The following is a 72,089-nucleotide window of genomic DNA, read 5'->3' as shown; positions in this document are numbered from 1 at the left end:
GTGGAAAATTAGAGTTTGGTTTAATAATAATGGTAAGCACCAATCAACCAATATTTGTATCAACAATATTCTTTTAGTTATGCTGAATCGCTAAATATTTTTTTTATAGTTATTCGTAACTACATGTATTGAAATATAATATGTAAAATGTATTTATTTATATTTATGTCCTATATAATTAAATATTTTTTAGTAGGTAATCATAAACTAATATAAATTGTATTATTATTTACAACAAATGTTCTACGACAGTCCACCAATATGCAGTTTGAATTAATTATATTATTTACCTATATGCAGTTATACCAATTGGTTATTAATTACATAGCATTTTAGCAATTACATACCAAAATTGATTTACTGTTCGTCAGTACGACCCATTTGTGAATACGGTTCAATTATATGATTACTAATTACGCCCTACCAGTTAGGCAATAATTCAAAATTGGAAAAAGTACAACAAAAATTCTTACGCTTCGTCTCATTTAAATGCTCCATTCCTAGAGAACCAACCTCATACTACTTACAATCCATTGTTATCTATATTGAACCTTCAGGCGTTGGAACATAGACGTACCTATAACCTATAAATCTTGATTTATATTTCCTATTGAAGATTTTGGCTGGTAATGTTGACACCCAGATTTTTAATCCGTTTATCCTTCTATACACCAACTATGCACGATCAGAAAACACATTTCATTGAAGTTTAAAAATTACCAGCTATGCAAATAAATAAATAATATTATTTTCAATAGAGTAATGCAAACCGTTAATAAATTAAAAATTGATATTATGTTGAACTCACCAAGTTTATACTCATTCACATTTTATTGTAATTCTTTAATTCTCAATTCATAATACGCTATGTTTATATTATATAATATAATTACTATCATTTTTTTTACTATTACTATTATTAGTAGGTATTATTGTTATTGTCATCATTATTAAAATTATTATCTCTACTGTGTTCTATCTTGCTTATCATAATAATTGTAATGTTGTTGTTTATTATAACAGGGCCTTGCCCATTTAATGCCAAATAAATAAATAAATAAATTCTCACCACATATACACGTGTTCCAACCAATCATGCTGCATATTCTCGGATTTTCGGAACAGTCGGAACCCCTACAGTAATAAAACCTACTTAACCAACCCAGACTAATGACCTCAGATGTTGAAGATTAACTCAATAAAAAATAAATATTATATAAGTCTACAGTGGTGTATTTAGGCCGAGGTCTCCCAGGACCCCCAAGGTATATCCAATTATTACAGTTGGGGGTTTAAGTACTTATATCATGACATGAAGAAAAGAGGGATATGTGGGTAGTGGGGTACCTAGTTTAGTTATCAGTAGTTATCGAATATGGCATTGCAGCAATGGATGTGTTATATTTTAATTCAATGATAAATCTTTGCATAGTTACATGAACAAAGATTCTGAGTGGAGACGTTATGTCATCCCAGCATACCTAGTTGTACGAAATTTAAAAAAATTAATAAATTTAATAATAAATAGGGTAACATTCAAGAAAACTTTTTTTTTATTAAAGGAAGAAAAACTTTTGTGGAATCTTCTATTAAAATTACTTATGTTAGCTACGAAAAGAAAAACTCATAAATTTCTAACTAAAAAATAATTTTGCAGATTTTCGGGATTTTGATGAATTTGAACTTAAACAGTGCTGTAGCTAAAACAATTATTCTTTCCTTAGATTTCGCAATGCTAGAATATCTACTTATTATTTTCATATATTACTTTATGATCCCTTTGTTCATAAAGTGTTAACTACAATACAAGTCATGTACTTTTTTTCTTATGACTGTATTTATGTAGCAACTACTACCTAGTACCTACATATTGTAACATAACAATGTATTAACATTATTGTAAACAATGTAAGCCATGGGCTAATATATTAATATGTGTTATAAACATAACTCACAACATTCATTTAACACATAATATAATTCAAAACAAGCCATAGTTGACCTTTTACAAATGGGATACCTAAAAAGTAAAAACAGTGAAGATTATGATAATAATGGAGCAAATTAATTGTATAACTTATAAATTATAAGGAATTTCCATACACTACACTACACTACAAAAATTAGGCATACAAAAAAAAATGTTGAGGTGGCACGTTACCACCCCTCCCATAGCTACGGTACTGGAGTGTAATATTGCTGTCCAGTTAATAGGTAAAATAATTATAGCATCCTAGTGAAATGTTTTGTTGCAAAATACTAGTATTCTATTAATACCTATATTTTCTAATCTTAATATAAATAATAATATAGTCAGGGCGGTATTTGAGGAATTTGCTGCTCTAGGGCAACAAATAAAAATGCCTTATTATACCATATTAAAAATGTACAACAATTTATAATTCGAGATTTGCGGCCCTCACAACACCTCATTCCCCTAACTTTAAATACATCCCTGGATTTGCAGAGCCATAACTAGGGGGTTGGGGTACTGACTCTTCCATCCCCAGAAATTTTTTAAAAGTAGTACAATTTTAGATGAATTGCGAATATTGTATTAAGAATTATTTTATGTTTTTGTAAAAGCAACAATAACAAGAATAAAGAGTCATTATATTTTTAGCATAAAAATTATGAGTTTCCAGTATTTATATTTAAAAAATGTTTGATCACCCTCAGCAAATTTTTTTTTCAGTTATTGCCTTATAAAGTCGTATGCACCTTGTGTTTTAATTTGTGTTGATAACTTATGTGTTAAAACAAAACCAGCATATATGGATAAAAATAAACTGTATATTATAATAAATAAAGATTCTGTTACGTATAGAGCCATTAAGTTTAACACAAAAAATCCCAAACAAATAAAATTATAGTATAAACATTATATAACATTATACAACAAAAATATAGAACATATCATAATGTAATGAGTGGTTCTTGAGTTTTTAATTCTTGTTTCATCAATCCAAACCTCCATTCGTTCCTATCTCTAAGTATAGGTCTGCCAAGTTGGTTGTGCAATTCTTTGAATGTCTTACGAAACGAAACTATATCTTTACGCTGAGGAGATTGATGACTATTCACTGGCTTATTGAAAGGATTATTGCGACCTCTGGGAGGTGGCTTAGGAGATGATTGTACACTAGATTCTTTGTTTTGAGTTGCTTGGTTATTTGGTACTTGAAGAGTTACTCGAACAGGTGATTCTATACAAAAATATAAATTAAACATTTTACTTAAATAGTGATAAATATTTTCTGTTTCTATAATAATGTAATAGTAATGATTAAGGGTTGAACTTTGTAACATATGCATTTACTTTTGCCTCATTAGATTTATTACTATAAGCTATAAATTAAATTCATAATGTTAAAAATGTTGAATACATATTTTTGTTTTTAAATGCATATCTAACTATATGCATATTTAGTTCATTTTTATGCTCTGTTCACCTAGATAATGACCAACTTCATACATGAAACTGGAGCCAAGAAGTGAGGAAGTCAGTCATCTTTGGTCGAGGTTAGATACTACACATTTTGGTTTTGGCTCAATCATATTTCTCCATGAACAGAGTATAGAGTAGTAGCACTATCACAAGCATAAGTCCTAATAATGGTAAAAACTAATGTTAATATACCTTCTAGTTCTTTGAGTTGCCTTTGTAAATCAGCTACCATAAATTTCATGTAATCATAACTGGCACAAGCCAACGACTTCATCCACTGCTCCATTGACTCCTGGCTATCGGCTCCCAATATATAACTCCTATTATTGGGACCATGAAAAATAATTTTAAAACTGAACTGATCATCATTTTCAGCCAACTCTAAAGAACAAAATAAAGAATATATACATATAATACCAACACAGTCAATTTATAGTGATGCATCTACACAACATACCAATGCTACACCCTTCCAATATGACAACGCCGAGCGGTTCCTTATCACTTTTCCTGTCAAAATAAAAAAGCAAATTGCCTTTAAGAACAAACCATCTTTTTTGGTAGCCTTTGTTAAGTTCTCCTCGTTTGCAAAGCCATCCTTCTTTATCCACTGGCGATGTCGATGTTGAATATGCAGATAAATTTTTCTCGTTTATCTTCATTGGGATTGTTTAGTTCTCATTAATATGTAATTTTTGTTGACATTTTATAATATTGATTGAACAAAATGTGAATATTATGTATTCGTTTAAGTTTTTAACAGGAGCAAGCGATCTAGTGATATCTTAAATCTTAGTACTTGAAGAAAATTCGAATTTTCTAAAATATTTTCAATCTTATTCTTTATCAGTTATCACGTAATATACTATCGGGATTTGGATACTTTTCCCGAAAGTTCATGGAAGAAAAAAAAAGATAAGCCAACTTGGCCAACCCCATATGACTAATGAGTTCAAATTTTTTGTGCTATATTTTTATAACTTTTGTCAGTTAAAACCACAGACTAAAGTATCTTTCTATAATATCTTAGTCCGTGGTTGAAACCATTCGGCATTCAACTACTGTAAAATCGTGTCATCGACTATCATTTTATCGTAATGAAGTAGCTTAAGGGGTGGCTCAAGGGAGGGGGGCTGGGGTCCACAACCCCCTTCTAGCCAATATTTCTAAAAAAATTGTTTGTTAATTTGTTAAAAAGAACGTATTACAATATCGAAAGTTTTCTGAATATTTCCCCCCACACTCCACCATGTCATTGGAGCCGCTCCTGGTGAACTCATGGATTTTACACAGAGTATTACCCAATTACTGTAGTTACTTTAGTTACTTAGTATACTAAATAGTACTAAGTATGCTATATTACCTTTTTTTTATAGCTGTGCATGGACGTGGAATGGGAGGGCTAAATGAGCTATAGCAGATGTTCCCAAACTTTTTATTGTACGACCCATTTTGAAAATTTTTTAAAATATGGCGACCTACAATATCAATGAATGACTTTTTTTTTTTTACCATACAACAGAAAATTAAACTATTTTATTAAATTTTATGTAATTACGAAAAAAAAGCATAATAAGTATAATATATAGTATTTGACACGGCCGCTGGTAAACTGGTAAACTCGTAATTGTCACACTCACAGATAAGGATTGACGATAAAACTGAATTTGAACTTTGAACATCAACGAAAAGTAATAGATGATTATATTTTTGTATTATTTAAAAAAATAGCGCGACCCACCAAAAGTATAATCGCGACCCACAGTCTGGGAACCTCTGAGCTATAGTACTCCCATCCAAATTAATCACTCATGTATCAGTGACTTGTCAGTTGTCGCATTAGATTCCCTGGTAAGAAATAAACATTTAAAGTGGGTAAGTATAATAATATACACTTTACATACAATATAAATATAAAATCAAGCCCTGACGAAAAATCCATCCAAAATATAATTTTATTTTTGAAAGATACTGAACAGTACAATCTAATTTAAGTTATCATTATATGCAAAAACAAGCCAATGGTCACGTTATCGAGGCTTCTTTCTTAATAAAAAAAATTTATATACAAAAAATCAATTAAAAATAGTTTAATAAAAACCTATTTAATTTTAGATTCTATTCTATAATGCAAAATATTAATAAATATTTGAATATTATAATAAAATTTAAGGAAGATGAATTAAAAAAAAAAATTTGATATGTAGTCTTTCTTCAAGGGGGGGGGGGAGACACATTGATATCATGATGACATTTTCAAATTGTTTTATTCCAATTTGTGTTACAATTTAAAACTCTTAAGTCTATTAATGTATTTATTGACACTATACTCGTCTTGTTGGAATCAATCCAATGCTATTTTAGTTATCAAACATTTTTTATAATATATTACAAAAAAATAAATATTATGTTATGTACGTATTATCACATTCAATATGTTTATTTTATTTTTCAATAACAAATTCGTTAAGGATTTACATATTATATAAATGTATTATTATTATGAAAATATACATACTTAATTATTATACTATTAATTTCAAAATACATCACAGTGAGGTTAAAAAATACACACTTAAAGTTTTTAAATGTACAGCTTGTATAAAAATACCTTACAATGTCATTTAGGGAGTTAACAAGAGAAAAGGAGACTAAACATAATTTAAGATCTAGTATATCAGTCTTATCACAAATTTAAATATTATTGTCTAGTAAATGTTAAGCTCGTAGTTCATCTTTTTAATATACAGTTTTACTTGTTTTACAAATTTCTTATCCAGGTTCCATTTATCTAATCGTCCCAAATGTTGTAGTTTTGAACATTTTTCAATGAATTTTATAACTGTTTGGTGATTAGTCTACAAATAAATTATTAAAATCATACATTATAATGTATTAAAGAATATGTTAAAGTTAAAACTTACAATCGGGTGTTCATCATTGAACGAAATCTCTAATCTTTTGAGATTATTGCACATTATTAAAGGGGGTCTCTCAAAAACTTGTGTATTCCAATAAAGATGTCTTGAATCACTATAAAGCTGAAATTGAAATTTATTGTAACTAAACATTTATAATGAATATTAGTTATTCTAGTGACAAAAACATACTTTGGCTTCTTCTAAACAAGGACAGTTTTCAAAAAACCAATTAATTGTTTCAACAGTTGGCATGTGTAATTCGATTGATTTCAGTTTTGTAAATTTTCCGACTGGCATTTCAAAAATATGTAAAAATCCTTTAAGCACTAATAAATTTGGACAACTAGCCAGGAGTTTGGCCACATCTATATCAGCTTCCTATAAATAATTTATTTTTATTAATTTATAAAATATATAACAACTAAAATTCTATGTAACGCTACAATATGACATTCATATAAATATAAATTATTTGATGAAACTTACCTGGTCAAGAATAGTGAGTTCAGACAAGTTGCGACCATAGTTAAACACAAAGTTGATAAAATGAAAATTCATCATGTAATCAAGATCAATAGTTAGTGTTTGTACACGGCCCCAAAACATGGATCCTTGTTCTGGATCTGCAAAATCTTCAGGCGTACAGACACATGATAGTCGGGTGTACAACTTTTTTAGGTATGGTAAACATTCTTTGAGTGAAGCTATTTTTTTGCCTGTTAGCTGCATATCATACAATTCAGTCAACTGGAATATACGTGGCTTGGGGGAGTTTTCCCATACGGTTACCAAAGCATCACCAATGTTCCTAATAACCAAGTGTATTTTACTCTATTTTTGTTCAAAAACATTCATGATTGTCATTATCTTACCTGAAGTATAGAAAACCACCTAAGGCTTTTAGGCTCTTGACACATGCAAGTATCATCAGTAAACTAGCATCTTCTGTATTTGTATCCTGAATCCTCAATTCTTCTAAAGTAAAACAGCAGTTATTCAACATTGACTTATTGTCATACATATGGCTGAGATGCTGACAGAGTAATTCGTTTGATACGTTTATTGTTTCCACATACACATCATTCTAAAAGCACATTATCCACATTAGACTTCGTAATGTATGGCATATTATAAAAAATAATTTTTACTTTAAACAATAGATGTTTGATGCCCGCTTCGTCAACATTCCATGAACCGGATACATCTAAATGTTTTAAACATAAAGCATGTTCACCAATAGTTTTCAATATTGCATTATCACAAATAGCACCGAGCTTTAAATGAACAAGTTTTGAAGCTAGACCTTCATGAAACGTTTTCTGAAGATTATACATTGAAGCGTACACGGCTGGAGTGTAGTTATTTTTACTTGACATCTACAAAAAAATATTAGGCAATTAATTATAAATGTTCAAAATGCATAAGGTACCAATGAGTGCTCACTTGAAAGGTCACAGACAGTTCTTTGAGATGAGTATTATTACGGTTCAATATAGAAACAAATTCTTCGAATTCAGTTTCCATACCTGCGTGAAGATATAAAGGTGGTAATCGAGCAACCCCAATGTCCAACATGGCGTTTAATATTATTAACCATATGCTAAGTTTAACACTCAATATTTTTATGTATGGATTTGTGTCAATCATTACACAGTTTAGTTCACTCCAAATTTCATTATCTTTTTCACCATTATCCCTAAATGAACATAATAATATGTTATTAATAAATCACACAATTTAGTATTGTATATTATATTTATTTTAAATATAAAAGGATGAGAGTTAATCAATTTGAGTCTTGGATTTGTAAGTTAAAATCCCTTGTTCTGGATTTACCATAACATAATACTAATCATTAATTAATATACAAATCTGATAATTCATTTAAATTTTGACTTACAATAGAACTTTGGTGTAGTTCAAAATGTTGGTTCTGGCCCAAGCATGTACATTATTAATAAAATATTCACGCGATCCATTTACATCTTTTTTCATATTGTTAGATATGTTTAGTATGTGTTTGCATGCCTGTTCTAGTGCTAAAGATTGTAGACTTTTTACAGAATTGTATGGAGGCATCTTGATTAAAGTTGTTGCAATATCTAAAATAAAACAAATAAGAAAAAAACACAACAGTTTTATATTAATTAATATTTAATTTGTACTTTAGACACTAATATAGGCGTTCCATTTGCTTAAAAAGTTCTAGATAAAATTTTTCTAAAATAAAATCTGACACATTAAATAGCTTTAGTTAACTTATTTAAATGAGTGATGTCAATGCAAATATTTGAAAGAATTACTGCCAAATGGTGCTGAAATAACAAAACTATAAAAATCCTAATTAATAAACAAATCTGGTTAAAATCTTAGTGAACTCTGAAAAGAGTAACATACTGTTTCAAATGCTTTAATATTTTTACAACACAAGAGTTACATATGTATATAAGGATAGGAGCAGACTGAATTTGTCACAAATGATTAGAAGTAAATAGGAAAAAAACAATAACCATTACAAAACCGATAGAAATGATAAAACAAAGTTGAATATTATAATTCGATCACCCCAAGACTTGTTCAATTATCCAGAAAAAATGAGTCAACTTTAAAAAAAATCATAATCAGACAGTATCCACATCATTGGATAAACACATATTGGTGAAAAATCAATCTCCTAAACAATGACCTACCTAGGATGCTGATGTTCTGATCATCACTGGATAATATTGATATCAAATACTAGTTAATACCGCCAGAACGATAAAAACTATTCGAAAACAAACGAAAATGCTAACCCGTCTACCAATGTCAGTTGAATATTCTTTTTTGTTTTTTACTAACCTATCTCCTAATACAACAATGAACATCGGTTAAACCCAATTAACACAATATTAACTCATAATATTTAAAAGATACTCACATGGAGAAGAATGAGACAACAATGACGAATTTCGTCAACTCCTTCAACTTGACACTGAAAGTGGCATTTGATTTTTAAATCGCATGCGCTGCTCTTGTCGCTAATTCGGCTGAACTGTTTGTTTTTTTTATTATAAGCTCGGACGTCAGCGTATCGGCGGCGGCAGGTCAGTGCGGTGCGTGCCGGATCAAGTGTTCGGTAACACTAAGGTAGTTAGTTAGGTACGTTGGTACCGTTGACTGTTGTTACGTGAGTACCTGGCTACTTGCGTCCAGTCTTCCAGAGACGAAATTCATCCGTTTTGTTTTCGTTTCCGTCTCCCTCACTCAACCTGTTCACCTCTTTCTCACAGCGGGTTACTTTTTACTCCGCTTTTTTGCACGTCCTGTCTGCTTAGATTCTGTTGTTCCCTCTAATTGCCACGACCAGTTGGGAGGCGAAGGAGTAAGAAGAAAATATTCGAGTGGGGGCCGTCGTGGTAAGGGAGAAGGGAGACGAGATCACGATAATCACCGAATTTTAAAACTTATGACGGCGGAAGATTTATATCATAAGTTCGTTATCTACGATTCTCGTACGCGGTCGGCCGGCCGGATGAGCTTCTTTTGCGTGAGTGTTGGACGCAGAAAATACTATGTCTTCCGGGTGTACCTACCAACCTATTTAGATTTTCGATTATAGACAATATTAGACTGTGCCACTGTGACCGTGACGACTGGCGACTGGCGAGTGGCGATGATGATAATGATTGTGATGATGAAAAATGATATATAGTAATAATAAGAGTAAAATCACGGTCTAGTTCCGCTTTTGATAACGCGTATCACTGTAGTTTACGATGAGGTCACACCACAGTGCACAGACTAATATTAAAAATTTAATTTAAATTATTAATATTTTATTCTGTGCCCATATTATAGTTATAAACAGCAACTAAATAGACAATGGCCTCATTGATTGAAATTTGAAGTTAGCCTTCATGTACTCGTATACAAAGCTGCAATCAGACAATGTTTACATTTTATGTAAATCTATATTTGTACGTTATAGCTATCTATAGGTATGTTTAGATATTACGTATTATATCAATGGACTATGCGTCTGTACCTATAATTTACTTATGAGTAAACACTGACTGCTTGGCAAATGTCGTTATGGTAGCACAAATTTATATACCTATTATATTATATTCTGGGTTAATATTTATATAAGCTATAAGTTTATTTTAATAGTAACAACAAGAAGGCTAGTTTTTTTTTAAAATCTTTAAATTCGTTGGTCCAAGCCGGTGTGAAAAAAAGCACCGGGATATTGAACCATAATTATTTCGTAGAGCAAACATCCCGGTACCTACCGTTTTTTTCCACGCCTATTTGATCGACCGAATTTCTTGTATATTTATGGTTGTACCGCAAAGGCATAGAACATATCACTGATCGTAGAATACGTTCTATATTTTATTAGAATATTTATCCTCAGTTACTTGTCTATGGTTGTCGTTCTTCATATTATCCAATACTCAATTGATAAAAATATGATTATTATTACCGTGATTGTCCGTCTCAGTCTCTGTAGGACGTAGGACCGCGGTCGGTCGTTCACTCCATTAAAACACGCATCTTGGGGTCTAAGACCTGAGCCTCGCTGTGTTGTTTATTGTATTGGGTCAATGGCAGTTGTTCGACCGACATTTGAACTCGTACCCGCGCCGTATACTCTTCCACAATATTAACCCCTCCTGGCCCCCCGACCATACCACGGCATTGACCTGACACCGCCGTACCGCGGTCGCCTTGACGATAATATGTAAATGAGTTTAAATTTACATTTTACACGCTAATTCACGAATTTCTCCCCTCTGTACCCGACGCTCCCGTAATCCCGTACCAAACACCTAGGTAATTAGCGAAATTATAAATTTTAAAAATATTGTGTACACTGGGCGCCTATCTATCAACAGGTGACATTTGTCTCTAAAATCAAATATTAATGTAGTCGAACTGTTCGTCTCAAAAACAGCTACTCAATATGTCACCCTATAAAAGCAGGTAATCCCACAAGGAAGCGACATCGCCCCTTTCCTATACTCTGTTTTCACCCATGATATCCCAAAGTCATTCTACATACGCTGACGATACTCTAATATTTGCGTCACACCATCGCGATGCAGAAATTGCTAGCTTAAGGATCCAAAATCAACTTATGGGCAAATCGTTGGAAAAAAAATAAACGAAACCAAATCAATTCACGTAACATTCACTTTACGAAACTCTGACTGCCCTCCAGTTTCGCATAACAACAAAGTCCTACCAACAGCAAATGAAGTCAAGTACTTAGGGCTCACATTTGACAAACGTCTTACGTGGGGCCCACACCTAAAACTAAAGTGTAAACAAGTTAACTCCAGGTTGCACCTCTTTAGACCCCTTTTAAAATCTAAACTATCCCTAAAAAACAAGTTGACAATATATAAAGCGATAATCCGTTCGGTATGGCTCTATGGCATTCAGCTATGGGGGCCTTCAAAGCCTTCCAACACCAGAACTCTACAAGCTTTTCAATCAATATGCTTACGTCTAATAACCTCCTCTCCCTGGTACGTAACAAATAAAAATCTCCACAAAGATTTAAAACTACCTACTCTTAACGATTTGGCCAAATCCCATTATACCACATTCTTTTCCAAACTACGTACACACCCATTATAATCCTTTAATCCAAAAATTATCCCCTGCGACACACGCTCCCAGGAGACTAAAAAGGCTGTGGCCCCGAGACATGCTCAACGCATAAAAAAAAAAAAAAACAATTAAATAATACCAAATAGTTAACTTAATGTAATTTCTTGTCAGGTGGCACTACTGAGAGTCTTCCAATACTAATATTTTTATGTTATAAAAAAAAAATTTGTCATTATACTTACTGATTATTGTAAATATATTCTTCTTAATAAAAACAAAAAAAATATGTGGTCTCTACATCTAGTATTTTTTTTGGTTACGTGTAAAATCTCGAACTTCGTAATAGGTACATTTTAACCACGTTGTACCACCTGTAAAAAATATCTGGTGCCTTGCCTGTTAATAACAGCCAATAGGTACAGCGCCATGATAGCGGCTTAATATTTTATATACTACAAAAACTATATTGCTTTTATGAGATTCAGAATTAACATTTCTAAATATTGCTCTTTTCAATTATTGTTAATAATTGATAACTGAACTATTTTAATTTTTCTTTTCCGAAAGACTTGACATTTTTGTACAAGAATTCTCTTATTCCACAGTTCCAAATCATATAGCAACTACGTATTAACTATTTAACTCTCAAATTATAAAAAAATAAATTGCTAAAAGTAATATAAATAAATCATTAAATATCCTTAGAAAAAGAGGTTGAAATACCGTTTTACAGGATTTAATGACAAGGTACACTGAAAACTCATATTATACAACAGATTTCGCTGTTTTTTTCGAATGAAAACGAAATAATTTCCTGTTTGGTCATTAATCGAAGGTGTTTATAAAAATGACGTTAACCTAGGTTTGAAAAAAATAAATACTATTTTCTTAATCCTGCAAACGCAGCTCTAAGATTAACTCAATAAGACAAAAAATAAGGCACTAAAGAAACATGAAATATTGGAAAAATTAACAAACAGAGGTGTAGCTAAATTGCCAACACAAACCGCCGTGGTGTCGTCAAGCTGTGTGATCATAATTTATTGTTTTATTAAAATGTTTATTGGAAAAATAGAGTCATAGAAATAATTGTATTTTAGATTATAAGTCGAAGCTTATTTTATTATTGTAGTGTGTCATTAATTTGCAGGTTACTTATAAAATGTGATGTAGTATTAATCATTATTTATTAGTTTTATTATAGATTCAACAACAAACGTTTGCATTAAAAATTATTCGCAGTATAAACGAGAAATGTATAGAAATACAAGTTTTACTTTATATTTTTGTCAGGGGACGGATTCCACCTTCGACTGTGGGTGAGTTGCGGCGCGGCCGGCCCGAGTAATTATCATTATTCATTGAAATTGTGATGAACTTGATGAACTTGGCAGATGCGGTGTTGGATATACAAACGAATTACTCCATAAACGAAATGTTCGAAACGTATGGGGATCATTGAACGATTGAACTCGATATGATATCTAACTTAATTAAACTTATCATATTGAGTTTAATGATGAGAAGTTATATCTTTATATAGTATGATAGAGATAATATTATAGAATATAGATCGTTTTAATCTATTATATCTGCCGTATGACCTGGATCTATGTCGATTTCATTGAAGGCAAAGTTGGTGGAGGAAAATCAAAAGTTTTAGACTTACTAAACTATATAATATAATGATACAGATTACAGACGGTAGTCATTATTCAAAATATTTTTTGGATTGCCATTTTTGGATTCTGAAAACAACATAGACTGCTTTATAAACTTTTTTTTACCACTTTTTGGCAATACAGCCTGCTGAAATGACCAGATTGTGAAATTTACTGACTACATTTTTGAAAACTATATTTCACAGGACGCTATGTCTCTCCCCCCCGAATATTTGGGAACAGTTTACTGCTAGCTGCAACCGTACTACTAACAGCTGTGAACAGTGGCGTCGGAGAAGGGGGGCAGAGGGGGCAATTGACCCCTCGGATATAATCCAAGGGGGCCAAAGTATACTTTTGCCCCTCCCCTACTACATTAAAATTAAAGAGTATACAATCGTAAATTACGTAATACGTTTAATTTATACGTTTACTTATACAAAATTGGTCTCATTTTCATGAATATCGAATATGTGCTATAATATTATTATTATTATTATCGATTTATTATTTATTATTATAACATAATACTTTATAAACAATATATATTGTATATATGGTTTTTGTAACAAAAATTTTGTATACCTATTGTTTATTTTATTTTGTTTAGTTGTAAGATACTTTAATTGTTGAGCCAAATTTTTATTAAGGCTAAATAAAATAAAAAAAAAATTTAAAAAATACATAACAAACATTCTGAGTAAATCTTATAGACATTTTTTGTCGGATTGCTTTATCAACTTATATTGGGAAATTCCTCGACTAGCCACTACAGTGTTCTCAAAACATACCATATTGTTTATTATTGGAATATCATTAGACTATTTATAGGTTTTTACAGCTTATATACGTCGTTTACGATTAGGTTCCGATTGGCAATTAGTGATTACTGATTACTGATTACTGATTACCACTATTAAATGAGTACGCTGTCGACTGTCGTAGTGTCACCAGTATAATTGTTTGTTGTAACTAAGTTTAATTGTTTAAAATCCTTAAATACGTTCCACATACCTGCATTCTGCAATGGCGGTTCCCAATCCCCCAAAAAATATCAAAGACTTCTTCAAACCGAAAACAGTCACAAATAAATATATAATAATTGTTAGGTTTTTTTATGTCTTGCCCCCCCCCCCCTCATGAAAAATAGTTCCTGCGCCACAGGCTGTGAATGTGTTCATTGAAAACTAAACATGTGTCGTTCTACACTAGCCATCCTAACATAGGTGATACGTATTTAACTTCGTTGATGTGTTACTAGGAGTTAAATCTGAAACATACATAAAATGCAGAAGTAAAAGTATAAGAACAAAAGATGACAAAGCATGGGCTAAAAGAAATAGAGAATTTTTGAGAATCGTTGAGTTTTAAGTTTTTGCCAAAACAATAGTTAGGTTAGGTTAGGTATGATTATAATATAATCATATAAGAAAACTTTTTATTTTTTTTAACATTATTATCATGTGACATATTACATAATATATTCTAGAAATGCAAAACAATATTAATGCACGACAATATTAGAAAATACGTAATATTAATAATTAATTAGTGAATTTGTATTGTGGTGTTTATATATAAAGCATCTACTATATATTATATAGTATATATATTTGGCTATTCAGACAATTATTATTATTATTTTTTATACATAAGACATAACTAAGTTATAAAAATAAAAATTTAATTTTAAATCTATGAAATTGATATTAGGAAAAATAAATAAATTAACGTGACTTTAAAATAAATTAACTCGTTAAGTTAGGAATTATTTAAAAAAAAGAAACTCATTAAGTTAGAAGTTACTTTTGAAAATAAAAATAACTCGTTAAGTAACTTAGTTAAAACTGTTAAAAGTAACTTAACTTTTACTTTTTAACTCGTTATTGAGCCTTGTTAAACACGATAAATGTCTACATTATTGTATTCATTTCAATTTTTCGTTTTGTGTCATTTTGTACCTATTTATTTTTATTTTTCTACTTAAAACTATATTGCTGTATAGTAGGCTTGTTGACAAGTTCAAATAGTTTTTAATTTTTAAAATCGGACTAGTGAAACTGTGGAAGTACTCAAATTGCTATGAGGCGTTTGTATTTTCTAGTACGTTCGCAAGTGTGGCGGTATTTTTTTTGCCCTACTGAGGTGTGGATAACGTTCAAGACATGCTCGTTTTCGTATCACACACTATATTGGTAAGAGCGCGCTCCAGTACTGTTTATCATGAACTAAGATATCTTAGTTCATGCTGTTTATCAATCTCGATGTTGTAGTCTGTAATCAGTTAAGATAATACGACGTGGGATATAATGAGATAAACATTAAATAAATACCTAACAAAACTGTATTTTCAAAAAATTTCGTTAACATTAATATAATTTTATACTTAGGTGTCTATTTTTCAAAATGATAGTTTAAAGTACTTTAAACACTGTTACGACTTTTTAGATTGCAATTATGTCGTCGTCTTCGGCCCGTACATATGAGTGGAATTGGTGAGTGAGACAAATGTGTCTGTTACCATAATCTGTCAAATCCAAATAAATCAATACATATTTTATTATTTTCCGTATTGTGTTAACTCAACAGGTACAGTAAACCAATTATTGATTACAAGCGTAAACAAAAATGTGTACTAGAAAAATGTGATGTAAATCATCCACTGAAAAGTTTAACTGAAGTATGTAATTCTATGTTGTTACTTATTAAATATGTGTACTCAATTACGATTTCAAAACAATGTAATTGTGTTATTAATTTTTGGCTAAAATCAGAATTATATGTTTATGGCAATTGAATGTATGTAAAAATAACAGTATTAGCTGTGTAATAGAAGGTATAATTTTTATTTATACATCAATAAGTGCAAGAAAACAATAGATCCTATATTATCTTATTTTAAAGTTTTGATTTTTTACTACCTAATTTAAGAATTATTAAATTAAATAAAAATGTATAAAACAAATTTGTATTTCTCATTTATATTATTTGAGTAATATGTTTAGTTTCAAATAAATAACTTTCATAAATCATAATTATTATTTTTTCTCATTACTCAATATATAACAACCAATTATTTTTATTTTTTTACTCGTGTTTACGATACAAATATTACTATTATTAACATTTAAATATTTTTTTTAGGTTACCAGTAAAAATGTTCATGTTAATGATCCCTTATCTTCCACTATTACTTATGGAGATGATCCACTCAGTCGACCTGCCCAGTTAATTCCTACTGATTTTGATGAGACAGATAATGGTTGTATTGATGACATTCAACCTTGGTCTCATTTTAAACAGAGTATATTAAACAGTTATACAACTTCTGAAAAGCTGTCATTTCATGCATGTGAGTAAATTAATTAAATTTGGTGATATGTTGAAATAATACTATTTTGTCACAATCATAAATATTATCATTATTTCAGTTTCAAAAAGTCTGCAGAGTGCTACAATACGATCGCGTCTAGAAGAACTGGAAGAATTTGATGATCAGATGGAGTATTCAGAAAAAGAACTATACGACCTAACGCAACAAGAATTTGTGACACACATGGACAACTTAGGTAAAGAAATTATAGAGGCATGGAATAATGAACAAAGAGTGAAAGCGTTGAAAATAGTTATACAGGTATTTATCAGTTTTAGTTGTAATCAATAAGTTTTTTTTAACTTGTATACACATCAGTAAACAATTTTTCAGTGTACCAAAATTTTAAGCTACACATCACCATTGCAATTTTATCCAAGTAAATTTGTCTTAGTAACAGATCTATTAGACTTATTTGGAAATCTAGTATTCAAGAGGCTTCAATCTAAATCAGAAATTATTGAGTATGATATATTCAAATATATTAGATATACAGAGCGATTAATCATGTATACTCACTACCATATTTTCCTTTAATTTAAATTTATTCAAATTTTTATTTTTGAAATTGTTTTATATATTTAAGGACCATATTTTCAAATACTAAAACTTTATTTATAATTTAAAAAGTTTCTTGTGGTGATACCAACTTCTTTTTTTTAGGTGAAATATACAATTTTTTTCCTATAAATTGTTAATCCAAAGATTTTTTCGAAAATGTTGATATAATTAAGTCAAAATGTTACTATAGTTTTGAATTAATTAACTTTGTGTGCTAAAGACAACAATAATAATGGGTTTTAATTATATGAAGCCTTGATTTAAGCATTTTAAGAATTATTTATTTATTATAAGATAGATTATGAGATATTGGTATTTTTACATGATTCTCTGAGCATAATAAATGATTTAATATTATATCCAATATTTCATCTATTTCATAATTGTTAAAAACAATTTTTAAGGATCATTATTTAAAATGTAAAGTATCCTATATAAATTTGAATAACTTAAGAAACTATTATTTACAATTTCAAAATACTGTTTGCTTAACAATTTACAATAAAAAAGGTTGGTTATTATTTGAAAAAAAGAAGGTTGTAAAATGGTCGTTAAGTATACTTAAAAATTCCAAAAGTTGGAAGTTGAATAAATTCATTATTAAAAGAAAAAAATGGTGTGATAAGTGTGATGAGTAAATTGTCCTGTATATTTCAATACAGCATAAAAAACAAATTATTTACTATAACTATTTTTTACATTAGTGGTTGTGTAACGAAGCTTCCGGAAAAATTTACCCCCGACATGGTGCCAGATGCTGCCAAAGAAACTTGTCAAAATTGGTTTTTTAAAATTGCATCCATTCGTGAGCTTATACCTAGACTGTATATCGAAGCAGCTATTTTACGCAGTTATCGTTTTATTAAACCAGCGTTAGTTAGTGCTTAGTTATTTATCACAAACTTGTGATAATAATTTTATTTTTAACAGTGAACAAAATGCTGCTCTATTAAGACTTATAAAAATGGTTAGAGGTATTGGTAATCCATTAGTTGCATGGTATGCACGATGTTATTTGTGCAGAATTGGTGTTTTGACAAATCTAAGTGCAAATTATTTTGAAGAAAGCTTCAAAGATATCTTACTGACATATAAGCAGGTAAACTATAGTTCATTTTATGAGGTAAATTTGTCAAATTTTACTTTAACTGATTGAATGTATTTTTTTCTTCTAAGTTAAACAACAGATTTGTGTGCAAAGAGATTCAAACTCAAAATATGAACATGGAAAAATTTCTTCAACTTTTGTGCCCGGCATTAGAGTGGATAGTAAAGGGATTGAGTGCTGGTAAAGATCCACATAGTCTTGATGAGATTGTTAGGTGGTGTACTTTACAAAACCTCCAGTATGTTGTTTTAACATATAATATAATATATCGGTGGTGGTCAAATAATTTTGTTGCTGATTTTTTTAACATGCACCATTTGATCATTAAAAATATAATTTTTAGTTTAAATTATTAAAAATATTAAAAAATGGTCATGTAGGGATGTATATCCAATCGTGGATGTTTCTTTCTCACCCACCCTTGTTTGACCTCTTCTGTAATATTATTTATGCTTTACTAATTGTCTTATATATAGTACATATTATTTTTAATAGTGTACCTTTATTTTCAGTGGCCTTCTAATCAACACTATAGTGATCACATTTCCCGGGAATTACCTTTCAATGAAAGCAGAATATCTTATCAATTTAATAGCCAAATGGGAATATGATGGTTTGTTTCAATATTATAATTGTGTATTACCTACTTTAGGATGACTTTTATTTACCAATTATAGCATATTTTATTTTTATTAATTTTGTGTTTAGTGTTTCCGCAAACTTTAGTCATACAAAATCTTGGCATGAGTTTAAGGGGTCATTTGGTACCAAATGCACCAAATGTTTTTAGAGAAGCATGGAAGATGATGAATAAAGTTAAAGACTCTGAAAGGTTTATGGCATGCGCCGAAGCATGGATATACTTCATTGTAAAACATTTTAAGGTAAACTATTCATTACAGTTCACCAAAATTAATCATAGTTCTAATAAACTTAAAATGCATAATAGTAATCCAAGAATTTTATTGAAATAATGTTTTCATTTCATTTTCGTGTTTTATTTGTTTTTGTGATTCAAAAATCATTAACTTCTGAGAATTTAACTTTTCATTAGCTATTAATATTAGTATTTTGTATGTATGATATACATTTCAAAATATTTTGGCTCTTTTTATGCTATTTAAGAAAAGTTTTCTCTTTTTTTTATATAGTTTCTATTTATACCATTTTATTGTATGTTGGTATAGACTTATAAAGTTATAAGTTAATAACAGGTGACAGCTAGTTGTATTATAATAATCAGTAATTACTATTTACTATAATATTAGTGATACAATATATGCAATTTGTTTTTGCCAAAAATTAGTTCAACTTACTGTATTACTGATAGCAATATGAAATATATATAATAAAATATCCTAATAAATATAGATTGACTGTTTCTGCTCAGAATCATTTTTATTGTATACAATGATTTATCACTAAATTCAAACTTAACACATCCATTGCTGTGACTTACTCAATGATGAGGTACACTTGAGTACCCGACAACTGCTATGAAGCAGTGTGATTTCATACATTTTTAATACAGTTTTGAATTTTTATAATATTTAAATTATAGTTTATTTTAAAAATTCAATAAATACTCTCAACTATGACTACTTTGATATTTGATTATGTATTGTAATAACGACTGACCACTTACATTTTTTATTTCCTAAACCACTCATTGTTATTATTGTCTTGAATATGGAATTATCAACAATGACTGATTTTCAACATCAATAATAACATATATACCTATATAGTGCAGTTCTGATATATTCACAATCCATACATTGTTAGGTGTTAGAGATCTTTAATATTGTTAAAACTCATAAAATGCAAGATAAATTATTTTTGAAAAATTAAAACTCAAGTTTTTAACTATAATTTTAATTTAATTTTGTTATTAGTTATTACTATTGTTTGAGGCCACTTGCTATTATTGATACATAGTTCCAATTTTTAAAAATTATCAAAAGAGAATTAGTTGAAAAGTTATACATTATTTGAGTATAAATTTAAGCAATACAGTTATCAGTTATAATTTATTTTAAAAATATCAAATAAGTAGGTAATTATTGTTTTTATTTTAATTGTATGATAGTTTAGTGAATTTGAGTTCATATTATTAAAAGTCAGTGATTTTATTTTTAAGCCTTTACATTTTATTACATCTATATTATAATTTATATTTAATGATTAATAATGTTTATTACTTTAAGAATAAAGAAATAAGTGTTTTCATGGATGATATAACAAAACACCTGAGCAATCGTGTCGGAATAGAACGATTCCACACTCAGCTTCACAACATCTTGCAACATCTGCTGAATTACATAGAAGATTTTGAGGATACATTCCATATGGTGGGTTTCTTATCATCCAGATTTAAGTAAAGATGGATCAAAAACATTTAATATGTGTTTCTAGAACTATTTATTGCCATACTTGGACATGTTTGGATCGGACACAAACAAATCGGCAAGATGCAAGATCGTATTGGAAGCGTATCGGATGCGAGGTGAGAATGTCGCATCCAGTGACCCCGTGATCAACGACTGTCTGATGTACATGTGCAAGATCTTACATGATTCTGTCGAGTACGTAGTTTATGATCAACAACAAATACATCTAATTTTAAAATCGCCTTTGTTGTAATTATTATTTTTAGCTCGTTGACCGTCGAAGACGAAGTTCGTCAAATTAGCCGCCTAATAGCCTGTTTTATATTCCGCGTCGATTACGGCAATGATTTGGAGAAATATTTGAATTTTTATATGGAAGCCAGGGGAGCATTCATTAGGTTAGACTATGTGCAATCCGCGCTCGTACAGGTGAGACATTACTTCTCCCCCTCCATATTTAATTATGTACAATAGGTTACTAGGCCTTATTCTAGAAGACTTTTTTTCTTTTCCTATTGCATAAAGTAGGGCATTAATGAGGGAGTATAGAAGTGATTATTTTTTTAAATTGACAAATATACCTTTATATATTTTGTCATAATTATACTATACATTTATATACCTACTCTTAAGGATGGAAACATTAAAATGTTTGGATTTCAAATAATGAAATAACATTATAATGTTATTTTATTGTAACTACATTATTGGTAATTCCCACATCCCCACTGTTCATTAGAATAAGGCCTTCTTAAGATTAAAAACAGTTAAAACCTAAATATTTGTATAATGTGCTTTTCATCGACAATTTAGTGTGTCAACAAACTTATGGTCCTGTCTGTATCCGCCTCGAGGGCCCAGGTTAAGAACTCTTTTGCTCGGGCTTGCTCTGCTTACTGTTACATTACCATTCCGTCGATCACTTCACCGCTCGTCAAACTTCAACTATATATCTTAACTGGACAGACTTCTCTGCTGAATGGATGTCTCGGACAAGGTATGGATCGCTAATGATATATAATGTGTAATATTGTGTATCCATAAGCGCAAGTTGAGAGAGTGCTATGATTTTATCAAAACTACTCTATTTTTTTTATTTTTTGAATGATGTTAATATTACATCTAGTGACTAATATTGTTTTATGTACATATATAGAGAGATGAGTTGATCAATATAAATCAACCACTTACAAACAATTAATCTAAATTGCGCCTATATCCGGGAAGAAAAAACTATTTGATTAATCGATTGTCAAAATTTATAAGGATAACATCTACAATTTTAAATGCATACATTTCAATAAATAAATGTTTATAGAATTTGTCATACAAAAAAAAAAATAAAGCTTTAGAGGACACCACACCCGTATGTGTTGTCTTACAAACGCGTAACATACCAAATTTATACTCAGCAGTTCATGTTTATCCGTCAGCTTAAAAATTAGAGTGAATCGACCTATTATGAAACTTGATAGTAAGAACTTATCTGTGTTTTGTTGCAAGTTTTTTTATGATAATTTAGTTTTAAAGTGAGATATGAGTGTATAATAAATGTTAATTAAAAATGCTTGTAACTCACTTAAAAACTGAATTATTGTAAAAAAACTCCCAACAAAACACTGATTAAGTTCTTACCATCAAGTTTCAAAATAAGTCGATTCACTCTAATTTTTAAGCTAATGGCATAAAACGTGAACTGCTGAGTGTATATTTGGTATGTTACGCGTTTGTAAGAGGGAGATAACAAATGCCGGTATGGCGTCCTTTTAACAAAGTAGATCATGGATTTTATGGAGTATAGTAAATAATATGTTTTTTCATAGTCAAATTTTGGTTTTTTTCACGTCAATAGTACATCATCTTAACCTTATTACTTATTAGTATATCTACTTACCGACAAATTTTATAGTTGTATTTTTATTGAAATTTATCAGTTTTAAATTATAGGTATAATCTTAATATTTATAAACTTTGGTCATCGGTTTTAAATCATAGGGTTTTATCAGCCTATATCCTGCATTTGCGACTTAATTGTGCAGTGCATCGATAATAAAGCACAAATCGAGTATCTCAGATGTTCCATATTCAATTTATTTCAGCGGATGCGTGTCTTAAAGCAGCGTCCACAGTGATCAGTGATTTCCCGGCGACGTTGGAAGTGGATGGACTTGTCTTCAACGCCGAACCTATACTCGTGTCATGCATAAAGCAAATGCTGTCGATTTTGCTTGTTGTGCCGGTAATATACACACCCAACGTTGTACACTGTGAATTGTACAATGTGCAATATGTATTAATTAATTAGTTATTAAAATTTATGATGTGTGTTCATCAGGACTGTCCCGATCTTGAAGTGTTGCACCAGGTGAAGCTACTGATCAGAGCGATTAGACAATATTCGTGGACTGATCCGATGCAACCGCACATGCTCTATTTGTACGTTCTAGACATACTGGCCACTGCAACTCTGGATACGTATCCTTACAGAATACCTGATGGCAAGTATCTATATAAACCTATTATAATACCATTTGAAAGTAAGGATCCAGGATGAGAGGCCGAAAAAACTATATCTACTTGATTTAAGAGACATCCCTAATAAGTCTTGATAAAAAAAATTTAAGTTCAGTCAAAAATCTTGGAAATGTAATACAAAGCTTAATAATATTAAAATATTGAAAATACATAAACTTGATTTTTGTTAGTGATAAACTGATAACCTTTTCACATTTTGACGAAATTCCTCAAAGTTCCCAACAATGGAAAATGTTCATGTATCTAATTAAAATTTTTAATTTTTAATAACTTAGGCTTGACAATTTTATATGAGGTTCCTCATAAGTTCTTACCAACTTTAAAATTTAAAAAATAATTATTCACAAGTTAATAAAATGGGGGCAAGTTGTGTCTCTCTTCTTTACATTCTACTACCCCCCAAACAAAGAAACAAGCTAGATCGGAGTATAATGAATGATGATAAATGAAAATATTGTAATCCTGCATCATATACCAAATTGTATGCTGCTAATATCTGTGATGCCTCTACAGTGGACTCCAACGATGTGCTGTACGGCCGTGAACCACAGTTTGTGGCTGATGTGGACTCGATTTGTACTGTGGTGTTGGACAATATACTTGAACGGTTGTATAGTCTGGTCGATAAGCCAAACAGTCAAGTAAGTTACAAAAAAGAATTAATATTGAAGTGATTGATGGCACTTAGGATTTTTTTTACAGACGAAATTGGCGTTTGAATTACTCCTGCATGTTGTTGTCAGAGCGGACTTAAACGAAATCCAAATGGCTACATTGGCAGTCAATCTTTGGAAGTTGTCAAAAAAAAACAAAACAGCCATGGACCCCAAGATAGAAGTAAATGTATTGATTAATGCTGTACATGCTTTGTTGCAATTGAACCAGTTATACTGTACAGACTAAATTTTATTTTACAGGAAAATATGATAACCTATATTAGAGAATTCTGCGAAAATGAAGAAGATGAAATTTATCATAAATTTATAAACAAGATCACAGGAAAGCCTATTAGATCTTCAAATAAAAACCAATAGATATAATATGTTACGTTTATATTACAGATATATGTATTTTATTTTTCTAAGATTTACATTTTATGTACATTTATTGTTGTTATTATTATATTTTCATTGTGTTGCTATGAAAATATACATAGTTGTTATATCATTAATTTCAAAATACATCACAACAAGATAACAAAATAAACAGATTTTAAATATTGTACAACTAGTATAATACCTTCCTTACAATGTCATATAAGGAGTAAACAAGATAAAAGGATATCAAACATAATTTAAAATCTAATAAATCAATCTTATTGGCAAGTTTATATATTATCGTCTAATTAATGGTAAGCTTATTTTTCATCTGTTTTTATGTATCGGTTTACTTGTTTTACAATTTTCTTGTCTGTAGTCAAATTTGTAAAATTGTCCTAAATGTTTTTTTTTTTTTGAACATTTGAATTTTTTAAATTTCTAGTGAAAAGTCTACAAACATTATATATAAAATCTTATTTAATGTGTTGAAGGGTATATCTTAAGTCAAAACTTAGAATTGGGTGTTCATTTTTTGAATCTTTTAATGTACATAAATAATTACGATCTTTCAAAAATGTGTGTAGTCCAAATTCCAACATAGGTGGGCAGATGGCTTGAATCACCATATAATTGGAAATCAATTTTATTTTAGTTAATAATTTATATTGCATGATATAATATATTAATTTAGTGACAAAAACGTAACCAACAATATTGGTACTAAAAACAAACTTTATTCAATTTTAAAATGAACTATTATTACTTTGATGTGTTGTGACACTATTACTCTCACTTGTATCAAATTCTTGTTCAAGGTCTCTATAATAATCTCCAGCCTTAATTAATTGATCCAAGTGTCTTTCCAAATAATATTTTCTACTAAAATTCTTACTTATTAAATTCTTTTGCCCATCACCTCTTCAACCACACATTTCTTTTACGCTCTTTTGTTAGGATCCCTATTATCTCGGGCATAACAAATTTACTCATATAATACTTTTCTTGTCCTTTACTCCTTTCTCCAAAATCAGTTAACAAATCTAATCTGGTTCTAATTTTTCTAATTTTTATAAACTGTAACCGAATGTGGTGTACTTCTATCAGTTAACAAATATTGACTAACCATGGCACCCACTGAATTACCTTCTACCTCTATTATACTTCATTAGTCTAAACAGACAAGATTTGAAAAATTTAACAGCATTTTCTGCCAAACCGTTGGTGGAAGGATCAAAAGGTGAAAAAGTGACAATCTTAATACCATTTAGAAGATAAATTAGTTAGTAAGAAGAACATTTTCCACTTACTGATTCTAAAAAGTCCTCGTGCACTTTATCAAACACTCCTTTACTTTCTGGCCATTGGACTAACTTGGCAAGTGGTAGATTTGGTCTCATATCCATACATAAAGTAAACTTCTTAAAATATTGTTCTATGTCCCCATCTATATTGGGCACAATTTAAGATGTACTGATACTTATCTTAAATCATGATATTGGACCACCAGAAATATGATCTGGCTAAGTTTTTCATTTTAGCCCATATGAGTAATAGGTATGTTACTCAGTTAAAATTCTTTCTTCATTCTTGGAATACTCTTGGAATTATCACCTTATAACCGTATAACCCTATCAATACTATTGTTCTATGCTCATAGGCGCAATTTGGACAACTGATTTGGGGGGTTAACAATGTATTACAAAAACTTAGGAGGGCTTGAATAAAACTAGCTCCCCCCCAAATTGCACCTATGTCTATGCTATAACCCCACTTAAGTATACCCTTTTCTAAATACAAATCATTTTTCTTATTTAAATACTGATTAACCTCATCATCTCGTGGACTTATTATCTTTTAATCTAAATACTGCAAAACCTTAATCGATATAATAATTATTACAATATCCTATTTTTGTTTCAATTCATATTATAGTATAGGTCAGAGGTCCCCAACCTTTTAGCTGTGCGGACCACCAATTTTATAAAAAAATCTTTGAGGCCCACATATAGCTCACCTATGTATACGAATGCAGAAATATATTATATATATGTATATACAAACGTCAGTTAGAACTAAAAAGAATTACAAAATCAATTGTTTATCATGAAAAACACTTTGTTAAATTTAATCACAAGTTAAACAATTTAATGAGATTTCTGACATTACTTGTCCTTCATGAGAGAATCAATATCGGGATGAAAACTGGATAGTTTTAGAATCAAATCATTTTCAACATTCAGTTTATTCCTATACTTAGCGTTAATTTGACACTAATTTGACACTACAGGGTGTAGATAATATTGATAATTATTATTATAACCAGAAATATTATTGGGCATGTACTAAAAATATATAATATTAAATATTATATATTAATATGGTTCACACCGTTCACGGCCCCTATACCACGCTGCTCGAGGCCCACAACTCACGAGTGGCCCATAGGTTGGGAACCGCTGGTACCTATAGGTAGTACGTGGTAAAACGCATTCCACCGATCGATCGACGCGTTCCTGGTGGCAGAATAACCGTGCTCTTTTTGTCGGCTCATATTGTAATAATTATGTTGTCCATCATTGAACTCCATAATAATATATTCATATTTATATTATCATATTTATCATAGAAAGTTCAATGAATAATTGTAGACGGAGTTTGGTCTGCTTATCTCAAATCTGTGAGTAGTAATGAGTTTGATACTATACATTTACATTATTTAGATTACATTTTCTTATATTTTTTTATACTTGCCTATTAGTAAACTTAATATTATCATCAATTAAATATCTACGTTAAAAATTTTTTTTGATTGTGAATTTTTTTAAATAAATTTTTTGTTGTCACTTTTTTTGATTTTGTGTTTCAATTTATAATTTGTATAATATTATTGGTTCTAGGTAATATACCTAGTTTAATATTTGTTGTAGTAATTAGTTTGGTTCAGTAAATGAGTACTTGGTTGTTAATTTTAATTTAAAAAACTGTACATTTTTTTATACTTATCAGAATGTTATAAAAATTATAACAGTTTTTTTTAGAATGTCAAATATAAAAACAAATTCTACTACTACCAAGTTAAGAAGTAATGAAGCATCAAAATGTCGTTCTCAAAATCGACCAAATTCTGATTTTGACTTGCAAGTAGATTCTGTAGCATCTGGCTCTTCACAGATTTCAAAAGTACCAATTATTTAATGTATGTTTTATTGGTTTTAAAATAATTATCTTATTGTTCACGATTGATTGAATAGCCAGCAATAATTTCTGAACCTCGTCGACAGAAATATGGAGGTAGAGGAATGGCCATTCAACAACTAGGTGAATCTATATCTGTAAACAACAGCATGAAAAATTCAAATTTGGTTTGTTTAATAATTATAACTTATGATGTACATGTATTAGTTTATTAGTAAATATAATTAGCTATCCATATTTAACAGTATCTTTAAAATTATTTAATGTTTATAGAACTTTTCAAATGCAAGCATAGAACGTCATTTCAATAGACTTAAGGAAGAAAATGCAAAAAGTAAGTTTGTAACATGATTATTGATTATACATTTTTATACTTGTTACATTACCTATTTATTATTCCACTTATTCTGTCTAATAATACGACTAATTTTGTTATTCAGTACCTAAGTATTTAAATGTTAAATTTTTGTTATGAAGGGAAATAATTTGAAATTTGAAATAGACATAACATATAGATTATAATATTATATATTGTATTACTATTAACACCAATAATTTAAGATAAACAGGTATAATATATAATTTCAAATTATTTTTTTTTCAGAACTTAATGAAGAAAATGAAAAGATTTGGGGAACATTGATACATTCAAATAAGAATACATAATATTTAAAAGGTAATACATACATTTAAAATGTTTTAATTGTGTAATAGTTTGATGTATATATTTACAGAAGAACTTTGAAAATCTGAAAAAATTCAAACAAAGTTGAATTATTAATAGACTTATAAACTACTCTACTGTTTTCATTAAAAGTTTTATTAATAGATTACTTGACATATGGAGTCTTTGAGGGTGTATAAAGCTTATTTTTTTGACCCCCATAGGATATTCTCATAAACCATATGCAAAAACTAAAAAAAAAACTGACAAAAACTGTGTATAACAGCAGCATTGCAAGTGGCGTAACAACACTGTCTTGACGAAAAAATACAATAATCTTTATTTCTTTATATCTTACATTCTTACCCTACTACCATGTACTACCGTGTGTATGAGTAATCAAAAAGTGCCCTCTATGTTGTTACATTTTTCATACACTCATTGATTGTCTAGTAGTATAAGGTCTATGAGAATGTCCTATGTATATGTATACTCTCTTTAAGCTGGATTCACATATCTTTATGTGACGAGTCCTGCAAGGTTGTCGTAACTATGGTTAGCGACTGATTCTATAAACTACATTTATTTAAGAATTAATTAATAATTGCATGTAATTATATTATAATTTAATCTAATCCTCTCTAATTTTTCAGGTATTTGAAAATAATAATAAAATAATAATTGACAACTTGCAGTGACTTATTAAAGGACAATAAAAACTATATCATTATGCATGCAAGATGTATATTGTATATAATATGTATATATTTATGTATATATTTGTAACTTAATTTACTGTAAATATATGATGTTTATACTTTTATAGTTATGTTTATGTTTATGTATAGTAATTTGTAATTAAAATATTTGTATTGTAAAATATCCTTTTTATAAAATTATACTATACTATTACTGGAATACTTTTATTATTTTTTTTATGGTGGCAAATTCGGAAGGTCAGAATTAAAAATTAAAAATTAAAAATTCACTATAGTTTCAATAGCTCTAAGAAAAACAAAGCTAAATTTAAGGAAAAACTAGCATTTTTAGGCAAAATCGGTTTTGTTTAATGTAACTCTAAAAAAAATGACGGTAGACAAGAAATATTCACTAAATGTTGATGCTATCAATTTTTATATACCATATACAATCTTCAAAATATTTTGTCTCTTGTAGAGCTATTAATAGGCACATGCAATTTTCGATCATTATATTAGTTTTTAAAAATAATATCGATAAAAAACTTGAAATTATAATACAAGGTTCTTTATAAGTTGTTCTTAGAGGAAATTAAAAAAAAAGTTGAACATAGATCCACAATAATTTTATACGAGCGTCTTTGGTTATAATTTTGATAAAATTCGTAAAAAACACGAACATTTGCAAATTATTTTGAGTCGGAAATTCAATAAATTTTTATTTTTATACGTATCTTTGAATTGAAAATTAAATTCAAGATTATTTATAAATATAGTATGTCTTTTCTAACCAAATGCTACCGAAAAGTAAAATTAAATTTTTATGAGCTTCTGAAGTTCAAGTGTTGACAAAATTAGATATTTAAACAAATATTAACTACTTTAGTTGCTTTGTTGTAATTCAAAAATTGTATTCCTGGGAAACTTTTAAAATATATTATTATAATTTATACACAAAGTGGCCTTGTCAAATGCAGTTTTTCAGCAAAAATGAATTTAACCTACTGTAAGTGCACTGGTACCTTAATGCCTAATAGTAAAATAAACTACTTCAATCACAATAGCATCATAAAATATACTTAGTAGGTACCATAATTATAGGCTGAAACTCAGAATCGTTTTCGTATGATTTTATATAGTTGAATTCAAATTTAACTAAGTCACTTTAATCATTGACTCTCTGTAGGGACCTTATGTACCTACAGCAGAAACGTTACCCACTTAACCGCTTTTTAAACATTTGTTTTAGATAAAATAAATTGTTCCATTATACTGCAATGGTCTACTTCAATGAGTGAGTCAATTGAGCTACACAAATGTGCATTCATTTTCTTTTAAAAATAAAACAATAAATTATGAATTTGAATAAGTTATGAATGGACTGAACAACCATTTACATCGTAGGACATTGGTCCAACGTGTGATCTACCACAATTGTTGTGGTGTACAAGATGCAACAAACACAATTTGTATTTAAAAATGTTTATTATATTATAATTATAATATTATATTATATTGTATTTATTTTTAATATTTTATTCACAGCATACTTTTTTAATATAATTTAAAAAGGTTGGAAGTAGTTCGTCTTTTTCATTTATTGACCGGTCACCATTATTACCTGGCCTCAACCAATGTAATATTTAATGTGTCGTGCCATGCATTTTCCTCAATAACTTCAATTTAAAAATCGACCTCAGACACTCAATATTTTTAGTACCTACCTATTATCTATAGCCAGTAATAGGATGCGGGGGCGTCACTTCAGTTTTTTTCTGGGTGTGCAAACTTTTAGGCAGACTTATTTTGACATTTCACCAGGCCATTAAAAAAAAATGTATATATATAAATGTAGGTAACCTTTGTAAACCTATGTAAATATTCTTTCTTTCCCTTTTATAATTCTAATTGAAACTCATAAAGACTAATGCAACTTTTAAATAGCTAGTAATTTAAAGAATTAAAACCTTATAAGCAATTAAAGCAACCAGCTCAAGCCATTTCACTATCATTTGCAAAAAAGGCAAATAAGGTATAATCGATAAATCTGATAAAACAAAAATATACAAAAACTTGAAAAAAAAAAATTTTATTTATAATACCTACCTACATATGAAATCATTATGTATAAATTAATTAAAACGGAGCATTGGATTATTAATGGGGGGGGGGGGAATTGTTAACATTTTTTAAGTTAGCGGTCCCGTTGTACACCCCACTCCCTCTCCCCTCCCAAATGACTGCACTGATAGGATTTATACAGTTTTTAGAGTGATTCACCGTGTAATGAATGAAACCAATATTTTTTAAAAAAGCAAGCAGTTTCCATTCATTGCTCATAAGTCGTAATCTTTGTTCCAAGAAAAACCTCTTTTTGAATAATTGGGATGAGCGTTTCTCTACGTTCTACTACAAAAAATCTGAGGAACGAGGTTGACTGAGCTTAAGTGTGATCACAAACTTAAGCAAATGTTTGTTGAAACCGATTTTTAAATGTTTTGGGCACACGTATCTACGGGGAATTATGCAAAACTTAAAGCATTTTTTTCTTCCTTGATCAACAAAGTTGACACGTGTTGTGACATTTTTTTTCCACGAGCCAAAAAGGTCGAATAAGACCACTGCATTATAGTATACCATTCTCTTAACTCGAACCATTCACAAAAAACTTACGACATTCAGTATTATTGATTTGAAATTGTTAAAATTTATCATTCATGAGAGTATGAGACTATAATACTTATATATTATGATAAATTAAATGTTTTTATTTTGGAAACTAAAAGAACTTACCTATTTGATATAAAAATGCATGTTCGGTTCTGGTACTTTATTTAACTAAATAAAAATTTCAGGTCCCATTTACGGTTCTTAATATTTTGAAACTTCCGGTTCCAAAACTAGTTGTTATAGGTTTGGTTCCAATCTCTGGTCTAAATAGGTTCGTATGTATATTATGTTTATTATGTTATACATTGAATGTCTTACGAAAAAAGTGTCTTTTTAGTTCATTGAATGTCTTCTACGGTTACCCACGTCGATGACCGTCTAGCGAGGCTTTGGAAACCGTGCGTTGTGTCTTGTGTGTCATGGTTTCACGAACCACTCTACTACGGCAAGTACATTGCGTTGACATCCTCTTAAAAAATTCGGTTTCATGTAGGGTTCAAGGTTCTTTTGGAGATAGTATGATACATAGATAGGCATTTTCCTCTAAAAAGGAGATACAATTTTCCTTCACTGTCCATTTTCCTCCCATAAGGAATTACGAATAAATGTTTATGTTTAATACAAATAAAATAAATATCAAAAAATATATTTTTAACTTTTTAAGTCACATAACATAATTTCTCTCCCCCACCAATTTACGAATTAAGAATAAAAATATTGCTTATAATATGTTCAACACAAATACAATATTTAAAATAATTTTTTATACAATAAATAAACATAAAAAAACATTATTGATGACTTATTAAAAATAATGTAGGTAGGTACCTATAATTTTACTAAATTTCAGCAACAAATGATACATACTTTAACGTAACATACTTGTTTAATGAAAAGAATTATTAGACGGATGAAAAATTATTTTACTTTTTGTATTACCTACTTAAGAATTTCTTTGTTTTGAAATTTAACAATTGCTTTGTCGATTGAATCACGCAGTCTGTTTGTTCAGTGGCCTCTAGTTTTTTGGACTATAAACACCTATTTCTTATTTTACTGTAAACATATGTTCGAATTTGTTCCTCAATATCGAGATGCATAAATATATGTTTGGTTTTTATTTAGAAGAATATCGGCTAAATATTTAAATATTTGTAGAAAAATGGATATAATTTTAATCCAAAAAAATGTTGGGGGAAAAATAGAATCCAACCTTTTTTATTTTGAAGAAAATGGATAGTGGAGGAAAACCGTAACTCATTGACCCACCGGGTATGGCTGTATATGAGGAGGCTTATATATTTTTACTAAACATTTATAATACATTAATACCCCATACCTATACGGCTATACTAACCTAATGCAATCTATGAAGGAATTGTATTTTCGCCTGTATTACAAATTATAGTCAGTATAAATATATTAACGCTCAACTATTTTAAACTCCTAAAATAATACAATGTATCTATACGATTTAAATGTTGGTTTACTATTAAAACAAAGCCAATATATAATAGCCATATAAATACCCGAGGTCGCAGTATAATTACTGTACGAGCCCAGTACATGGTTATTAAGAACTTAATAGTAAATACTTACAGTCTAAAACAAAAATTATACATCTGTAATATTATTAAAAGACAACAATATAGGTTTAGCTATTCAAAATGAATAAGTGTATCTCAAGAATACGCATTTAATAGGTATATACAATATTTATATAATAATAATAACAATACAATATGAAATGTTCATATTCCAAGTGCCCAATAATAATTAATATAATGTTGAGTTTATGATTAATGAAGGAAACGTACAATATAATGCCTCTTAATATGATTAAGGGTATTTAGTTGTGTGCCGTTTTAACACTACACTCTTCTGGAGTCTTAATTTTAATCAAACCCCGAAGAAGTGCGCGGATCAACGGGAACGAGTAGCATCCACATGTGCATCTGTAATCGTCCGAGTGCATGTAATAAAGTTGGACACCTCCAATTTGAACACCCCGCAAAAACATCCCCTGTAATATTAAAACAAACAATAAATAACGTAGAAAGTCGATTATTAAAATGTACAAAGCGTTGGCATTAGTTTCTGTTTTGTATATAAATAAATACTTAGACTTTGCCCACTAAATGAAATTCAAACTGTTCGTCTTTGTATAATATCGTGATTTCACAATACAAACATTTCTAAGAAAAATACCTATTGCAATCTTTATAAAAATTAATGAAAAGTTACTTATACAGTGGTTTTAAAATGGGTAAATATAAGAACCTACAGGCTACAATAGAATAAAATGTACTCAATGACTATCTCTGCTATGTAAAATAAAAATAAAAAAAACTGCAGAACTCATTTTTGCTTTACATGGTGAATTTTGAATATGCTCAGAGACATGCTTTTAATTGAATGTATCAAAATTCTTAACAAAAAAATGTATCCTCTTAAAAATTAAAAGTGAAGAATGGAGGGTTCTTATTTGAAAAATAGAAGTTCGTATTATCACAAGATCATTCTTAAGTGGTACCTACAAGAAATCTCAAGCATTCAAAAATTTGGCCTGCAAGTGAATTTCAGAATTTCAAAAATTATCATTGAATCATGAATATATCATATATTTATATTATGCATTTATGTATCCCAAAAGCTACAAAACGGCGAACAAAAATATATGCGTTAATGAACATGGAACAACAGTGCACAGAAGATGAACAACAGACAACCACTCGACTGACTGAAATCCAATATGCTGCTTTCAAAGCGCCACTATTTTGATCCCCGAATCGGTGGGAGCTTAGTATGATGGAGACATACATTAATTTATCAATGTCATAATTGATGAATAATTTCCTGATGACAACACGTATGAAATATTTAAAAGTATAATAATTGAACGACTATTGCAATTCGGAGTGAAATGATTAAAGAAATTACTAAGAGTCAAGAGTAAGGTTACAAAAAACCTTCATATTTACTGTGCAAAATAATTTCGGGTGATCAAGTAACCAAAGGCTTACTATAAAGTGTATGGCTTTAATGACTTTCGCTTAAAAAATGAGTGATATAAAACCCTGTGAAAACATTTTTAACCACACCATTGGTCTAAATATTGCATATATACGTCTAACTTCTAAGTCTGTTAAAATAAGAATGACAATTTTAGTATAATGTAGTACTCACCGAAAAATTATTAGGGGTGCAACTACTGTAATATCTAAAATAATTCCGGATCCAATTTGCTTAGCAATTTTTAATTTGGGATCCAACTAGGATGCAGTCTCCCAGTCAAAAATACCATTCATTTAGTAAGTCTACCGATTGAAAAGGATGAATGTAACAACGAACTGCGTTACCATCATGAAATATTCAAAGATCGAGCAATTTTTTTATAGGCTTGTGGTGAAAAATTCATTCTGAACACAGATTGAAAAACTAAATAGTTGACGGGTAGAAGCGGTGACACAGTAAGTATGAACTACAAACTACTTGGAACTTAAATACAACAGATTATTCTACCAAATCCCAATTTTCAATTGACAATAGACAGTTTGACAAATGTGTAGAGCATAATATTGCTCCCGGTTTCTCTATAGTTTCTTTGGTGATAGTTGACTGTTTTTTTGCCGTTTGCTTTCGTCATTTTGTAATAAGTGCGAGCCTTTGTCATTTTTGTGTAGGTCAGCCCAAAAGTGGTTCCTGCTATCTTGCGCCGTCCGGTAATTACTTTCAACCGTCTCGGTACAAACCTCATCACACATGCCGTATACACTGTGCGTGCAGACGTGCAGTAACTTTCTGTTATTCACCATGTGTTAGTGTTTAATTTCATCATTATTTGTTAGCAATTTACCTGTTTTAATCTTCATTATGGCTTTAAAACTGGATACTCCAATTAACCTACTCAAAAAACTATATCCAGTCATACTGATAGTACTAGTAAGGCAGTTTCTGTCTCTAATGAAGACTTAATGATTATCTTGAGGTCTTGACAAAGCACTTTCTGAACTTCAAGCGACGCAATACCATGATATAAAAGCTGACTTACTGCTTGTCTCCAATAAAATGCTGGAATTAAAATCTGAGAAATCGAACTTAGAAGGGAAGTTGATTCTTTGAAAGAGAAAGTTGCCTATTTACAAAGCTTAAGTTCAGCCGAACCGTCGCATTTTTTTGTTTCCCAGGTTCTCCAGGAAACATTTGAACTTGATAAATGCCGATCTAAATTTATTTTTTACAATGTACCTGAATCTACTTCCTTTGCTGTGTCTGAGCGTATTGATTATGACAAGTTTACCACTGGCAAAATATTTTTGCCACTTGGTAGTGCTGTTCATCTAAACATTAAATTTGTCTTCGTACTGATGCTTTTTGGCCTATCAAAGCTATTCTTGATATTAAATAAAAAAATCGGAGTTTCATTTGTTGTCTTTGTTGAACTCTGCATAGAGATCTGATTCGCTTTTATCGATGGTTTTTGGATAACTTCTGAAAAAACGCCATTGAACATTTTGAACTGTGATGTTTATAATATAAATTGTATTTTTATTGTACTAACCGAAACTTGGTTAAATGCCAATTTTTCTAATACTGAATTATGTCTATTTAATTATATTTTTTTTAGTTTTTATAGATGTAGTTCTACTAGTTATTATTACCGTGTTGCTGGTATCCTCATTGGGGTTGGTGAAGATTTTATTGCTTACTCGGTTCCTCTTGCTTCATTGTTGGTGGTGTATACATTTCCCCCTAACTCCTCTTTATAATTTTGAATTCCTTGTAGCTGTTGTTGAGTTTTCGGAACATCAATATGCTGTGACACCTTCATTATTTGTGGTGACTACTACAATCTCCCTGAAGTTCTTTGGGATAATGATGACCATGGTCTAATATATTCTTATTTCACAACAGCCAGTGCTTCGGAATTATTTGCTTCTAACGGTTTTTTCCAAGCAAATTGTATTAGAAATACATATGATTCTATTCTGATATTGTTTTTTGTTCTAACAAGCTACTATTAGTTAGCAAATCCTGTGATTAAATTGTGCTGGAAGATCAATATCATATAGCATTAAACATTACACTCCATACATATTTTGCTTGCCTTTTTTTAATTGTGAACATCCCTTCTTTAATTTTTGTACCGGTTAACTATGGCAGTGTTCTAGCGCGGAGCGATTCGTCCATATAATATATACATATACATTTTTCTTCGGACATCACGGGGTAGCGGAGATAAAAGCGCCTCTAGCAAGTTCCTCCCTCCAGTGTCCGGCGGCAGTTCGTCTGGCGATAGCCAGACCGTTGACCGCGGACAAGGTTTCCATTTTTTGTCTTTTGCCAACGGTTGGGCCCGCCCGACACACGTATCTGTCCGCCCACCGTACTTGCGTATGCTGTCTCTTTGTGCCACACACCGGAATCTGCCATCACCGACCAGGCTACGGGCTTCGTCGGGCAAGTTGCAACGAACCAGATCGTCCTTATTATTTTGTAAATCATTATTTTTTTGTAATTTTATACTATATTGTGTACCGATATTGTTATTTATATATATATATATGTGTATTGGTAATTATTCCTGAGCGCCCTATACCACCAGTTAATTTATTATTATTATTATTTTATTTGATGTTTGTATTGTTCAATATATTCTGTCGATCGGTGTCTTAAGCACCTTATAATTATCTGACGTGATATTATTTTGCATATACTTGGGTAACCCATTCCGCTCCTGTCTACAACATAACACGCGATTCGTTGCCGACAACCGCCGATCATTGAAGGATCGGTAACGGCGCCACAGGCAGAATTCGTACTTTCATGTTCTCTTTTGATTGGTATTTCACATTTCTCTGTTATGATATTGATTCGGCTGTAAATGTATTCTTTGATGCATTGCATAAATAAATTATTGACTTTGTTTCTCAATGCTATTTCAGGGAATCGTCTTATCCACCTTGGTTTAATAATGAACTTAAATATATATTGTTACTCTAAAAGAAAGCCCAGTTGAGGTTCAAATCTGCCTCCAATATTTCTGACTACAACAATGCCATTTTCTTCGAGCTTAATATAAGTATGATTTAAAAACATGTTATCGTGACTATGTTAAACGCTCAGAGTACTCGCTCATTAATAATCCTAAAGACTTAGAAATTTGATAAAAACAAACGTTCTTATGTATATATACCTAAGATTATGTCATCTAATGTTACAACTATAATAACTACATTTGATGAGTAGGCGTCTGTTAATTTGTTTTCTGACTATTTTTCTTTGACTTATTCATGTTTACTGATGTCGATGTTAGTAAAATGAGTATTCCCAATTTTGATCTGGGAAATAATGTTGTTATTACTGTTGACGATGTTTTCTTCTGTTTATCTGATCTCTGTAGTGTCTGGTTTGTTGGATCTGCTGGACTTGCTGGATCACAGCTTGTAATACCTGTACTAAAAAGTAGTAACCGACCAATTTATATTCAATCTCATGTTTCCAAAATATTCGAGTCTCTAGTCTTAAACGCTATTCCACCATCCACCAATCGTATCCTTATGGAGGAACAGAATGGTTTCCTCTTTGGTCGTTTTACTACTACCTGTAATTTACTCTTCTGTAATTATATGTTTGATACATTTCAGTGTCAGTCCCAGGTAGATGTAATTTACCCAGACTTCATGAAAGCTTTCGACTCAGTGAACCATAAAGCGCTTATACAAGTTCTCAGTGAGTTTGGGTTTGGTGAGGCTATTTTGTCTTGGCTTAAGTCTTATATTAATAATAGAAATCAATAGGTTGCGCTGTTTGTTATTAGCCTAAACTCTTCTCTGCACCATCTGGTGTTCCCCAAGGATGCCATCTGTCTCCTTTACTTTTCTCCTTATTTATCAACAGTGTTCATATTGTTATGCGTTACTGTCGTATTCTCTGTTTTGCTGATGATATCAAACTATTAATGAGGGTACGCGCTATCGAAGATTGCCTTAAGCTACATGTTGACTTCGTTTCCTTTGCTTCTGAGTTTAATTCACTGGGAAGCTAGGTCTTTACTTTTGAAAGGATCCTATCTCCTTTGTTATTTCATTATTGCTTGGGAGCTATCAATTTATCTCACTTTACTGGTTTTGTTACCGACCTTGGCTCAAATTAATTCATAATCTCGATCCTAGTCCACACATTGAACATGAATTGTGTAAGGCATTTAAAACACAAGCTTTGTTATGTGTTTAGCTAAAGACTTTTGGCTTCTTATTTCAGTTGAAGTGTTATATTATGCACTTGTCCGACTAGTGCTTGAATATGGTTGTCTTTAGTCTAGGATCCCCATACCGCCCATACTAACCTATTACCTCTGAGGTGCAAACTAACTTGAAATGTAAGAAGCAAGGATCTAACTAGGAACCATGTAGAACTACAAGCAGAGATGAAGCATACACAATGACATGAACTTAACAGTCGCCAAAATATAACAACGAAGATCTTTTTAACACTTAACAAGTCCAAGAAAGACTTGATTCCTTTATAACGAAAATATAAGAAATTATGAAGAACTTAATTAGTTCCAACTACAACACATGGAAACAAGAAAATATTTGTACACTAAGACCTAACATAGAGGTTCACAACAGGGTGATGCGAACTTGAATAAAGAGTGCCTTAAAATTATTTCAAATACCTTTAATGCAATCATGCATACGTATTCATACATATTTCACAATTAAAAAAAAAACAACTATAAAAGTAATGTAAAATAAATTGAATATAAAATATAATAATATGAGTGTAGGTACACGTAAGTCGTATGTTCCTACTATGTAATACCCTGTCTCATAAATTAATTAATAATTTCCTTCATGTATAACCTAAATATATACAATTATACTATAGGTAGATTAAGTTAAAGATAATTAAAGAAAATATTTCAACTTGATTTACATAGTACTAAGCTAATTTATTAGGGGTATATCGATTTCGCCGTTTTAGTATCGATGCTGCTCGATATTTGTCTGTATACTGATTCCGCCGGCTATCAATTCCGTTGACTGTTTGTTAAGCAATAGCTCAAATATCATATAATAGAGTATTTTTTTAAAAAATAACCAACGGTATTGGTACACCTAGTTCATCATATATTTTTTTTATTCAAATGAAAACATTTCAAAAAACAATTGAAATATTGTCATCCAAATAAAAAAAAAACACAATTGTCAATTATACATATATTATGGAAAAAAAGCAATTCAATACAATGCATAAATTGTTGAACTAATAAAATAATATAATTCAAACACTTAGTGCTTGTTTTTTTTACAAAATATTGTTTAAATACTTGACGCCAGTTTTATACAAGTGAATCTATCAATTTTTTAATTTAAATAATTGCTAAAAATGTTTGGTATATATTATTTTTAGTTTCATTATTTTTGTTTTTGATTGTTTTATTATTGTATAGCCCTCTTATTTTTATGTAAGAATCAGTTTGTATATGTTCAAGTAATGTGCTACTTCAGCAATGTAATTTCGTTGTGAGTGTTCTGAAAATTACTTGGCTACATGTAATAAAATATTAACATTTTGTTATTATTAAAATAAATAATTTACAAATATTCAGCTGATTGATGGCCGGTAGAATCAATAAAAAAAATTCGGCGGAGTTGATAAGATGCGCATCGATAGATTTCTTACCGGTAAAAAGGTCATTTCGGCACAATTGATTTAAGTCCATTTTATTTATGTATTAAAAATAGCTACACACATTCTACGGGTGGATCTGTTTTTGCTCAAAATCGACTTTTTGGTTTTCGCCCAAATGACCTTTTTTTTTTTTACCCAAACACAAAAAAAGACTGATTTTCTTTTCGCCCAAAGAAATATTATTCATAATAAACGAAAAAACATTTTGGTCACCACTCCCCACTAATCAAAACAAAAAAAATAATAACAAAATACATGCCAGTTAAAAGTTGCGGAAACTCCAGAACTTAAATTAAATTATGTACCGTAATCCAGCCGATAAATCAGATACCTAAGTTGTAATCGATAATTGAGCTGAATGTACGGATATAATTCGACTTAGAATGATGTACCGCAGTTGTTCGCTCGTGCCCATAATATGTCAGACAAGTTAGTCAGATATATTCGAGCTACAATTCATTTAAATAGATTTTACTTACAACTTAAAATGACCGTGGTGTTTTTAGGAAGTAACAGAGGAAAAAAATGTTTGTTTTCCAGAAATACAAGTATAATTTTTTTTTGGAAAATATACAAATGGCTTAATTCGTTGGCGCTGTATTAAACGTATTCGTTCAACAAAGATATACACGACGACTGATGGAATAATAACGAGTACACTAGATTCCATCCAACACGATTACGAACCCTCAAATGAAAAGGAAATTAAAAGACAAATTGTAAGTACAGTGTGTAAACGTAAGGCCATAGCGGATGCCCATACTTGTCCAAAAAAATTAATACTTAAAGAGTTAACAGAAAATAGTTCTTTTATAGATAATTTCACCAATGACGATATAAATAAAATTAGAAATATTATATATGACTGTGGACAGTCGTAGAAAATGTCTTCCTGTAAATCCTAAAAATATTATTGGAGCTCATTTAGCTTTAGAAAATACAGATGTAATTACTTGCAAAGTCAAACAATTTTTAGTTCTTAATGTTCAAATAAAAAATATTGTTATTTTTTTATGCGATACAAATTGTATAATGTTATGTGACTCAAATGTTTACTATCTTGTTATGGCTCTTAAAATGGAAATTATATTTTATAACTTTGACAAATATTTTGGTTTTTAATATTATTTTTTTAATATGTTTTAAATTTATAAACTTATAAACTTATGTTTTTTAAATATTATGTAGGTACCAATAGAGTATACTGTAGCGAGCTGTGACTATGTTTAAATATTATAAATAATTACTCCAGTGAATCCCTCGGGTAGTTTTAAATAAACATGTGATTGATACGATATCAATCAAAGAATAAGAAGAACTCCATATATATATATATTAGTTGCAGGATTCCTACGAAGTACCACAAATAATTGCGCGTGACCTCCAAATGTATGTGTTCATAGATATATCACTACTCATATGAATATTATTAAAATAGTTCACATTAAAAGCATTAACAGCGTTGTGTGGTCACAGAGATGACAACGACCAGATAGGCAAGGGACATCCGGTGAGTGCAGCGCGTGGCCGCCCACGGTATGACCTTATATGGTAAAAGTAGTAGGGTACTCAGCAGGGATACGATCCAAGTATAGCCATTATAATACGTCACTCGAATGGGCTTCGGCAGACGGACCAACACCAACGACGAGCTAGGAGCTAGGATATGACAGTCACATCTCGCTAGTCTCCATTATTTAATATAGTCACTTTGGACTTAGTAAATTTATTGTTTTTTTGTATTAACCAAATAAAAGTATTCAATTTATAAAGAAAAAACAAACTCTTCTTCATTTATTTTTCAACACCATCAAACGGACGTAGTCGGTTTGTTACAATACCTATTCTATAAAAAAAAAATATAGTGGTAATCAAAATGTTTTTTCGTTTACTATAAATAATATTTCTTTGGGCGAAAACCAAATCACTTTTTTCTATGTTTGAAATAAAAAGTTAATTTTAACGAAAACTAGAAGGTTGATTCTGGGCGAAAACATGTACGGCTCATTCTACGGTTATAAGCCAAGTATAAATTGTTCGTAATTCAACTTTTGTTTTAAAATAAAAAAAGTTATTGAAGTTACCGATATTGTTTAATATTGGTTTACAATTTTTTTTCTACGTATGCGTTATATACTCATACACTAGAAAAGTATAAGCTATGAAATATTTTATTTGATCTGTATATATAATAAAATAATTATATAATTAGGTACCTTGTTTTTAAGATCTTGAGTATCCGCAGCACACCACGAGTGCCAAGTACTCTTTGATGCTGAACAAAACTAAACACACAACACATTTAATTATTATTTTTTTTATATTATGTTATTTGTTTACACCTATTATGTATAATGTAATTATTTTATTATAATATTGTGGGTAAAAAAACCATGCTTGGGAAAACAATATAATTCATGTTCACGAAACCACGAAGATATGATTTTAAAACGAACCATTGCTTGAAAATAAAATAAACAAGTGGTTTAGATGGATAATTTTTAAGGCAAATGATAAAAAAAGCACCTTCAAAATCGACTTTTTGTATCCTCCGATGTCTTGGTTTTTGGTAGTTAAAAAAAATATATAGTAGTAAACTAGGGTTAGTAGAACCTGTTTAAGACGATTTCCCACCTAATGCGATTTTTAAACTCTAGGAGAGTGCCTCAGGTTTTACTGTATTAATAATGATAAAATACTAATTCTATAAGTTACTAGTTTAGTAAACCGATAATGTATAAAATATTGCATGTATATTAATTATATTTTCATTTTTATTTGATTCTATCCAAATGTTTGAACTAGAATATGAAAATAGTTTTATCATAAACAATTTGCAAATATTTTCAAAACTTAATGTTATTCTACTTACCTCTTCATATGTGTATGGGTGTATCTCTTTAACTTTATTTGGAAACAATTGTATACCAACTACAAGTTTTCTCATATCAAATTCATAATTGTTATTAATATGCTTGACTAATGTTTGAATTGTGGTTTCCTAACAAAAAATAAATAATATTAATACAATAGTTGTATTTACTGTTGCAACTATAACAATTAGATTACAATTTGATTGCTATACCAATATTATACAATTAGATTTTGTTATTGATATTGTATTAGTTTTTATATTTTAATTAAATAGATATTTATAAATTGTATTAATTATAATAGTCATTGTAAGTAGTTGATACAATTTAGATTGTAAATTATTTGTTCGATTTAAGAAAAAAAATGCATGAATATAGAAAGTTTCTAAATAATTATAATTAAAGGTATATGCTTGAAGATTAAGTAAGTGGTTAATTTAATTTCAAACTTTGAAACTTTTTCTAGAATTGTGTTGTTTTTACTATTTTAGTATTTTAAATTTATATTTATACCTACACAAGTTTGATCAAAAGTTCATTTAAAATTAATTAGGTATAAATTATCAAAAAATCCTTGTATTTATATGTATATATACATAAGAACAGCTTTTTTATGTATCAATTTTACGACGACTCAATTTGGATGTACACAATCAAAATAATTAACTATACAAATCATGATTTTAACTATAGAATCATTTTTTAATAAAAATACGTATTTACAATCATTAGAATCATTAGAATCATTTGTAAATATTATTATTACTATTTTTTGAAAGGATTTTTCAAAATTTGACTTCTGAGGGGGTAAAGGGGGTTTTTTTATATAGCTATATAATACACGGCAACGTCGTTACGGGACAGCTAGTGCATTATAAATGTCAAATATTTGTAGTGAGCAATAAAATAAAAAATAACACATTATATGTGTTTATATAATTCATTATACAAAAATGTTATGAAAAAACACATAATACTTGATTAATGAATCAAACATACAAATCCCATATTTCCTTCTAACGGAGAAGTGCCTGTGTCCTTGTAAGCCGATGAGCATGTTACCATGGAAATCGATTTGAATGAATACCAAGTGATCAGTGGATTTAAATTTTGGAATGAAGTAAAACCTGTTTTTATTTTATAACATATAAAATACAATACAAATAAAGTTTAAGTGTTATCCAGTTTAAATGAAAAATGAAGTTTAATTGCTATTACATATCAAATTTATATTAATAAAAACTAAAATTATGTTCATTCATTTAAATAATTTATGTGATTAAGAAAGATTTTAGGTATTTAATGAGTATAATAAGGGAACTCGCTATATTGTATACTAATTACTAGGTATAGTGTAATATAAAATAATATACTGATTGAATTTATTTTGCAATCGTTTTTGAATGTAATCCTAAAATTAATCATTAATAAATTTTATACATACATATCCAGTATCCACCATTCACTTTATTTTAGATTAGTTTATTTTATTTTTGTAATTATATAATTATACATTCAGTTTGATATAATATAAATACAATGAAAAACAGAGTTTCCAGTCCTGACCAAATTAGCCTAAATGAACCAATATCCTTAAAGGAAACCGAAATAGTACTCAGCAGTCAGCAAATGTAGAAGCAAAAACCCTGATCCTGGTGGAATCTCATACTGATTCATTCTCAACCTTGGAAACATCGCTAAAAACCATCTAATTATCATATAAAACATGATATGGAGAACAGGAATAATACCAAACGAATGGAAAAAAGGTATAATTATTACAAACATCAAACCAGGAAAAATGTGATGAGCTATATCTACCCTAATCCTAAACTTAATTACATACTCTGACAAAAACATATTCAGAAGGTTCTTAACCTCAAATTACATAAGCAGTGGATAAAACAAAATACCAAATTAAACACAATAAAAAGCAAAATACACAAATACACATATGGATAACCCTGGCTTAAAAAGAAAGACGAAACATAATGAATCGCCGCCAAATAGGGCACACATTTACAACACATAAGTAACTCATAGCTAGAAACGACCCCCCCCCCATATGCAAATCATGTGGAGTGGATCACTCAGTCAAATATATATTAGCCGAATGCCAGGAGTTTGAAAGCTCAAAAAATAAACACTACGTACCAAATCTACTAGGAGAAACCCTACAACCAGACCTACTATCAAATACCAATCAACTTCCTAAATGAAATAAATATATATATAACTTAAAATAAGTACTAATTTTAATGTAAATAGAACTAATGGCCTAGTAGTCGGAGTTATTAAGCTCAATTAAAAAAAAACCTGAGTTTCATTTGAATTTAAATAGAATTATTATTCTTTTTAAAAATAAATATAATACATTTAACGAACTATTTTTTGGAAATTAATCAGCTTTTAATAACTGTTTAATATCATACAGATTTTACAACATTGATGTATATTATTTATTTTATCAATGTGTGCACCAAGGACCGGAATAGTCCAGCCTAAAGGTGCACTTTGCTCCGGGGACCACACCGCCAACTTCAGGGGCTGCCCAGTTTTTAAAAGAGCTCCAAATAAAAATAGCCATTAAAAAGCTTCTCCAGTCAAAGTTCCGTAGTCACACCCTCATTCTAGAACGAAATCACTGGAGTCATCTGGGTTCAAGATTCTTCCACAGTTCAATTTTTGGTCACATTATCAAATTTCATCACTAACCTCAACTCTCTAATCAGTCTACTTATTTCTCTCCTCTCCTCAGTTCTTAATCTCTAAGTTTACTGTATCTCCATAACTAGTTATATAATTTTTTTTCTCATTATAACATTTATAACTATATCCAAAGTTATATATATCTTTTACCGTCATTAATTCATTAATGTTTAAACATACCGGTTTTATGTTTCTGTATCTGGCTAATTAAATTAGGTCTATTTAATTATACATTATATTATTTATCATTATTATTATCTGTTTTTATTATTACTCTATCTGAGTCTATCATGTTTATTATCTTACTATATAAATCGAAATTTTTTTTGTCGCATACGTACATATAATTGTCGAGTTATAATAGTTTTAAACTGAAAGCTAATAAATAAAAAAATATTTACTGTTTGCGATTGGCAGACCGTCCAAATCGAAGTTTATGCCAATTTTTAAAACATGTTTTCTATTCTCTGCAGCCTTTTGTAAAGCATTAAAGAATGCTATTAGATGATTCATCATTTCTGAATTGATTTTAGCTCCTTCCTATAATCATTCACAGGTTAAAAAGTGTTTCTAATTCGACAATCAAAATATATTAATATTGTATTTAAAAACCAATACATATGGTACTATACAAGAAGTATTTTTTTAGAGTTAAGTATTATTTTTAGAATATATTTGGAATGTTTCTTAATTTTCTAGCTCCTGTAATATGATGTACCTATATTGTATATTTTATGAATGTCTATTATAATATCTACCCAATGATGATGTGAAATTTCATATACTCATATGATTATATCTAATTCTGGAATTCAGTAGTATAAAAATGATCACGAATTAAATGTATTTAAATATTTTAAATGTTATATTTTGCTTTGTGGCCACAACTTAACAAATTATATTATGAAAGGCTATTTTTTTTCCATGAATTTAGCAGTTTCGCATTTTTATATAATATGTAGTAAGTGCATCTATGATCTATAATATATCAATAATGTATACTGTATAAATATTTTATATTATGTAGTACGATTTTCATTTAATTTAATTTTCATACAATAATGTATTAGTTTTTCAATTATGTGTTTTTTGTCATGGATAATAATAGACCTCTAAAAGTCTAAAACTACTGGATGGATGACTAATTCTTTTATCAACGGTGTTTACTACCATTTGTCGTGTTGGTAATAAATCATTACCTATGCTTAATCAAACAACCGGAGTTGTGGCCTGTTAAGAATTTTTAATTTTTATATCTGGAATTCTGACTGTTTAATTTTGGGCTGTTATATGTGAAAGTAGATGTAAACTATCCCCAAACAGCATATGGTGTCCAAGTTCAATGCTGGTTCAATTGGCTGTATACGAAAGTCAGCTATCTAGTAGTTTTATATATCTATGAATTTCGTATGCTTTTATTTGTGATCATTTTCTTTCGTTTTGGAAATACATTAAAAGTTTCATGTGATCTTACACAATTTTTTGTTATGTCATATCTCGTGCGGATACATCAATTGGCATTTCTTTTATTACTTGGCATGAGCAGCATATTTGATTTGACATACGAATGTATAATTTTTTTAATATAAATATGGATCACTTTTAAAACTTTGTTTACATTTTTTAACAGTACAAAAATTCATTTACGATAAATTTGAAATCCAATTTTTATTATTTATAATAATCAAAAATATTAATTCATACCTTTGTTGGATGTAAATTTGAAAATTGTATTCCGTCGATTTTATATTTTACAACCGTATGTATTATATCTATAATTAAGTTATTTTTTAAGTTGTTGGTGTCTCGTAACGCGTGTTTCCAAAGTTTATAGTTCCCATATTCCATAATTACGATGACAAGACTTCCTTGTTTATATGGTTGTACACTTTTCAGTTGATCTGTATGGATAAATAAAATTATTAAAACTATTATATTTTATTATTTTATATGTATCTAATATATTACACACCTATCATATTTTGGCTCAAGTGTACTCGATGTTGTTTTAAGATTATTGGGGTACCAAAAACAATTGCATGACAAAAGTGTCCAATAAAACTTTTTTTTACTTTTTTGTACATTTTTAATACATTTCCCAAAAATGTACAATATATGCGTGCTTGAGCTTCTTGAGGCATGAATTCTTTAAATTCCGCTTAAATACAAAATTAAATGTTAAAACAAAACAGATTACTTACTATAATTATACTATTTGTATGTATTGCATTATTTTCGTCGACGAATAAACATGTTATAGTATTTACGTCTTTAGTTGTATTTGATATGTATGATGTATAATATGTATGACTACTATACCTACCTCACCGAATGTTTGATATCCTGAACGGTAATATTAGGCTGAAGGCTGAAGGTAATAAAGATAACTGAGTGATTAGAATAACCTATCTAAAATATTATACATGCCGTGGACCATCGGCCTTTAACCGCTGTAACTAGAGACAATTTATTTTTGTCATTTAACAAGCTATAATAGTATAATATTCATCTTAAGGTCTCCACACATTGTAGATGCGACGATATGGCCATGGTGGCAAGACGAAATAATTTTACCAACACTGCTACATTGTATACCTTTAAGTTGTTTTTAGGATGAATAATATTCTGGTCATGGAAAAATGACACAGTTTTACTCGTTTACCTATTTGTTGAAGATATTATTGTTTAGTGATTCTATCAATAACAGCTGTAGCAGTCTAAGCATGAGAAAAAAAACTATAGTTCGGTTTACTAAAAGTGAACGTTCAAGGTCGATGAGTAGAGTTCAAATATTGTCGAAACAAAGAGTTCTCAGATTTGTAGTATTGTTCGTTGGTGCAGCTGTTGGCCGCTTTATGAATCATTTTGGGGCTATTTATTGATCATTTTTTTAATGTTAGCAGCTAATCATAACAATGCAACATATTGTTGGAATGTACATATTGTATAATGGTATAATAAAATACGTACATCAACAATTTTAAAAATGGTGCCAATTATGTTTGATATTCACTTATTAAAAACAGCTACAGGGATTGCTGAAGTCAACGTTCATTTTTTGTGAGCCGGACTGTATTGTCAATAGTAAATACATTTTTAAATTTTAAAAAAAATTCACCTAATTCAGTTGTAACAGAGAAGATACTCTCAAATTGCTATTCCAATGTTATGATTTAAAATTTATTTTATTTCGATGTAACAACAATCGCTATCTTGTGCTGAAGTAAAATAAATAAAACGAGTATGCCCAAGAAGTAAAATTTGGTTACTGAATTATACCCTCCTTTTTTAATATGTTTAAACTTACTTTGGCTGGAAATTGACACTATGTAAGAAATCGTGTATAATGCATTTTTTAGTTTGAAATACGATTATCTATCTAATTAATAGATTTAAATATCTAATTAATTTAATTATTGATGAGTTTAGATAATTTGAAACAGATAAAAGATTCTAAGTGAATGAATGTTCGAGAAATAGAACTACTCGAACTACTCATTTCACAGTATCTTTTTTTTTGTTCTCAAATGATAATATTAGTACTATGCAACATTTCTCTATAGTTTGAAAATTGAGCATAATTATTAGTATTTTTTTCTAACATACCACTTAATAAGTTATTTTTCAAAAGTAGTTATTGGTAATTTTTAAGAAATTGTTAAGTTGCTTTTATATAAAATAATTTTTGAATGTATAATTTATTAAAATAGTCTTTTAAAATGTTAAGACCATCTAACTTTTCTACCTTACCTCTTTTTTTTTGTTTTCTTATAGCTTCGCTTTGATTTGTTGGATTTCCTTTAATTTTTACGATTTCTACTTTACCGAGTGGAGATAGTTCTAAGTGCTCAATTGGCTTCAATGGATGTGGCATATCTTCAGTATTTTCAATGGGGTTTTTCTCAGGATCAGATATTTCTGTTATTGTCGACTCTGCAGTATCACTTGTTCCTACAATGGTATTTGATTGAGCTCCTGTTTCTAAGTTATTATCATCAATAACTTGTTCATCAATAATTTCTGATGTTTGTTTGTTGTTTTCTTCTAAATTTGTTTGTTCTTCTGGTTCAACGTCTCCAGGAGTTTTTAAACCAGGACTTAAGTTGAGTTCCATCTCTTTTGGATTTTCATCAACACCTATTTTCTCTTCATCTGGATTATTATTATTTATTTCATTTTCATTAGTCTTAGGAATGTTATTTCTGGCAGCATTTATATTTTGTAAGAATTGACTGATCGCTTTTTTTCTACCATCTTCAGGGTTTTCTTCAACACCCGGATTCTGATTTTGTGCCGTACCTTGAATATCTTCAGTGGGATTTTCCTCAGGGTTTGATATTTCTGTTATTGTCGACTCTGGAGTATCACTTGTTCCTACAATGGTATTTGATTCAACTCCTGTTTCTAAGTTATTATCATCAACAACTTGTTCATCAGCATTTTCTGATATTTTTTTCCCTTTTTTTTTTTTTTTTTTCTTTTTTTTTTCTGACTTTGTTTGTTTTTTTCGTTCATCGTCTTCAGAATCTAAGCCTATTTTCGTATTTTTAAATGGTTCATCGTCATTGTTTTCAGAATCTAAGCCTATTTTCGTATCTTTAAATGGATCTTCCTCTTCTTCAACATTCTGATTTTCAATCTCATTATCTGCAGCACCTATGTCATTTTCTTTAGGGTCCATACTATTTATTTCATCTTCTCTAGTAGGAGGAATGTTATTTCTAGAATTTAACCTTTCAAATAATCCTTTAAATGCGTTATTTGTTCCTCCTTTTCCATCATAAACTGTTGATCCTTTCTCCACACTTGGTAGTATACTAGTTGGATCAGCAGATTCTTGAACCCTTTGGTTGCTATCGGTAGTAATAATTAATATTAAATAAAATAAATGTATTAGATGATTCTTAGATAACTCAAAATTTGTCAGTATTATCCACATGTTTTTAACTACAACTGATAATTGTTTTGAACATTTGTATAATAGAGCACATTGATGATAAATATTTTATTGAACCGTAGATAGTAACATTATTATAATTTAATGAAGTTTAGTGTACTTTATAAACCACAGGCTGTGTTAATATGCTGAAACATGTTTGCTTTTGATTTATTAGAACGTATTAATTATGGTTTAATTTATTAAATCAATACATATATTCTAGGTAAAAAATATTATGGCAAATTCAATAATAAAATAAATATTATGCTTACATGACACACAGGTACATAATTTAATGATAATTATTGTAAACAAGAAATATTTCATAATCAAATTGAAACTTATTTACTATATTCAACCATTGTATTTCAATAATTATACTATACAATTAAAATTTGGACCCGTTGTGACTGGGTTGTTGGCCTCAGTCACTAACGTATTCCGAGGTCAAGCATTAGAGGCGTCGTTTGTTCCCAGATGCGTGACCACATTTCTAGTCAAATTTCTAATAATAGGGCGCCAGAGTAACGGACCTCATATTATTATCATCATATTTTCTTATTGTGTTATTGTAAATACAGATTGAAAGTTTTCGAATAATAATAAAAAAAAAAAATTAAAATATAGATTAATAAGTAGGATAAGTATTAGTGTATAAATTATAGTTAACTATAACACTATAACAACAAACGACACGATACTTTACAGGTTTGCTAGTATTATCTGCTAGATGAGTGCGTGTATGTTTTTTCTGAAAATTTGGTACATAAATAATAAAAAAAATTTGATTAATATTCTTCATGAGCCCTTATTCTGTTGAAATAAATAAAATCGTATTCATAATTGTATAACGTAAAATAAGAAACAACATTTTACTGTGTAAACAGCATTTTTATTTTTAATTGGACAATGTTCACAATAGTATTTTTAAATAACATAGGTATAAAAATGCTTTTAACTCTATTAAAATTTTTTAATTAGTTGTATGCCGAAAGAATGAAAAAATCCAATTCAAAGCATAAATTGCAAAAAAAACAGTAAACAATATAAAGTAGAGGACGAAGCCCGGACACGACGGCCGCAAGATCGACGATGGTTGACGATGAGCGGCTAGTGCGCGATGTTGTGCGCGTGACGGTCCTGCAGGTGCTGAAGATGTTGACTGTTGTGCCGGCAACAAACTGTGACCTAAGCTCGGAGCGAGCGTCGAAGACTGTAATATGTGCCTGCGAAATCGGTGGCGTCCGGAGGCTCTGCCGTGGAGTCGCACACCGTCTACCGCCTCGTCACATTGCTCTACTACCACCTCAACAGGCGCGACCACTTGGTCTCCTATTACCGGCTCGACCAGTCCATTCCGGTATTCATCTTCCGGTTGGTCGATGATCGACGGCGTGAACTCGGCGTTTTCTATTCTTGGCTCATCCGGTCCATTCTAGGGTTCTTCGTCTGGTTGGCCGATGATCGATGGTCGCTGCCTGCAAACTTCATCGCATAACCTAGGAGCGTCGCTATGTCTCCAGCGGTTGGATCATCGTCATAATTGTCAAAAATGCTTAACTCAGTTTGCATACTTTCTTATTTTATTTCATTTACGATTTTTTCAATGATGTCTTTTATTGTAGTTTCGATGCAGACAGCGGTTTCGATGTCATACGATTCAGATTCAGCCATATTATTACAGGTTTTAGATGCGGAAATGGGTAATTGGAAAAATTAATTGCAAGTGAGCCGATTTCGAATTTCGTCCGAGGCCGTCGCCGATTATTTAAAACAAAATATTGTTTATAAGTAGCCAGCGAGTACGGTGCTATCATATTATTAATCTTAAGGCGTCTGCTGACTTTTTGAAAATCTCAGTTCACGGTTAACTTATTCCTTTCATGCTTAACACCTCGCATATTAATTAATATTACTCATTCAAAATTAATGAAAATTCGAGCATCCTCACTGTAGATTTGTTAGTTGTTACAGCACATAAGTGTTTTTTTGTGATAAAAAAGTGATCACGGTTTTTAGTAATATGAAAAGTTCTAACTGATATTTTAATTAAAATATAAATTGACCAACATAAATTTAAAAAATAGGTATTTTTTAATTAATACGTTGAATACGTCATACGCGTTACCTGTATAATAAGGTAACGGCAGCTCAATTTTACATAAGAGTATTTAATATATTTCCAGCATCACTGATAATTTAAGAATAATATTAATTCAACTTCTCGGCTACCGTATTAATATTAAGTAATTACAATATATAATATATATATATAAATCGTAGACTCACATACCGTCTCGGCTCAGAATCGTTTTTCATATACAATGATGTATTGATATTAAATCATCGAATTCAAATTGAATACCATCCAGTACAGCGACCTTCTAGACACCTAACGTACAGCAAAGCGACGTCCACTTACCCTTTTTTTTATGTTTTTGAAACATAATTAATTTTAATATTATAATATGTTCGTATCTATAAATTAAATACGAATTTCTTGGGTGAAAATTTGATTTTTTAACATTTGCATTAATGTTTCTTTCTCCCGGCTTAACCATTTTACGGTTAACACTAAACTTGTTATAAAAGATATGAAATAACTTCTACTGCAGCCAACGCAAGTATCAGTAATAATCGTCATAATGATATGATACACCTTCTACCCTAATGGTACACCGAAGACAAAAGTGGACAACTGATAATGTGTAATAATAATAATAATAACGCAGTTGGCGGTCATCTTCATTATACACATTTATCGATATTATTATACGATTACGATCAAATTTTACTGATCGATTTGCTTGTGGCTTGTCATATAGTGTATACTATATAACAATATGTAACTGTCAATATTTAACTCACTCGAACGATGTAAACTTGAATACGTTCTACTATCTAGTGTTGTTGTAGCGTCCTTTTAATTTATTATTTTTCATGTTTCGCACTTGGAATGAAAGTTAATACGACTTTTATAATGCATGGTTAAAAATATATCCTGTTTCGATTTACTTTAAAATAGGATTGTAGCAATGTGTAAATGTATTATGATAGTGTTGTTGTTGTCGAAAATTTTCGTTGATCAATTGATCTGAGTGAACTTAAAAATAATGAATGGTAAAGAAGTGAGAAGGATAGTCTTTAAGTAAGATAAATACGGGAATGCGGCTGGTAAGCGTTTTAACGTTTAGCTTAAACACTAATATTATATTAGTTTTTAAAAAATATTGTTTATAGATAGATGATAATGATATTTTTCTTGTAGAGTGGTTAAAAATATTAAATTAGTCAATTTGCATCTTTATTAAAATTATTTTCAATTTTCATCACTTAAGGTTCGGTACTCGATAAATGATCCTAGGGCCCCCCATACGTCAACACAGGATAGGAGCTACCGGGAAAATCCCGAATTCCCAGTGGGCCTACCCGCCACTGAATGAAGGTAGGTACAGCAGAGAGATATCTACGTGCACATCCTCTTTAAAATTTTTTCTATAAATATTGTTGGGTCGAAAAGCTTGAAAATTAATACAAGGTTACTCCTCATCAGTTGTTATTACAGAAATTTAAAAATATTATATAGATACATACTTGATTTTTTTTTACAAACAGTATAAGTTAAACATTTTAATAATTAAAATCACTGAAATTTGTAATTTATTCATAGTTTAAATTTTTTATTATATTACATTTTAATAGGTATGGCTAGGTTTGTTAAATATCTTATTTATGTTGTATAGTGTAATAATGATGAGTTTTTGTGAACCCATAGATACACGCTTTTTCAGTTAAATTTGAGAGTTATCAATATTATTAAAATTTCTAAGCCATATAAAAATGTAAAACAACTGTATGAATTTATTAATATAATAATAAGTCCAAACTGTTTAAATAATTGTCAGCTAACAACCTTGTATTTGATGCTGAAACAATAAAAAAAAAAAATATAATAATGTTATAGGTAATATATGTTTACATTGTCAGAATTTATTATTCAAATGTTTTCAATGTGGTATATTATGTAATTTAATATGATTTACCTTTATTTTATTGTAAGTATCAATATGATTGTAACAGTTACAGATGATCTTGAGTCCGGGTGGTTTCAGCGGAAGATTTTGGTCTGGATTGAAGTTGTGGATCCGGAACATTGAATGTAGATGCTATTGAGGGTCTTATTTTTTTGGGGGCTTTTTTGAAAGCTGGACAGCCCCTGAAGTTGGCGGTGTGGTCGCTGGAGCAAAGTGTGCATTTAGCTGGACTATTCCGGTCCTTGGAACACAAACATCATATGTAAGATGTTCCGCACCACATTTAACGTGTGGTTGCAATAGTTTTGCGTATGGCCAAAAAATTATGCACATTATCTTTCTCAATTTTACAGGCTTAGGACTGTCAACTTTAAAGTAGGCTTGGGTAAAAATGTGTGGTTATGTTTGCTAAAAAATAAAATAAAATATACAAAATTTAAAATCGTTGGTTTGGGTGTCAACCAGTCATCACTGTTGTATACAAATAATATAATTTATAATATTATTAAATGACGGGAATAATATTTCCAGTACCTGTGTATTTGGGTATTATAAATCAAAAACGCAATTAAATCGCTTCTATAGAGAAATTAACATACCTTTAGACTTAGATCATAAAATTCATAATTCACATAATATAAACATTGCACGATAATTAATATCAAGCGACCTACATTCACATATAACCATTAATCACACACAATTGCATCTCGATCATCCAGGAGTATGATGCAACAATAATTATAATGCAGAAATCTATAATCGTCCAAAGACAAGACAATTCAGTTATAACACAACAAAGTGGAAATGAAAAAATTAGCTATGCTTTATATACGTTATACATATCACCCACACGAAGAAGTATGTCTTTCTTGGACTCTCTGCGGTCTCTTGGACTTTCATTATCTCGTACTCTCAGTCTTAGTATTTCAGGACCAGATGATTGTCTTCGAATCACTCAAACTCTTCGGGCGAACTCACATTCGGACCACTTGGATTGTTGTATTATTGTTTCACGGCAGCGTGATATCTTGAAGCACTATACGTACTTACGACCAGGAAGCATAATGTCCTACGTTCGCGTAAAACAGATTTAACACATCACCACATATTAAAAAACCACTCTTTTTCCATTTAAAAGTTAATTTAATTAGTTTATTTACTAAAACTTTAAATATGTTGCGTTGATTTAAACACCAAGTACAAACTTATATTGGTATATTCATCTTAGTTTTTATGATCAAACAACGCTTAGGTATGTTAATTTTCTTCACGACCTGTCAATTTTGTCCAACACCTATATGGCTATATATCATTGATATACCATTCTATCCAATCATAATAATGCAATATATATTTTTAACAAATTAAATAAGGTGTATAAGGTAAATAACAAGAAAATATCTAATATAATATACCCATAGAAGTAATGCTTAAAACAGTAATTAAACTTACGCAATAAAGTGTATTAATTATAATAGGATATTGTAGACTAAAAATCTTTCGCTTTCAACTAAACGAGGTAAGTGATACACATTGACATTAATGTAATATTATTGAGCAGTAGAATAGAAATCAACATATGAATCACAAATAGCTTTTATTAATACCTAACAATACACCAATGAGGTAGCTCAGTTCTCTTTCTTTTATTAATTTTTTAAAACTAACACCTCCCTAACCATTTATCAACTCCATTTTTTTACAATCTCAAACTACAGCTAACTTTACAATTAAAAATTTGAGCAAACTCTCTTCAAATACTCAATTCGTGTAGTTACTAGTTTCTCATTAATGTAGGTACTCACTACTCAGTCATAATGTTTTATAATTACTGTTTCCTGGTAAGTTTTTTTGCATTATTAATTCGAAATTTAAAGTAACAATTTACTGTAATTTTACTATATATACTATGGCCTATGGAGTGTAGGTTTATTTATATTTTATATTATCTTATTTATATTGTGTACCAACCATACAAATATATAGTTTACTATTGTAAAAGATTGGTAAAAAATGAAAATTGTAACTATTTGACTCGTACACAAACGGGAAAAAATTCGGCTTAACTTAATAAAATAGGTACCTTTTTCAGACGGGAAACAATTTGGTTACTCCCAACATAACCTAACCCTCCGGTACAATTTCGTCAACATTTTAACTTAAATGCGTGTAATACATTGTTTTTTAGTATTTAAAATATTTACAAACTACTGCAAGGACAACTTATATAGGATCTTATGTTACATTTTCAATCTTTTGACAGAGCCTTAGCATTTATATCAACAGTTTAAAATAAAACTAAAAAAAATGTATGAAAATTGAAAATCATTAATATAATAATTATTCTGAATAATAAAAATATAACAAAAATGGTTGAATGATATTTATTATATGTGTGTGAATATCTAATTACTTCAAGATTTGAACTTCGTTGAATTTTATCTATCATTAAAAATTCATTTAACACTACATTCATTTCTAATTTACAGTAAAATAATCTTAGGAGTAGTCTTGAATTAAATGTTCAAACTTTGAGTGTTGTCAGAGTTAGGTATCGTACAACAGTAGTTGTCGTGTACTATGCCATTTTAATGGGTGTGTTATACTTGAATTAAATGCAAGCCATTCGATTCTGAGCGGAGGCATTGTATCATCCTAGCATACTTGCATAAATAATGTCTTTGTGTGAATAAAATATAATAATATACTTTAAAAGTTTCAATTAAACTATTTTTTTTTTAGATATCTAATTTTATCCAAATTTGAACTTAAAGTATCTATTAAAAATACAGTGTTTATATTTTTTAGATTTAAAGGTTACAGAATGAGTTACTTATGAGATATCTTCTTTCATGTTTTTAATCCTATTATTAGCTATAGAATCTGAACTTTTAATGCTTATAATACAAGTAACAAGTCCTGGATATAAATCTTTAATATTTTGTAACTGCTATTATAACCATATTTATTAAAAGCCAGGGAACTATGTGTTACATTTTCAAGCTTTATGATCCAGTTAAAATACTTTGAAAATGTAATTTATGGACAATGATCATATAAACATTAGATTTAAGTGTAAAGTATCTACAGTTATTAATTTTTGAGTTAAACAAAAAAAATCAAAAAAATCAATTTTATCAAAAACTAGTTTTGAGTAAAAATTCCCGTTTTTCATTAATTGTTTTTATCCATTATCCCCCTACTCTTTTGAAAACTAATCGGATTTTTGCTTTTGAAATCCCAAAGTACCAAGTGAATTCAAGTATTCCTACCAAAAAAGATACTGATATTTACATTGTATATATATTTTTTACACGAAACATACCTAACACGCATTTTTTTATAAGCTGTGAACGCATTATTATTTTATATGTTACGTAATATTAATTGGTTTTAATTGAAATGTAGGTTAACTATGTTTAAAAAAAAAGATTTATTATAGGTATTATATTATATTGTATGCGTTGAAGTGTAAATACTCTTATATATAAACGAAGTATCTATGCAGCCATGTAGGTACCTACATAATATGAGTTGGTATCTCTTTATGTAGTGTTTTAGTTATAAATTATAATCAACGTATTACATTGTACTTTCTACAGTTTTTTTTTTCCGGGATTGGAAATTACTGTTGGAAACTTGTTACTACGGGAGGCACGTATTAAAATCGTACATTAGTACTTACTATGTAATTTTATTATTCGATTTTTTAATTTTTAATGCAAAATTAATATTTTATCAAACATTATATTATATTGTATGAGTATATAATTTATAAAATGATTACTATGTTGATATTTCCTCACGAAAAAGTAAAAACAAAAGTAATTATCATTATTATGTGATTAATAACAGTTGCTTTTGAATAAAATACATAATGATGCAGTTCAACGTCCAAGTGACATGATAAGCAATATGTATGCATTATATAGTCTACCAATTAGTGTATAATACTCATTGAATAATATGAAAACGAATGTTGTTTCAGAGATGCGTTTGTATATTATATTGTCTATTGTTTGGTTTGACGTTAAAACAACCTGTGATTTCGTAATAATAATACAAAAATTAGCAGATAATTAAACACGGATATCATCATCACACGAAATTTACTTCCAAGCACCCTCCAGTTCATATAGAATGTTTCAACTACTTATTTTGAAAGTAAACTGATAACGTTTTTATTATTCTGAATTTCTGAATACTTACATGCAATATATCTACACAAGATACGATCGTAAGAACTAAAAACAAACAAATCAAATGTTTGATTTAGTTGTATACTATACTTCCTATTATCGAATAATGCGGACTCGTTATTGCTACCTGAATTCTAATGAGTTAAAGTCGGTCACAATATTATTATGCTGACATGCCGTAATAAGTATAACTTTTTAAGCGTTACGTTTATTTCAACGATTTTTTTTATAACATATAAGCTTATATATTACATATTATTATACGTGGTAAAAGTCATAATTTATGTGATTATGTTGATGGTATATTTTACCATGTAGGATCAAAATTCCTGCGTTTTATTTATTATTACATCTACAGTGTATATGAGTCATAATAATTATAAATGGAATGAAATCATATAATTGATTAATGTTGTGCACTTGTGTTATATCATATACCTACCGACGGACATTTATTTTTTAAGTGACTGAAAAATATATTTATAAAAGAGCTCATTTTCTAGGACAACAATATTATTGTTTTTTGTTTGTTTTGTTAATTCTCAGCCACAGTGGTCATTGAAATTGAAATTGAAATATAAGCCATAACTTATAAGTTATAAGGTTAATTATAACGTGTATAATGTGTACTTGTGATTTCTTGTGATTAGTGGCTGGTTGAGCGATTTGGACAGGAAAACAGGATATTATAAATCTTGGCTTCCCGCCTATCCTTATAGCAGTATGCGGGTCATACAGTTAATGTATACGTTTGACTCAGGCTGGTACCACAATAGACGCAGATGAGGAATTCCATCGTCCTGATAATATTTGTGTGAGTGGTGAGTATGACTTAATTATACTGGGCTAAATGATTGTGGATATTTTGTTTGACTTTATATATTTTAACAATACAATTACCCATCTAAATGTATCGGGGCAGTTTATTACCTGGATAGTAAACAATAATTACATTTATTAATAATTTAGTAGGTAATATAATATATATATTTTAAACATAAATACAGTTATGTAGTCTTAACAATAAAACGTCGTTAAATCTAATATTGACTATAGTCTATACATTGTATGTTATATATTGGCAAAAATTAGTTCAACAAATCTTAAACTAAATAATTAAAAGAAAAGTAAATTATTAATAGTAGGTGTAATAGTTAATCTATACATATAAAACTTAGTCACTGATCGCTGTAACTCAAAAACTACGCAACTTACGAATTTGAAATTTGGAATAGAGGTTCTTCTCATATTCAAGAAAGGATTTTCAAAAATATTGTGTTTTAATGGAGTAATCAACAATTATATTTGTATTGCGCGGCACAGTACGGCCGAACGCGGTCTTCTAGCTGCCAACAACTTATCATTTTTGTCCTTCACGTAGATAAGAATTGTTCCGAGAAGTTATAGGGATATATTGTAAATATGAAAAATACACACGGGCGAAGCCGGGTAATTCAGTCAGTACACCTATAACAGTATCACAAAATTGAAAATATCCTTAGAAATAGAGGCTAGCACATAGGTATGTCATGCTCTAAATCGTTGTTCGTATAAATTGAATACCTACATGGCTGCATACGTATAGGTACATATACAATTTCATACAATTTAAAACCTACTACACCTATACACATCAGAGTGATTTCCCCAATTTTTTTTTTTTAGTTATAGGCGCCATATTATTGTAAGTCAAGACCATAGATAGATTGGATTTACGACAGGAGTTCAATGTTAGTTGAAACAAGTAGGTGTACAGTGTATGAGAATAATCCAGTGAAGAATTTAAATTATTTAAAATCTTAAAATATTTTGCCTTGTTGATTTTACATTCATTGTAATAATTTGTATAATTAAATTAGTTAAATTACGTACCTACTTACATAATTTTAGTAAAATATTCAATGTTTATTGTATGATATGGCGTTTCCCACACTGGGAGATATTACATGAAACCATTTTTTGTTGTATTATTTTTTTATTATTTATTATATTTCAAATATTATTGTTATGTATGGGAAAATATTTAGGACTTAATTTGCAAGGATGTTTAGGTTATTAATCCATATTGCAGAATTATTGTGTATCTATAACTAGAATTGCCTTACTTTGTATAAATTTACACTAATGGTGTGAAAAAAAACAAAATTGTCCTTGTCGAGTGAGGAAACTTTTTTGTTGATAACGTCTCTGATTAATTTGATTATGTATTATAGACTGCAGTTAAGTATAGTAAGTAATAAAGGTCTGAACAGAATGAAGAGATCGAGTATCTTAATTCTCTGAATTCTTAAATCAACTCGACTACCTATTCTACTTCAACTATTAGGGTGCACGTTACTAAATATTACTTATACTATTACTGGCTATAAGTTATAGCTACTACTTTACAGTAAAATACTTACCAATAAAATGTTACCATCAAAATATATTTTTATATTATTGTGCTATAGTTACAGTTTATACGTTATTTGACAGTTACACAATTACTAAAAAAAAATAAATATATAGAGTTTATTCGAATACGGTAAATAAATTATATTTTATGTACGAGTTTATACATTATATCTATTTGATAATAGGTATATAATACGTAATACACTAATATGTATCATGAAACTGACAACAATTATTAAGAGGATGTGTCAGCGCACTGTTTCTTCCTTTGGACAACGCTAAACAAAGACGCATTTAGATATGCAGAATCGTTTTTTTTATGCCTTTGAGTAATTTCAGAGTAAAATCACCCATTTCAAAAACGATGTACAATAATATTTTTGAGAGTACGGCATATCGATTTGTCTAAATATGGTCTCCAAACAATTTAAACATAATTTAAATTTACAAATTTTTATTTTTTTATTTTGAAGGTCGAATTCTAAATCAAATAATAATAAAAAATAAAACCGATATACCATACCCCCCAACATATTATCTTCTATAGTTTATGTAATAAGTGATTTGAAATTACTCAAATATCGTAAAAACCGATTTTAGTTGAAGGTGTTTTATCTATGTCGAGTATGGTTCTGAGAGAGAAAACAAATATTGCTCTGATATCCTCTTAATATAAATTTATTCGACCGGTTCTAACTACAATAATACTCAAAATGTTTTTATCTATGAATCTGTTTTTCATTTCAAGTAGATAGCTACATTCGTCTGTTCGGCGGTGACAACATCGTTTTGACAATTGATTTTTGATTATTTATACAGACTTCTGCACTTCAATAACGGTTGCATAACATTTCTAGGAATCCTTTCCTTCACCTATAAGAAGGCCGAAATATGAAAACAATATTTTTCAATAACGTCCGATCATTTTTGCATCATATTCAAGGGTAAGCTTTCCGAGTATCGTATTTAAGCCTATTATATAATAAATAATAATAGTATATTATTTTCATACATCACCTTCGCAGTAGGTACCTCCCAACACTACCTACCAATTTTATACGGTCGCAGGTAGGTATATATACGAACGAAGCATCATACATCAACTACTCTGGTCCACGATAATGTTATAGATGTACTCCCGGGCAAATAATATTATATTGGTATAATACATATAAATGTAGTTCGTGTGCGCAGCGGGTACCAGCCGATAGTGTACCTGTATTTTTAGTGGGTATCCTGCCTCCAGCTTAGTGATCGTTTACAGCACGACCGAGTGGGACTATTAAACAATCGGCGCTGCGTTTTGTTTTCGTTCGATTAACCCGATCGCCCCGTCGTCGTGAGAACTAGACAGTGTAATTTCGTATGCACTGCGGGCGGCTTTCACTTTTCTCAGCATTTTTCAGAGTTCGTGAGCAAAACGTAACTGGTTTTCAGTGCCGGGATTATGCAATGTTGCAGTAGATAATATGCTGGTCTAGTCTCAGTAGGCCGGGTCGGAGATCGTGTGGTGCTCTCTTAACCGATGCGGTGATACGGCTCCTAGGCCCTAAGTCTCGTGAGACGCAGTGATCCGCTGCAACGCAAACCGGACGGCCGTTTTATACGGTGTAAACATGAAGTTCGTATCTGCATGCCTTGTGTTGATGGTCGCTGCTCTGCACGGAGGTAAGACATCCCGTAAACGCGATCACTATACGTTCGTAGTATGAGATATTATTAATTCGATTAACACAATACGACTATACTATATAAGCTATATTTATCCAAGAGTACAATATTGTAAACTACGCGAAACCTTCAAACGAATTTGAAACGATAAAATATAACTCTATGTGAATAAGTAATTAAAATTATACGGCAGAAAAAAAAAATTAAAAATAATGACTACATAAGCCAATACGCGATTTGGTTTTCGTACTAATTTTCATCGACATACGATTATATTAGATAGCCTCGTGTAGCTCATGATATCGTTATATTTGTAATCAAACATTTTGGGTGTATTATTTTTGATATACTATTTTATAATATCATTAATTATAGGAATAATGACGAATTTTCACAGATTAAACAACAGTAAATACCTTTTGAAAACTCAATTTTTAAATTTTTGTTTAAAAACAAACCCAATTTGTTCCTGTAATTTGAACAATTTTGTTCAAACGTTTCATTTATTTGTTTGGTAGGACGATTTGAACAATTTTGTCTTATTCTTGGCCACTAGTTAACTTTGAGACTGAAGTTTGTTTTTTGTTATTATATAAAGATTTTTTGTTATTATTTTAACGAATAAATGTTGATTGTTTGATTGTTATAATATTTATTGTATATTAGTACTCTAAGACATTGGCCAAAACAATGAGCTCATACATTTGGGACATTGTTACCCCAAATCCAAGCAGTATTAGCTCAATTTTTTGAAAAAAATTTAGATAATTCAGAGACCGACAATTTTAAAATTACGTATAATAGAAAATATTTTGTTCATATTTGAGTAGAAAATAATATGTACCAATTTTTGTGACAAAGGTTTTTCCAATACCTCTACTTTACAACAATATAGTTACAAAAAAAATTATGAAAAGCGGGCCAATAATACCCATTATATAGAGTACCTATATAGTACACTATTATTAGGTATACAATATGCACTAAACATGTATAATTTGAAAATTTATGCTATTGAATTATAAAAGTTGAGTTATTATAGCAATGAACAGCCAATAGTATCTATTTTAAAAAATAACGACGACATGGGTACCTATTCGTGTTAATTATTTTATACTGAAAATTTATTTAAAATATTTAAATCTTTATGATTATCCTGTTGGAGGTTTTGCGAAAGTCATAATTTTTGATTCAATTCATAAATTATAATAAATTACATTTTAACTGTTAATTATTTAAGTGTAAATTTAATAATTTTACATTAAAACAATGTATTATGTTTGAAGACCGGTAATATTTGGCAGATATTTCATAATTTATGTATAATTTTGAATGATGCCAAAAATGATTGAAAATTGTTATTTTGAGGAAGGTAACTTAGGTTTCATCTATATCCAAATTTGAAACAATTTGTACTTCGGTAAACATTTTTAAAACATTTTTATTTTCCAATAACTTAATATATTAAATTGTAAGACACATTTTCTACTCATCATCTAACAAAAACATAATTTTTAATTCAAAACAGCGACGGATCTAGGAATTCTCCTAGGAAGGTGACGCACTTTTTGTGTACGTTTAATTATATTGGTCTTTCGAGCTTTTATGAAACTATCCATTTAGGTTAAAATTGTATTCATGTAAAAAGAAAGGTATTTTTCCAAATATGTTTAAGATTTAATTTATTTCTTTCTAGAAATGTAATAGATATAGGTAAATAGGCATGTACATGAAAATAATATATCCAGATTACCATGTACTTTTGAGTTATATTATAAAACTAATTGAGGGACGGTGGGCGGGAGCCCTTCTGTGTCCTCGCTTCTGATTCAAAATATATTACTTACTACTATGATAGGTAGGTATTAAATAAAAATGAATTTACGAAAGCATTACAAGTAATAATAGCTACTAATAATAAGTAATAACAACTAATTAAGCATATACAGTAAAACCTCCTTATAACGGAATCGCTAGGTACCAACTGATTTTTCAAAGGAGGTCCGTTATAATTATGTTTTGCTGAACATCATACATTATAACATAACTGTTCATTGGTAGGCACTTGGAAGTTTTAATTTCTAATTAAATGTAATTAATATTATTATTTTTTTTTTACTTAAGGTTTCTGTTTGAAAAATAAAATACAAGTATTTTTAATGAAAGCAAATTTAGCAGAAAGCACCCTTAATTTTATTTACTTTAACACTGTATCAAATCCGGAACTATATGTGATAGAAATGCTTGTCATAGCAAAATTAAATCGATACATATTCTGAGTAGGTACCTACCACAATATTGACACGATTTATCAAGTACCCGAAGGCTGTGGGCCAACACTAATTATTTCAATAATATTCTATAATGATTTTGATTTGGCAAACTAGTAATTAGGCAGTATGCGCATGTAGGTATCTGGTGATTTTTGTGGTTTCGTGTTTATTGTTGGACTGCAAAAATAATATTTTATTCATTGATACATATTATGTATTTTTAAACTTCGAAAGTTGTTCCTGACATAATGTTTACACACATAATAATATTTTGCTCGCAAGAAGATTACGAAACAGGTGTAAAAATGAACACGATAAATAAACTAAATGAAAAAACAAAAACAATTAACGCGTTAACTATCTACATTAATGGGTGGGGACACCTTTGAGAAAACTTTTCACTGTGACTTATAATATATAATATAATGAACTACAATATTATAATTTATACGTTTCTAAAGCGCTTACGTCAGAGACCAAATATAGTACGCGTGTGTGAGTGTGCGTCGTGTACACAGCATTATTATCTAAACCACATCCACCGCAGTTGTGTGTACGTTGTAATGCGCATACATCGTTAAAAACAAATGGTCCGACCCGAGTACCCGGTCCATAACACAAACTCGGTCGCCGATGAAATCGAATGACTTCGCACTGCGCACGCGTGAGCCTTCTAATAAGGACGCTCCAACTTGCACTCGTCTGGTGAAAACATTAAAAATGCTCAAATTGACGACAAGGCAAGTGCAGTGACGTGCGTATGATAATAACTACTGTAGGGACTCGAATAACGGGTCAAGTACTCGAGTGGTACTCGAGGTGTATATGGCGATTATCACCGTATAAACACACTAGCGACGGTGTAAACAACGACTGTACATCATGCGGTGTGAGGTCGGATGGCGGAAATGGGTACTATGCAATTGGTTTGTTTTGACTTTTGGCCGTTTTTCGGGGGGGGGGGGGGGCAGTGCCATTCGATGAAAAACGATACATCACCGCAAGAGGTACAGAGGCCGTCGTGTATTTTCTATTATTTAGTATTCACCCTATCAGACTATGTGGGTGAGATCGATAAAGTGAATATAAAAACAGTATTTAATCGAAAACTGGGTCGGGTTAGGTTCAGAACGAGAGTTGCGAGACACGACACTATAATATTACGCGTACCTAATAGTCAGTGTGTCATTGTCACGTGATTAGTTTCGCGTTTAAAAAATGCAATGTAAAAAATGTTTGCGACGGTACAGGATAGTCTAAAATCTAAATGCATGTACTGAAAAAAAAAACTGGTTCCAAAAAATCATTACGGTTAATTGAACTCGTCCGATTATTGCAAAACCGCGTTGGCCAACTGTGATCGAAATTCACATAATATAATTAAAACGTTATTTAGTTTCCCTTGAAAATAACTTCCATCTATCTTGTACGAATGTATTGTAATTTGATAAAATACCTAAGTATATAAAAAAGTATATTAACAGAGCGTACGGTTACTTAAGTATGACATTTTTATCAGTGGACAATTGTTCGTGTGTATGGAATACACGACAATTTGTGTTGAAGACACTATAGGTAATGAAAATCGTTTATTTTTTATACCTTAGATCGAAGTTAGAACGGTTCCAACAATTTTTCTTCACAAACAAAACAATATGTTTTCGTATGTTTGGTTTTCAATAATACACGTACTGCTTAATATTATTAATATTTAATTACCTTTGGTATTGCCTTTGAATAGTATGTTTTGAAATCCAAATCTAGTGAGATAATTTGTTAGATGATTAATTTTTGGAAATAAATTGAATTATAAGAGTATGTTGGTTGTTATTACCTACCTATTATTATTATTTCCATAATTATATAAACTTATTTCCACCCAATGCATCTTCTATCATTGATTTTAATTTTTATAGATTTGTAACATATTTTCATTCTATCTTTAATATTATATATTTGACAAAAAATTATTATTTAACCCTGAATATAAAAAAAAATTCTATACTATATACTTCTAATTCTATACTATAAAGTATTAAAGTGTACCACTATGTCTATACGTAATTATTTGTCTTTACTTTATACGATTTTCATACATAATAACCTAACTCTATTGATATTCTGAAATAATATTTAATTTGTGATATGAAATGTTTGTAAGAGAATATTTTTTCTACTGAGAATTACTTAGAAAACCACAATAAAATCAAAAGAACTATTGTAAGTAAACAATCTTGAAATATTAAATCAAGATGTCTATTGCCTGTGTACAAATTAAAGTTTATGCAGAATTTTACGTTATTTTTTACTTTAAATAATATAATATATTAAACGGGTGTCTGTGGTTAGATAAAAGTGAGTATGTGCTGAAAAATGAAGATGCAATTAAAATATGATTCGAAGTTCTAAATAGGCAGGGTTGAGCAAGTTAATGAAAATAATGAACTGTGACAAGTTATGTTAATTCAATTAAATTACTTTCAGTTAAAAGTTAACAAAGAAAAAATTTAACTTTATCAGTTTAGAATTAAGATGGAAAATAATTTTTTAAGCTACAATATTTCTGCATTTTTAAGTGCCCTAGTAATTTTATTTACACAAGATAGATTTACTAAGACGTTTAACACTGTGAAAATATCAGATTATTATGATATATAATTAGAAAATAAATGATCAATATAAAATAGAGTCAACGCGTCAGTATTGTTTGTTCGTTACGCATGATTCGAAAACAAAATTAATTTAACTGCAGAATAATGATAATTAACTATAAAACGTTAAGTTATAACAAAAAAACATTTAAACTAAATGTGTGAATAAGTTAAAAACAAAAATAATTAACTTTAACTTTTTGACAAGTTAATGCCTACCTTGGCGAATAGGAAGTAAATAGTGATAATATATTTGATATTTATGTTAATATTAATTCATCTATGTAATAATCAATATTAGAACTTAGAAAATGAGAGCATCTTTTTATACACATATATGGTACACGATGATGTTATAGCATACTATTATGTTAATATAATAATATATGAATATCCACATGAATATTAGTTGAACACGTCATAAAATAGGTACTTTGCATAATCGTATTGTATGTTAAAAAAAGTAAACAGTAAACATAATTTTTAAGAAATAAAATATTAGGGAGAATTTTTAAAATATAACACTTGAAGTCACTATGATATTATAGTAGGTGTAGCGTGTATCTCATTATTGAGTAGATCACTGTAACACACAAATCATTGTATACGAAAAATGATACAGAAACGTCTGTGGTTTATATTTTTAAGGATATTTTAATATTTATATTGCATTTGTTAAATTTTTTTTGCTAGTTTTTGCCCAAAACATATTGCATATATTATTTAAAAAAAAAATTATAATATTTTTCGGTATTCCATATAATATAATTAAAGCGTTCTGTTATTTGCTAATAAGTGAAAAGCAAAATGAATCTAAATATTTTAACTATTTAATTGTGTATAGTCAATAATATCTAACCTAATAGCAAAGACAACATTGCTTAAATTTATTATATTTTTATATTATGAACCATTATAATAACCTATGGTTAGCCAAACCGCTTAAAAATGTAATAAAAGGTTCCTAAATGTATGTTAGTATTCAAAAAAAATAAAAAAATAAATAAATAACTTATGGTAAGTCAGAAAAAAAAATGCATTAATGTTTGAAATTCAAATTTTAACAAAAATCACGAAAACTTATTTTCAATGATAAAGGTCACTAAGACACTTTTTATACAGCAGAGCTAATTTCCAGATTTTTATCATAAAGGAATGTGTATTAATGGGTTTTAATATAAATTAATATTTTTGTTTAGGTGTGTTATCAGAATCAACAGAAAATAATTACGATGAAAAACAAGTTACGTTAGAAAGTTTATCGAGTATTTCTAAAAGGCAAACAAATTTCCAAAATGATAATCTCAATCAACAACAAGTAAAATATTTCATATTTCATATAGAAACCAACAACCAAATTTTATAATATGTTCTTGTTTTTCTATAGATTCCACAAGAATATATCGATTATATTCAACAGGCAAATTATGATGGCAGTTTAGTACCGGAACAACAGTTTGGACAACAAAATATACAACAGTTTGGACAACAAAATGTACAACAGTTTGGACAGCAAAATGTTCAACAACAAGTTTTTGTACAAGGGTACATATATATATATATATATTTAGAGAATTTTTCAATATTGTTGAAAATATTATGTAATGTTATTTTTAGATTACCATCAAATGCATTTCCTCCGACGACTACGACGACACTATCACCATTCAGTGCTGAGCAAGTTCGGATTCAAGGAGAGTATGCGAGAAGAACACTAGTGGAACAGCAGACAGCGCTAACTAGACCCCGTCAGAGGCCTTTAGCCCAACAACTTCCAACTCAGTTTCAACTCCAACCTTCACCGATCCCCGAATTACAGCAACCACAACCACTGCAATTTATAGATCAAAATGGGCAAGTGCGTCAACAAAACTTTGCTCCTCGGCAACAAGATTTAGTGTCACAACAACAAACCGCTTTGCCTGTCTCAAACGATGAACCGTTTTCATACGCTCAAGTCCAATTTGGTCCAGTTGCCAAACAAGAGGAAACAGTCGTCAGCCGACCGAAAGGTCAAAGATCCGTCTCGAGGCCCAGAACAAACTATGCGGTAGAACCTGCTACCCAACAAACGGTAGATTACCCAGCAGTGACTAAGGTGAATCCGGTACAGATTAATAGCCGCTTACTCCAAAACGTGGTTTACATCCAGCCAAATGGTCAGATGTACAAAGAAATCGAAGATACCGAGCCAGTAGTACAGATTCCACGAAAGAACCACTATTACCAGACGATATCAGCTGTAACTTCCGGGCCCACGACTAGCGCCACTTTGACTTCATCAACCACTGCAAGTCCAATCGAAGAAGAGCAAGTGATACTGATTCCTCGGCCGAAGAAACCTAATCAGAGGCCTAGACAGGAAAGCCGGAAACCAAGTAGAGTACAACAGCAGGTGGTTAGAACTGAAAGACCTCAGCAGCAACAAGACCAACAACTGCAGCAGTCATCCGAAGTGGAGCCGGACAATTTTCTCACGTCGCTTCTATCTAGATTCCAGCAGACACAACCAGAGACGACAGTCGCCACTTTGCCAAAAGCGAGAGGCAGCCAAAGGCCAAAAAGCGGTAACCGTTCTGGAACATCCAAGTACTTGCCGGACAGAAGTCAGTTACAGCTATTGCAATTTCCACATGAGCTCAAGGCTTTAAGCAGTGCCGAACTCAAAGCCCTAGAAGAAACTAGCGAGCAGATTGCTGCCGCAAATGACAAATCCGTTGGACAAAAACAGCTCCTAAGAAACACTCCCGTTTCTGGTACAATACCGCCTTCACCATCATCAAACGTAAAACTCAACGAACGACTCATTCTTGGGAATAGACCAGTTCCCATGCCCGTCGAACTTAACGAACAACAGCGTCAGTTCCTGGCAGCTCAAGGTATTCGTAACTTGTACCGTGTGGATTACGATCAATCCGGAAATGAGTTACCACTGACTTATGTATTAGCATTGGATAACCGACCGAAACTTTCAGCAGAGCTGAAACAGAAACTCTGAACCTTCCCATAAAATATCGACATTAAAAAAGTGCCTATTTATGTATTAAGTGTGTCTTAAATGTAATATTATTTTTTTTGTAAATAATAGTAGGTATAAAGTATATACAGCAATTACCCGTTTTCACTATAATCTAAAATGCTTGTTTCCACCATCTCTCGTTTCTGCCAATATTGAAAAAGGTTTGGTTCCCATTTTGGTCAATTTACCTGCTATAATGATTAAAATTGTATAAAGCAACTAAAAATCTAAGGAAATGTATTTTCCATTTTATTTAAATTTAACACAGGTTATATAAAATCAGTTTCACAGTCCTTCGAATAACTTATATTTTTTATACGGGTTATTAGTTTTTTATTTTTTTTATAGAAACTATGTTGAACAAACAGAAAAATATTATGTATTACAAATGTTTGATTTTTATTATTATATTTTGTAATATTAAGCATACAAACTATGTAAAATTATTTCAAGTTAAAATGTAAACATAACTTAACACATATAATAGATGCAACATTCAACATAATATTTTATAAACTCTAATACTTATTATTTAGTAATAAATTATTACACAAGTATTTAAGTGAAAAATCTATTGGAAAAATATGGAATATAAGTATAATAAGTCTAGAGTGATTTATTCCGAGGAAAACGGGAATTAAATCTTTTTAAAATTGGCAGAAAAGTGCAATGACGATACAGTCATTTTAAAATTTTGGCGGAAACGGTACATGTCCGTATACACGTCACTCTTTATTATTATTATTATTATTATTATTA

General features: G+C 29.8%; 6 protein-coding genes and 1 long non-coding RNA gene across 10 annotated transcripts in view; 4 read left to right on the top strand and 3 right to left on the bottom strand.

Annotated features, from left to right (window-relative positions):
* Positions 1–3,655, top strand: part of LOC111026631 — a 4,790-nt gene extending 1,135 nt beyond the window's left edge. The window contains exon 2 of the long non-coding RNA XR_002603726.1: positions 3,457–3,655. This is a non-coding gene — a long non-coding RNA (uncharacterized LOC111026631). The remainder of the gene's footprint in view (positions 1–3,456) is intronic.
* On the bottom strand, positions 2,774–4,316 carry LOC111026630 (sesquipedalian-1-like). Its single transcript, XM_022304746.1, has 3 exons — positions 3,906–4,316; positions 3,641–3,829; positions 2,774–3,206 (listed from the first exon to the last, which is right to left on the bottom strand). The coding sequence occupies exons 1-3, from the start codon at positions 4,108–4,110 to the stop codon at positions 2,917–2,919; spliced, it is 684 nt and encodes a 227-aa protein (XP_022160438.1). The 5' UTR covers positions 4,111–4,316; the 3' UTR covers positions 2,774–2,916.
* A 1,807-nt stretch (positions 4,317–6,123) lies between these two features.
* Positions 6,124–10,030, bottom strand: LOC111026628. Of its 2 annotated transcripts, XM_022304743.1 has the most exons (9): positions 9,290–10,030; positions 8,270–8,471; positions 7,813–8,065; positions 7,518–7,745; positions 7,242–7,453; positions 6,856–7,177; positions 6,559–6,747; positions 6,373–6,489; positions 6,157–6,306 (listed from the first exon to the last, which is right to left on the bottom strand). In XM_022304743.1, the coding sequence occupies exons 2-9, from the start codon at positions 8,446–8,448 to the stop codon at positions 6,157–6,159; spliced, it is 1,650 nt and encodes a 549-aa protein (XP_022160435.1). In that variant the 5' UTR covers positions 8,449–8,471; positions 9,290–10,030. The 2 variants fall into 2 exon arrangements, with proteins under 2 accessions (XP_022160436.1, XP_022160435.1); XM_022304744.1 differs by lacking the exon at positions 9,290–10,030 and having other exon boundaries at positions 6,124–6,306; positions 8,270–8,448.
* A 5,906-nt stretch (positions 10,031–15,936) lies between these two features.
* Positions 15,937–24,633, top strand: LOC111026621 (UPF0505 protein C16orf62 homolog). The gene is made up of 19 exons (XM_022304737.1): positions 15,937–16,126; positions 16,221–16,311; positions 16,776–16,983; positions 17,063–17,265; positions 17,338–17,468; positions 18,270–18,437; positions 18,496–18,664; positions 18,742–18,911; positions 19,186–19,286; positions 19,382–19,557; positions 20,881–21,024; positions 21,089–21,258; positions 21,330–21,492; positions 21,877–22,060; positions 23,163–23,302; positions 23,399–23,561; positions 24,112–24,239; positions 24,301–24,435; positions 24,516–24,633. The coding sequence occupies exons 1-19, from the start codon at positions 16,089–16,091 to the stop codon at positions 24,630–24,632; spliced, it is 2,799 nt and encodes a 932-aa protein (XP_022160429.1). The 5' UTR covers positions 15,937–16,088; the 3' UTR covers position 24,633.
* A 2,531-nt stretch (positions 24,634–27,164) lies between these two features.
* On the top strand, positions 27,165–28,513 carry LOC111026636. Of its 3 annotated transcripts, none has more exons than XM_022304756.1 (5): positions 27,165–27,315; positions 27,667–27,818; positions 27,890–28,000; positions 28,107–28,167; positions 28,438–28,513. In XM_022304756.1, the coding sequence occupies exons 1-5, from the start codon at positions 27,273–27,275 to the stop codon at positions 28,497–28,499; spliced, it is 429 nt and encodes a 142-aa protein (XP_022160448.1). In that variant the 5' UTR covers positions 27,165–27,272; the 3' UTR covers positions 28,500–28,513. The 3 variants fall into 3 exon arrangements, with proteins under 3 accessions (XP_022160448.1, XP_022160449.1, XP_022160450.1); XM_022304757.1 differs by having other exon boundaries at positions 27,169–27,315; positions 27,677–27,818; positions 28,438–28,509; XM_022304758.1 differs by lacking the exon at positions 27,165–27,315 and adding an exon at positions 27,394–27,535 and having other exon boundaries at positions 27,677–27,818; positions 28,438–28,509.
* Positions 28,514–33,331: 4,818 nt separating this feature from the next.
* Positions 33,332–51,196, bottom strand: LOC111026620. The gene is made up of 8 exons (XM_022304736.1): positions 49,898–51,196; positions 48,120–48,305; positions 47,852–48,048; positions 46,549–46,687; positions 44,438–44,565; positions 43,438–43,566; positions 42,782–42,850; positions 33,332–33,888 (listed from the first exon to the last, which is right to left on the bottom strand). Exons 1-8 carry the CDS (start codon positions 51,084–51,086, stop codon positions 33,715–33,717), a joined length of 2,211 nt encoding a protein of 736 aa, XP_022160428.1. The 5' UTR covers positions 51,087–51,196; the 3' UTR covers positions 33,332–33,714.
* An 11,643-nt stretch (positions 51,197–62,839) lies between these two features.
* Positions 62,840–71,885, top strand: LOC111026617 (putative uncharacterized protein DDB_G0271606). The gene is made up of 4 exons (XM_022304732.1): positions 62,840–63,384; positions 69,511–69,629; positions 69,699–69,856; positions 69,929–71,885. Exons 1-4 carry the CDS (start codon positions 63,333–63,335, stop codon positions 71,307–71,309), a joined length of 1,710 nt encoding a protein of 569 aa, XP_022160424.1. The 5' UTR covers positions 62,840–63,332; the 3' UTR covers positions 71,310–71,885.
* Positions 71,886–72,089: the final 204 nt, after the last annotated feature.

The sequence above is a fragment of the Myzus persicae genome, unplaced genomic scaffold (assembly GCF_001856785.1).
Source record: "Myzus persicae strain clone G006 unplaced genomic scaffold, MPER_G0061.0, whole genome shotgun sequence".
Classification (NCBI taxonomy): domain Eukaryota; kingdom Metazoa; phylum Arthropoda; class Insecta; order Hemiptera; family Aphididae; genus Myzus; species Myzus persicae.
The sequence above is the reverse complement of the archived record's forward strand: the minus strand, read 5'-3'. Positions and strand labels throughout refer to the sequence as shown.

What these genes read in the sequence shown, in the direction of transcription:
- LOC111026630 (XM_022304746.1), bottom strand. Translation starts at nt 4,110, where the DNA reads ATGAAGATAAACGAGAAAAATTTATCTGCATATTCAACATCGACATCG. An exon ending in ATTGGAAGGGTGTAGCATTG is followed by an intron (nt 3,830 to 3,905) that starts GTATGTTGTGTA and finishes TTTGTTCTTTAG; the next exon opens with AGTTGGCTGAAAATGATGAT. An exon ending in GCAACTCAAAGAACTAGAAG is followed by an intron (nt 3,207 to 3,640) that starts GTATATTAACAT and finishes ATTTTTGTATAG; the next exon opens with AATCACCTGTTCGAGTAACT.
- LOC111026628 (XM_022304743.1), bottom strand. Translation starts at nt 8,448, where the DNA reads ATGCCTCCATACAATTCTGTAAAAAGTCTACAATCTTTAGCACTAGAA. An exon ending in AACTACACCAAAGTTCTATT is followed by an intron (nt 8,066 to 8,269) that starts GTAAGTCAAAAT and finishes ATGTTCATTTAG; the next exon opens with GGATAATGGTGAAAAAGATA. An exon ending in TCAATGATGAACACCCGATT is followed by an intron (nt 6,307 to 6,372) that starts GTAAGTTTTAAC and finishes ATTTATTTGTAG; the next exon opens with ACTAATCACCAAACAGTTAT.
- LOC111026621 (XM_022304737.1), top strand. Translation starts at nt 16,089, where the DNA reads ATGTCGTCGTCTTCGGCCCGTACATATGAGTGGAATTG. An exon ending in TATCGTTTTATTAAACCAGC is followed by an intron (nt 18,438 to 18,495) that starts GTTAGTTAGTGC and finishes TATTTTTAACAG; the next exon opens with TGAACAAAATGCTGCTCTAT. An exon ending in TTGAGGATACATTCCATATG is followed by an intron (nt 21,025 to 21,088) that starts GTGGGTTTCTTA and finishes ATGTGTTTCTAG; the next exon opens with AACTATTTATTGCCATACTT.
- LOC111026636 (XM_022304756.1), top strand. Translation starts at nt 27,273, where the DNA reads ATGAATAATTGTAGACGGAGTTTGGTCTGCTTATCTCAAATCT. An exon ending in GGTCTGCTTATCTCAAATCT is followed by an intron (nt 27,316 to 27,666) that starts GTGAGTAGTAAT and finishes AAATTATAACAG; the next exon opens with TTTTTTTTAGAATGTCAAAT. An exon ending in GCATGAAAAATTCAAATTTG is followed by an intron (nt 28,001 to 28,106) that starts GTTTGTTTAATA and finishes TAATGTTTATAG; the next exon opens with AACTTTTCAAATGCAAGCAT.
- LOC111026620 (XM_022304736.1), bottom strand. Translation starts at nt 51,086, where the DNA reads ATGTGGATAATACTGACAAATTTTGAGTTATCTAAGAATCATCTAATA. An exon ending in CTTGAGCCAAAATATGATAG is followed by an intron (nt 48,049 to 48,119) that starts GTGTGTAATATA and finishes TTATCCATACAG; the next exon opens with ATCAACTGAAAAGTGTACAA. An exon ending in ACCCATACACATATGAAGAG is followed by an intron (nt 42,851 to 43,437) that starts GTAAGTAGAATA and finishes TTGTGTGTTTAG; the next exon opens with TTTTGTTCAGCATCAAAGAG.
- LOC111026617 (XM_022304732.1), top strand. Translation starts at nt 63,333, where the DNA reads ATGAAGTTCGTATCTGCATGCCTTGTGTTGATGGTCGCTGCTCTGCAC. An exon ending in ATAATCTCAATCAACAACAA is followed by an intron (nt 69,630 to 69,698) that starts GTAAAATATTTC and finishes GTTTTTCTATAG; the next exon opens with ATTCCACAAGAATATATCGA. An exon ending in CAACAAGTTTTTGTACAAGG is followed by an intron (nt 69,857 to 69,928) that starts GTACATATATAT and finishes TGTTATTTTTAG; the next exon opens with ATTACCATCAAATGCATTTC.